General features: G+C 40.2%; 4 protein-coding genes across 4 annotated transcripts; 3 read left to right on the forward strand and 1 right to left on the reverse strand.

The window, feature by feature from the left end:
• Window positions 1–7,830: 7,830 nt before the first annotated feature.
• Window positions 7,831–8,791, forward strand: LOC109377372 (olfactory receptor 52K1-like). The gene has a single exon (XM_019633706.1). The coding sequence runs from the start codon at window positions 7,844–7,846 to the stop codon at window positions 8,786–8,788; it is 945 nt and encodes a 314-aa protein (XP_019489251.1). The 5' UTR covers window positions 7,831–7,843; the 3' UTR covers window positions 8,789–8,791.
• Window positions 8,792–13,559: 4,768 nt separating this feature from the next.
• LOC109377375 (olfactory receptor 52K1) lies at window positions 13,560–14,504 on the forward strand. The gene has a single exon (XM_019633709.1). It carries the CDS (start codon window positions 13,560–13,562, stop codon window positions 14,502–14,504), a length of 945 nt encoding a protein of 314 aa, XP_019489254.1.
• A 14,891-nt stretch (window positions 14,505–29,395) lies between these two features.
• LOC109377364 (olfactory receptor 52M1-like) lies at window positions 29,396–30,346 on the reverse strand. The gene has a single exon (XM_019633700.1). The coding sequence runs from the start codon at window positions 30,344–30,346 to the stop codon at window positions 29,396–29,398; it is 951 nt and encodes a 316-aa protein (XP_019489245.1).
• A 15,696-nt stretch (window positions 30,347–46,042) lies between these two features.
• On the forward strand, window positions 46,043–46,996 carry OR52M1 (olfactory receptor family 52 subfamily M member 1). The gene has a single exon (XM_019633708.1). It carries the CDS (start codon window positions 46,043–46,045, stop codon window positions 46,994–46,996), a length of 954 nt encoding a protein of 317 aa, XP_019489253.1.
• The last annotated feature ends 20,401 nt before the right edge of the window (window positions 46,997–67,397 follow it).

The following is a 67,397-nucleotide window of genomic DNA, read 5'->3' on the forward strand; positions in this document are numbered from 1 at the left end:
ATATCAGCTGTCTCCCCTGGGAGGACATGTAATTATGTACTGGGGCAATGTGGTGACCTACGAAGGCATAGCATTTGCTGGAGTACAATGGGGAAAAGGTCAATGGAAAAGGCCTTAAGGCACACAAGATTACACGGTTAATGACTCACAGCATAGCAGTTTACTTCCTTGAAAATTATCAATAAATACCATGCGTCGACCCGATTCGGGGCTCAATCTAACTCTCTGAAGGCTGAGTCCCTTGGTCTCGCTCTTAAATCTTACTTCTGTTTCTGTCTCTTTATTCAATCTGCGTCGCCCCTCTCGTGTCCCATTTGCCCTTGCCACGCAGGACGTGACAAGCCTCGGGCCAGTTGCTGGAGTATAGTGACTGAGAGGCAAAGGTAGGAGATGAATTTGGAGAGGTAACCAAGGTCCAGGTAATATGCTGAGTATCATACCACATGATTTCACTTATATGTGAAACTTAAAAATCTGAAATGAATGAATAAAACAAAACAGAAACAGATTCAGATATAGAGAACAAACTGGTAGTTGTCAGAGGGGAGGAGGATGGGGACATAGGTGAAAGGAGTAAAAGGGAATAAGAGGTACAAAAGTCCAGTTATAAAATAAGTCATGGTGATGTAATGTACAGTATAGAGAATATAGTTAATAATACCTTAATAACTATGTAGTGATGAATGGTTACTAGACTTATTGTGGTGTTTACATCATACGATATATAAATGTCAAATCACTATGTTGTACACCTGAAACTAAGATAATATTGTATGTCAACTATACTTTAATAATTAAAAACAAAAAACAAAAAGCACACACAGGATGTGGAGAAAAGGGAACCCTCATGTACTGTTGGTGGGATTGCAGATTGGAAAGCCACTATGGAAATCAGTATGGAGGTATCTAAAAAAACTGGAAATGGAACTATCTTATGACCCAGCAATTCCATTCTTAGGTATCTATTCAGAGAAATCCAAAATGCTAATTCAAAAAAATATGTGCACCCCTATGTTTATTGCAGCACTATTCACAACTGAAATGCCCATTGGTAGACGATTGGATTAAGAAACTGTGGTACATTTATACAATGGAGTATTACTCAGCCATAAAGAAGAAAGAAATCTTACCATTTGCAATGATATGGATGGACCTAGAGAACATTACGCTAAGTGAAATAAGTCAGACAGAGGAAGACAAATACCATATGATCTCGCTTATATGTGGAATCTAAAGAATAGAATAAATGAGCAAACTAATCAGAAACAGTCTCAGAGACATAGAGTAAAAAACAGTTGCTAGATGGGAGGGTCGTGGGGATGAGGGAGAAGAGGAAGGGATTAGAAAGCACAATCGGTAACCACAAGATTGCCACGGGAATACGAAAGACAGTTTGGGGGATATAATCAATAATGTCAAGATTTTTGTAGGGTATCTGATGGACACTTGTTTTCTTAGGGAGACCATGTCATGGCTTTATTTCTCAGTAGGCACTACAGGGGAGAAAGGTGAGGATGGAGACTAGCACAGTGATTACTGAAACCAGACTACACTCTGCCTCAAGGGAGGCATAATTGAATGCCACAGAATGGTGAGGGAGTCGAGTCTGCAGAAAGCCAGGGGCAGGAACCCCAAAAGACTGGAGACTGGGACAGAGAAGTTTCTTAGAGTCATCCCCAGAGAAGATACCAGGCGCATCCTTGGGCATTTTAAGCATGTTCCTCAGGGACAAGGCCTGAGGTTTCCTTTTTCTTTTGGGAGGATAGCCAATTATGAGGATATAGCCAGACCTTCCCTTTTCAACTCCCACTTTCTTACCCTTCTTTCACTAAGAGAGGAAAACTGTATCAGGCTTCCTGAAGACTACAGTAAATGAACTGAGTGCCACACTGAGGGGTGAGAGCACACTGGGCATGTAGCGGTAGGAGCAGACCGGGGGGTCTCCAGGGAACAGTAAGGGAGTTGGCACAAATGGGATGAGGGGTGAGCAGTTCAGGGAGGGGTGCTTATGCTGGATCAGCTGGCTACCAGAGGGCTAGAAAGGGGCCATGGGTCAAGGAAAGGTGCCATGTAAGCTGGAGCTGGCAGAGAAAAACTGTAATAAGCAGGGTAATGGCAGAAATATGACTAAAACCAGTAATCACTAGAGGGAATACCAGAAGGCTGAGTGGAGCCCGAGCAAGAGAAGAGTGTTTGTAATGTTTGGGGGGAACAGGCTTGGTCTAGGTCTGGGGGATGAACCCTGGAGTGCACAGGGCAGAGTCCATCGCTCACATACCTCCAATGTCCAAACAGACAATTTATTCTGGTCTCAGGTATTACCTCACCTCCTGATTCTCTTGTCTTCTATCATTCTCATCCTTATGCGTCTGTCTCTGTGTAACAGGAGACTTCTTTTCTATCCTCAGATACTTTATCTTCTACAAGCTTCAGATCCTCCCATTATTAGAAGAAACCCTTCTCTGCCTCCTGGGCCTGTACACCTGTATTGTGTATTAGGGACCACCTCAAGAAAACCTTAGCTAAACAACCCAGACTGGGTTAGTCACATCCCTCCTGTTAGTGCTTCTTGCTCTCTTCCTACTTCACATTCTGGCCCCACCTTCAGTCATAACTACTGTGAATAGTCCAGATGGAGGTGGGGGTGGAAAGAGAAACCTAAAATAAGGAGACAGAAGGGACAGGTCAGGTATTAAAGGTTTCATCATCAACTAGTTATGTCTTTGCACTATGGGCTTGGAGACAGAATCCTGGCATAGGAGACAGAAGATGTAGAATTTAGTCCTAGATATGTTACTTACTTCCTCTGAGATCATTTAGGGACTCAGTTTCCCAAATACATCATTCTAAGGCCCTATCAGGATAAAGGCAAATCAACCAAACAGTTTATAGCACTGAGTGACTACTGCCTGGGTACGGAGCCATGTGCACTTTTGGGGGGAGACAAAGAAATGATATAGACTTCCTTTTGTCATTTGCTGACATCTTGGCTGTGGAGGCAGGAAATAAACAAAAACCAATGCCATGTAAGGAATTAGACAAAACACTCATGCCAAGCAAGTTGAAGGGAGTTGGCACAGGGGGAGACCAGACAAGCAGAGTTGGATTGTGAATGGAACTAGAGGTACGAGTATATTTTAGTGAACCTGGAAAAAGAGCAGGTTGACAGATAATTAAGCATTATACACAGAATTGGCAAGCTGCAAGATTGAGGGGTGGGGGGCAAATAATCTGAGGGCCAGTGATGTAGGAGCACACAGGAAGTAAGGGGCACTCAGGGAAGAGGAGAGGCCTGCTTGGAATTGGAGAAGCACTTTGCTTAGGATAAGGGCGACAACATATATAAGAGAATATTACTTCATGTATTCAAGAAGCATCTAGCAAGTTCCTATAGATATTAGTGGCTGTAAATATAAAAACACAGCCCTGTTGTCGTCTGGCTTCCACCCTGTCCATTCCAGTGCTAAGTCCTAGAGAAAATGGACAGATAAACATTAGACTTGGAGAAGTTTCTAAGAAGAGAAGGGCTTTTATTTTATCTAAGTAACTGAAATTGATGGGAGATTTCATAGAATTTTCATCTGTGGAAGTATCTAAAATTGGGAGATACCCATAGCCTCAGTTTGTATCAGATGGTGGTATGTTATACAAGAGCAGGAGAGGAGCAAGCTTCTCCAGGAATGGAGTCATTCATTTTAAAGCACCTTTGAGCACCAACCACATTCAGTACAGTCTGAATATAGAAATAAATGAGTAAGTCACAGGTGTACTAAAAGTGCTCACAGTCCTATAAATGGACAGATACATGCATTGGCAACACAGACCATGTCCTTACTTAATTCATTAGTTCAGTGTATTAATGAGTCCTCATTGATAACACTGAGCAAATATGCCTGGAGGAGTCCAAGAAAGCTTCACCAAGAGGGTGGCATGATCTTGGCCAGGTGTGAAAGGGAACAGAGAAAGGCATCCCAGATAAATAGTATGAGCCACAAGCATGACTGTTTTAGGAAGAGGCAGATAACCTTCCATGGCTGAACCTAGAATGAATATTTAGGGAAATGGTAAGAGGTAAGGCCAATAATTTAGGCAGAAACAAGTTTGTAAGCGTGTTGAGTTATTTATTCTTCTTGAAGTAATGAGATCTCATAAGGGTATTTCAGTACAGAAATATCATACGTGGTCTGTCACATTGCAGTGGATGGATTGAGTGGGGATGGAAAACTAAAGAGGAGGTCTTTATAGTGACACAGGCAATAGATGTGAATTTGGGAAGACATGAAGGGCACAGAGAGGAGAGGAGCAGTATGAGAGAATTCAGGGGCAGGATCAAGGGGCGTTGTTGCTGACTGAGAAAGAGCTCCAGGAGCTCCAGCATTTGGCAGAAGGCTGTATGACGGGGGGCATAATGAAGACAGGAGTGGTGGAAGGGTATAAGGCTGAAAAGGGAGTAGGGTCCAGACCATGCAGGACTTGTAAACCAGGGCTAGGAGTGTGGATTCCAGCCTCGGGGCAATGGCAATTCCATGAAGGTCTTATGCAAGGCTTGTTATAATATAAATTTGCCTTTATATAAATGGTCTCTTTGGCAGCAGTTCGAAGAATGGATTATAGAGGGCCCACAGTTCAGACTACAAAGACCAAAGGCTTTTGTGGTCTGGATGAAAGATGGTGATTTAAATAAGAATGTTGGCAGGGACAAGGAAAAGAGTAGGGTGTGACATTTTGCAGATTGATAGGCGAATGAACTGAATATGAAGGATTAAATTAAGGATTATCCCTGCATTTCTGACCTCACTAGAGGGTGGGTGGTAGTAATATGCACTGAGATGGAGAGGAAATAGTGTGTGGAGATGTAAGATTTCTGTTTTAGTTGTGTTTTGTTTGAGATGACTGTAGAACATTTAAGAGATAAGTAGCAGGATATACTAGCCTAGAACTCAGAGTAGAAGATATACATTTGAGAATTCCCTAACTAGAGAAGGTAAAAACGCCAAGAGGAATCAAAGAGAATGCCTAGAGGAGTATGAAAAAAAAAAAGGGGGGGGGGAATAAAAAAAAGGAGAGAATGAGGGAAAAACGGAGTGATGACAATATCAGTGTAAAGGGAGTAGTGGAGGTGGAAGCTAGATTTGAAAGGCTTGGAAATGAGAGATGAAGTAAAGATGGAACAACTTGTGCTGTGTAGGGGGACAGAATTAATGGGTGTTAGATGAAGATATAAAGTCAAGGAGTATAGAATCATGCTGATGTTCATCAAGATAAACATTTTAGAAAAGGGGACAGATTTGTGCAAGGGGAGGAAGCCAGTAAAGACAAGTAGCATTTGCACAATGCCTCACAGTTTTCAAGGTCTAGTTTTAGATGTGATTTCATCTTTCCTCACAATAAAATTCAGTAGGATGGTCATGGGAGGTATAGTTATTGTATTTATAGGTGAGGAAGATAAAAATTTTAAAAATAGTGATTAATGTCAGTTTCTGCGGGTAGACTGATGGCATAATCATTACTTGGGCCAAAGTCTTTAGATTCTAAAACTTCCGTATAGCATGGTAATGAGTTAGAGCTTTATTTAGCTTGAAGATGCTGGATTTGAACTGATTGTGGAGCAACAAGGTGGAGGCAGAAGAGTATCGATTTAAGATATTGTATCTGAAGGCAGAAAACTAGAATTCTCAAAGTTCAGGTTTAATCTTTGACATTTAGCAACGACGACATTGTTAGTAACTTAATCTTTAGATTTCTCAACCACGACATTGTTAGTAAGTAACTTAACCTTTAGATTTCTCAATTTGAAACAGTGCTTACATATGAGACTAGTCAGGGGGGTCACTTGTTAAATTGTACAAATGTCTAACCACTATGCTGTACACCTGAAATTAATATAAAATAATATTGAATGTTAACTGTAATTGAAAAATTAAAAAGGGGGAAAATGGAATAAGAGGCACAAATTTCCAGGTATAAAACAAATAAGTTATGGGGATGTAATGTACAGCGTGGGGGACTATAGTCAATAATATTGTGATAGCATCATATGGTGTTAGATGATTACTGGACTTGTGGTGACCACTTTGGGTATATAATATATGTATATATATTATATATATATTTTAGCTGAACCATCCTGCCACCTGTTGGTAGCTCAGCGGCAGCTCAGCTTGGGCCTGGAATTGAACAGGCGACCTTGTTGCTCAGAGCTCACACTCTTGAGCAAGCTCTTAACCAACTGAGCCACTCGGCCAGTCCTGTTAACTATATTTTTTGATAAAAATCTTAAAAAGCAAAACAAAACAGTGCTCACATTTACTGAGCACTTTTTAATGTTCTAGATTTCTGCTAATCTTTTTTTTAACTGATTATATTAACTGCAATATAGCTGAGAACATTACATTAGTTTTAGGTGTACAACATAATGATTTGAAATATTGTACTAATCATTTTTAAAATATCTACATAAGTTTTGTTAACATCCATCAGTTCAAGTTACCATTTCATTTTTTTCTGGTGATGAGTACTTTAAAATCTTCTCATTTAGCAACTTTCAAATATACAATGCAGTATTGTTAACTGTAGTCACCATACTGTACATTACCATCTTCAAAACTTATTTATCTTATAACTGGAAGTTTATACCCTCTGACCATCTTCATGCATTTTCCTCAACCCCATTCCCTGCCTTTGGCAATCATCCATATGTTTTCTGTTTCTGTGAGTTTGCTTATTTTAGATTCCACATGTAAGTGAGAACATTCAGTAAGTCTTTCTCTGTCTGAATTATTTCACTTAGCATAACACCCTCAAGATCCATTAATATTGTTGCAAATGGCAGGATTTTCTTTTTTATGGGTAAATAGTATTTATTGTGTATAGATATCACAATGGATGAGTGGGTAAAGACAATGTGATAAGTGTTTTAAAAGATTACCTAAATTAATCCTCTTGAAGAAACTTTTTAGGTAGGCACTGAGAAAAAAGAAGGGAGCACAGGTCAAAATTTTGAGAAACAAATGATTAAGCGTTTTCAAAGGAAATGATCAAAGAGAAAAAAAATGATAAGAGATCCCAGGAAGAAAAAGAATGGTGTGAAGTTCAGAGTTCAGTCTTGCAAAAAGGTGGGAATGGAGCATCTCTGAATGCCATGAATGCTAAAGAGGAAAATAGGTGAGAGTGGAAGCATGTAGATATGGAAGTTAAATTAAAGTGAGGTGAAGGAGAACAATAATAGGTCTTATGTTGTCAAGTTGGCTGGAGGTACAGCTTCCTGGTAAGATTGAGTGTCAAATTAGGAACTATGGAACCCCCATTATACTAAATGTGTAGAACTTGGAAGAAAGTGAATTATTAGAAAATACCAGGTTTAATTTTTTTTCTTAATACAGCCAAGTTTGACATTTCAGGAAGGAGACTTTCATAATTAGGAGTATTGCTTGAGATGGAAGGCAATAGGAAGACAGTGAGTGTTTTGGATAACATTTGAATTAGGCAGGGATCTTCATCCCTTATAAAGCTGTCCTTGGCCACACAAAGACCACAGAAAGCTCTTCCTTCACTCAATTCCTTTATTCAGGCTGCCTTGTGATACTAGCTCTATTACTATTTAATGTCCTCAGCATCCAATGATTTTATAAGCACCTTGAGGGCAGAGATCATGTATAATGTTTCATAATGCATATTAGGATGATTTTCTAATTTCTTTTAAGGTCTAGTAATGGGATCAAGGGCTAATCCTCCCATGTGAATGATCAGAGTTTGAACTTGAGCACTGTAATTCTGCTGACATTGGATACTGTCTAGAAGAACGCTGTGGAAATAAACAAGAGGAAGAAAATTTCCAGTGGCCATGTCACTCTCCAATATCACCTCAACTCATCCAGTAGTCTTCTTGTTGATGGGGATCCCAGGCCTGGAGCACCTACATATCTGGATTTCCATTCCCTTCTGCTCAGCCTATACTCTGGCCCTGCTAGGCAACTGCATGCTCCTTTTCATTATCCAGGCTGATGCAGCCCTCCATGAACCCATGTACCTCTTTCTGGCCATGTTGGCGGCCATTGATCTAGTCCTTTCCTCTTCAACACTTCCCAAAATGCTGGCCATTTTTTGGTTCAGAGATCAGGAGATCAACTTCTATGCCTGCCTGGTCCAGATGTTTTTTCTCCACTCCTTCTCCATCATGGAGTCAGCAGTGCTGCTGGCCATGGCCTTTGACTGCTATGTGGCCATCTGCAAGCCACTGCACTATACCACGATCCTAACCAGGCCCCTTATCACCAAAATCGGCATGGCTGCTGTGACTCGGGCTGTGGCATTAATGACTCCACTCCCCTTTCTGCTCAGACGCTTCCACTATTGCCGAGGCCCTGTTATTGCCCACTGCTACTGTGAGCACATGGCTGTGGTAAGACTGGCCTGCGGGGACACTCGATTCAACAATATCTATGGCATTGCTGTGGCCATGTTTATAGTGGTGCTGGACCTGCTCTTTGTTATCCTGTCTTATATCTTCATCCTTCAGGCAGTTCTGCAGCTTGCCTCTCAGGAGGCCCGCTACAAGGCCTTTGGGACATGTGTGTCTCACATAGGTGCCATTTTAGCCTTCTACACACCTGTGGTCATCTCCTCAGTCATGCACCGTGTAGCTCGCCGGGCTGCCCCACATGTGCACATTCTCTTTGCCAGTTTCTACCTGCTTTTTCCACCCATGGTTAATCCCATTATCTATGGGGTGAAGACCAAACAGATTCGTGAGCGAGTCTTAGGACTATTCCTGGGAAAGGATGTGTAAATGAAGAGTGAGGGACAGGTGGAGAAAAAGTGGTACAGGTTGAATACTGGAATGGAGTGGAGGTATAATAGGAAGTAGGGAATGCCAGACTCTCCATGTTTAGTTTATTTCTCATATAATGAAAAAACTAAATGATGTCCTGAAACTCAGAGCCACCAGTCTGATCAGGACTCATGGGTGTGTATCCTCTGGTAGCCTCTGGACTCAAACTGCTGACTTTGCTGTCTCTTCAAAAAGAGTCTATTCTATCAAAGGCTTGACAAAGGCTTAACCTACTTTCCTCTTGTCAGCATCGACTAAAGACACAAAGATGTTTTCAAGTTCATTTATTAAGAGAAGACTGTGTTATCTGGGTTTCTATTTTCAAGTCATTGGGATTTGGTGAACTATCCACTTAGGACCCAGATAAGGACCAACATCCCATCTGAGGCAGGAATGCTTATAGTCCAACAGTTGATGTCTAATCTCTGCCTAAACATTACCAGTTTGGGGGAGCTCATGATCTTCCAGGGTTATAGGTTCCAAGTCAGACAGTTTTGCTTGTTAAAATTTATTTCTTCAGCTGAGTCAACCTATGTATTCTGTGACTTCTTTTGAACTCTACAGTCTCATGTCCAATACCACTCATTAAACACTTTAAATAAGACATGTCTTCTGACATTTCTTTATACATCGTTCAAGCCGTTCTTTGCACATAGATGTATCTTACGTTTTCACCAAAAATGTGAATTCTTAATTTACTAAGCCATTCACAAAATATTATTGAGTACCAAATCTGTTCTAAATCTGTGCTAGGGGCTGGGAATACATACTTGTAGATTATTAAGGAAGGGATGCTGCACTTATATCTATGTCCTGAAACAAAGAAGGAAATGCTAGGTACAATAGATTGTGTTTTCTGAACTCCCCATCCCTAGGTTCAGTATCGTCAAAGAAATAGGTAGGCAAAACATATGGGAGATGAGAATATTCACCTGTGTTTCTCTCTCTCTCTCTGTCTTTCTTCCCAATGCAAACTTACATCATACTAGAGAATTCCTTTAATATTAATTCTGACAACTAGAATTTGTGTGGTCACACAAGCATTCATACACTATCTTCCACAAATGCATTCTTCTATGTTTATCTTATGACTCTCTTGTTTCCTCAGAGACTACTGTTTGGGAATTATACATTGCTGTGTCTATCTCTATCTCTGTATATCTGCTTATACATATGTAGCTTTGAAAGATTTCCAAGCTTATGTCAGAAGGGGTATAGAAGGTTGGAAGCAGTCAAGAGGGAAGGGTGTAGCAATAACCTAGAGACCCATTTATGCTTGTGTCCATCTCTGCTTTCATAATTCCCCAACACAAAAAACAACAACAAAAAAACCCCACAATGATGTTCTATTAGTTCCTATGTGGTAAAAATCTCTTGCTTGTTTCTGCTGAGCATAGTTGGGACATGTGGAAAGCTTAAAAATAGCAGTAAATACTAAAACACATAAATAAACAGACAGTAGCTGAATTCCTGCCTTCTGGGTCATAATCAGACAGGAGTTGGTTGCAGTTTTTATGTTTTAGTGAGGCTCTCTTTTTTAGGAAACACTGCAAAGAGGTAGTACAGGTAAGTAGAGGCATATTAAAGACCAAGGAATAAGCAGGCTCTACCTGAAGTGCTCAGTCTCTGGAGTGTTATGCACAACACCTGGGAAATGACTTAGTAGCATGAAAGGGGAGGGGACATTATCTGCAGGAACCCTCAAGGTGGGAGCTCTGGGTTAGAGGAGTCCTTCTGTGTCAACCTCTAAAGAAGAGGCCAGAGCCTCACATGATCCCTGAGGACTCTTCTCAAGTATAGTAGTGTCTGTCTCCACATCCTTTTGGGAGAAGAGCAGAGGTTTGAGGGGATAAAGGCAGCAGCTCTCTTTCTACCTCCTTCTCAAACTCCTCTCACTGGAAGAAGGGTGTGCTGGATTGTGAACAGAGCTGGACTAGCAGAAACAGAGCAGAGGTGACAAAGGTGTGGTAAATGGGAGAAGCTAGGGGCACTCTTAATTACCTCTCACACCCAGTCCTGGGCTTGGGCATCAGCTCCCTGCCTGCTCCGTTTTCTTTTATTGCCTCTATTTTGGCTCTTCAGTTGAGGAAGCATAAGTCTTGATAGTCCCACCCAAATAAATACTTTGTCTTACAAATTCCAGACAGTTCCTCCAGTACAGAGGATGCCTGCCTCCTTCCTATGCCAAACACTGTAGTCAAACACTTCACCTCCAAGAAGCCTTAGCTGATGATTCCAGCTTGGGTCCTTTTGGGAGATGCTTTTGTTGCTTCTCATTTCCTATCATTTCTCCTCCCACTTCCACCATTATCCCTGTCCCAATTAGGAGACTTCTGCACTGGCAGAGAGAAAATGAAGTCTGAATTAGGAAGGTGCAGGGAGAAGTAAGAAATACATTTCTTATTGGTTCTTTTTTTTTCTTTTCTTTTTTTTTGGGGGGGGGGTCTTTTTCTACAAGCCACATTTTTGAAAGACCTTAGGTGAATGACTGTCTTACTTCCTGTCTCTGGGTCTTAATTGTTCAAATCCATTTTTCTGATATCCTCTTATGCTACAGGTATAGACTATGAAATAGATGCAAGTGTTAACTGAGTACTTTCTGTGAATGGAGACTTATTTAAGCACTTTTGGGAAAAACAAAAAAATTGAAGACAAGTCCTGTGATCTCATGTGAACATTTTGGCTTCTGAAACAGTACAGACAGGATAAAACATTTACTACTGAGCATAAAACATTTACTATTGAGCAAGTTCCCAGGTTCTGGATATTAGGGGTGGAACACTGGCTCTATTCACTCTCCTATTCTGAGATTGTTATTCTGGAAAGCATATATTTTTTAACAAAAATAAGGGTCATGCACTGTTGGACACTATGTGTTTTTCTGGGGAAATTTGATAGAACAGATAACTTTTTCTTTGTGTGAGGAAGGGTGGACAGGTCACAGGGTTGTCACTTACGAATATGTTCAAAAGTTGGACAGAGCAAGCCAGGGAGGTGTAGAGACTCAGAGGTAAAGTGAAATACATTTGGTTTTGTGAAAAATGCATATTTAATGAGGGTGAATGTACAACAGGTATGTGGGATTATTAACAGTCATTTATAGTGTTATATCTTCAGTGGCAAGAACAGTGCCAGGTATATAACAGTGAAAAATAAAAAAAGTTCCTACTGTCATAGTTTGTTTCTTACAAAGTCAAAGTGCTTGTTCATATCAAAGATGTGCAAATATTAGTAAGACATGGAAAAATACTTTACAATGAAAAGAGGATTTTATTCTGTTGCATATAACCAAAGCTGGTCAGGGTTTCTTATAACTTCTACCCTGGTTGAGTATTAAACTGGAAGATAATCAACTATTCTGGGATTGGATTAGATAGGGAGATCTTCTGAACATAGTGAGGAGGTATATTTTTCAGTCTTGTGTTCATGCTTGATTTGGCGAAATATTTAACACTTAATGTGTATGCTAGAGGCTGCATTTATAGAAGTGAATAAGGCATAGTCCTTCATTCCAAGTCTCTTCACTTCACAATACTTCGTGTATTTGTAGATACTAGAGCACAAAAGAAGAAATCTGCACACTTTTTAGGAGTCTTTGTTTCTATAGTAAGTGAGAGATGATGGTGTTTTGAATAAGTGTTGTGGTGATTAAAATGGAGTAGGAAAATTTGAGATTTACTGTGGAAGGTTGATCCAATTGGACCTATATAAATTTAAGATGCCACATGTGGCTAGTGGCAACCATATATATATATATTTTTTCCTTTTTAAAGATTTTTTTATTGGGGAGTTGGGGGATTGGAACAGTGCTGGGGAATTGGGGGAAGGGAAACAGAGAAGTTACTGTCCTTTTGCTCTTCAGTCTAGTTGTGGAGGACGTTGCTTCACTGGCCCAAGTTGGCACCATCATTGTACTCTTCCCAGGCGAGGCAGATCAGTTGCCAGCTTTTGGACGGCCACTCATGGCGGCCGCTGGCCACTCACGCTGGCTGCTGGCTACACATGGTAGCTGGTGGCAACCCACTGCAGCAGAGGCTGCAGCCCACGCCATCACCAGCAACTCCCGGCAGCCCAGCTCCAGGTCGAGCTGTTGTTCAGCATCTTAGCTGTAGAGGGCAGTGTCACTGGCCCTCATATGTGGGATCTGTACAGGGGCTCTCTGCCATCCCAAGCCAGCTCTTAACCAACGCACCACTAGGCCAGCCCTAGTGGCAACCATATTAGATAGAGTAGGGCTAGAGAAAATACACAGATTGTGAAACTAATAGGGGCATTAGAAATTGCAGGTTTTATTCACCTTATACAGGCACCCAAGCCTGAGACAGAAAACTGGCTTTTGTGACTGTGAGCCTAGCTTGATTATCATGTAAAATGGTGCCAATGTATGTTCTGAAAAAATGAATTGGTTTAAACAAACTTTTACTTCTTTTAACAAGGTACTTCTGTCATCACCACCAACAGAGTAAAAACTACCTTCTCTCCACTTCTCTATGAAAGTTGTCTTGTAATATCAGTTCTGATCATGTTTAATATTCTCTCTACTCAATGAGATTCAAAGTCCTGTGAGGGAAGAAAACATGATTATGCTTCTCCATGAGAATGTCTATGAGGCCTACTAACAGATTTTATTGAAGGTCTAGCAATGGGAACAAAAGCTAGTCCTTCAAGATAGTATATGTAGAAGGTGAAGGAGCCCCATAAAAACTGACAAGGAGAATTTCCAGAAGCCATGTCAGTCTCCAATATCACCTCAACCCATCCAGCTGCCTTCCTGTTGATAGGAATTCCAGGCTTGGAGCACCTACATATCTGGATCTCCATTCCTTTCTGCTTCGCCTATACTCTGGCCCTGCTAGGCAACTGCACTCTCCTCTTCGTTATCCGAGTTGATGCAACCCTCCACGAGCCCATGTACCTCTTTCTGGCCATGTTGGCTGCCACTGATCTCATCGTCACTTCTACAACACTTCCCAAAATGCTGGCCATTTTTTGGTTCAGAGATCAGGAGATCAACTTCTATGCCTGCCTGGTCCAGATGTTTTTTCTCCACTCCTTCTCCATCATGGAGTCAGCAGTGCTGCTGGCCATGGCCTTTGACTGCTATGTGGCCATCTGCAAGCCACTGCACTACACCACGATCCTAACCAGGCCCCTTATCACCAAGATTGGCGTTGTCGCTATGACTCGGGGTGTGGCATTAATGACTCCACTCCCCTTTCTGCTCAGACGCTTCCACTATTGCCGAGGCCCTGTTATTGCCCACTGCTACTGTGAGCACATGGCTGTGGTAAGACTGGCCTGTGGGGACACTCGATTCAACAATATCTATGGCATTGCTGTGGCCATGTTTATAGTGGTTCTGGACCTGCTCTTTGTTATCCTGTCTTATATCTTCATCCTTCAGGCAGTTCTGCAGCTTGCCTCTCAGGAGGCCCGCTACAAGGCCTTTGGGACATGTGTGTCTCACATAAGTGCTATCTTATCCACCTACACACCTGTGGTCATCTCCTCAGTCATGCACCGTGTAGCTCGCCAAGCTGCCCCTCATGTCCATATACTCCTTGCTCTCTTCTATCTTCTTTTCCCCCCCATGATCAACCCCATCATCTATGGCATCAAGACCAAGCAGATTCGTGATCATGTGCTCAGTCTATTCCAGAGAAAGGATGTGTAGATCGATACTTTTTTCCCTTACTCACCAGTCCAGTACTGAGTGGATGCTGGACTAAGGTAGAGAGGAAAGATCTCAAGTAGGAAAATTGCAGTGTCCATGTTTGGTGATTCTTCAGTATGACAAGGAAAATGAGGTCCCATTCTTACAGATCCACCAATCAGATCAAACCAGGTGTGTCCCTATAGTCTGTCTGATAGCAGAGATTTGACCTTCCTATTCTTATACACTCATCACATGATTCAGGAAAACAGAACTTTCCAAAGTGCTATTGTTTTTTGTCATCTAGGTGAAAGACAGTAGGAATATTGGCTGAGATTGGTATAAGACACTGCAATTTTGGTGAGCTCTTCATCCAGATGATGAGTGAAGAACTGAACCACAAATTTTGTGACCCAAAGGCTAATACCACATCTAGTACTCAAATTGCCTCTATATCTCTTCTGATAAGTGACTCCCATTCTTTGCCACTCTTTAGCCCACTATCATCCAATGTTATTGGCTTTACAGTTGGACAGTTCCTCTTCTAAAGAGACTTATTCCTTCCATTAAGTCTGTTTCTTTCTGACCCGTACTAATGGCCAATTACTTTAATGGACAATTAGCAAAGAAGTCTTCTGACATCCTCTATAAAAATTTATATCATCATCATGTAACTAACTTTTCACATGCATATGCCCTTTGTCTTAAAAAAATCATAGTATTTATTGAATGGATAGAAGAGCTGAATACCATCTTTGTTTTGTGGACTATGGAAACACCCTTCACTCTTAAAATGGAGGCTTCTGAAGCCAAAGAAGAAAATAGTTACAATATGTAGTTGTAGACTGTATTATTGTTCACAGATATTTACTATCCTATTCTTCTCCCCGAGAAGGGAATTTCCTCACTCCAGGAATGTTAAATCTTTCTATGTGACTTTCTTTGGCCAGTGGAATTTCAGTGGCATTGAAATGTGCCACAGTAATCAGAAAATTTAAAATGTGTTTGTGTAGCTTTGCAGAGTCTCTCTCACTTTTCACCTCTGCTACAAAAATGAGCATGTTGCCAATCAGAGTTATTCCTTCAAAGTAGACCCATGATGGAGAAGATACATGAAGCAGATGTGAATCTCACTCACAGCCTGGAGCATAGCCACAGCTCACCCATAATTTTCATATAACATGAGCAAGGATGATTTTATTGTCTTTGCAGTAAACCACTGAGATTTGAGAGTTGTTTCATAGCAAACCCAGAGAAAGCAGATTGCTAGAATTGTGAGCTCTTTCTTGCACTCCAACTCCTGACAGTTCAAGACTGAGTATTTAAAGAAAATCCACTATGTCTTCTATCAGCATACCCTAAAAATGATACTGAATTTCATTTATATTTCTGCTTTTTCTCCTTATGGAAATCTCATAATTGTACACTTCTTCAGTTAGTTTTAAAAAAATTTCTCATGAAGTGTTTCATGAAGGCCTATTTATATAACTACGCTATTCTATTTTTTATTTTGTGACCCTTTTATTTCCTTAGTAATAATTAAAAGGAGTTTCTCCAATTGTAAGAACAGAACAAGAGAACCCAATAGGTTCTGCAAAAAGTATCTCCATGCCCTCTAGGCCCATATTGTCGTGCCACAGCTCACCTCATAGGCACACATGAAGAGCAATGGTTTCAGTGGATCTCTTGCTGGTTCCCAAGAGTCTCAGTCCTATAGATATTGAGGTGGGGGAAACTGGGCAGCAAGGAAGTAAGTGATATGAACCAAGGGCCCCTGACTCTGTTCTCTGAGCCTTTCCAAACTCTCATTTGGTTTTCCTTGGTAGAGATGGGGAATTCTGTGTGATAGATTAGATTACTGCTCAAAAATGTTAACTCTCCCAGAGTATCCTTCCCCAAGTATTGACTATGGAGTTGGCTATCTGCACCACTTTGGTCAATGGGGTGTTAGCAGATGTGGTACAAGCAGAGGCTTGAAATTTGCATTTACAGGGGGGCTTGGTGTCTTCTGACTCTACTGCACCATGAGACTATACCATGGTTAGCCCACTGGCCCAAGGAGGATGCCAGGAAAGTGGAGCAGAGCTGCCTCAACTTGCAGCTTGAAGCACAGCCTAACAGCCAAGCCCAACTTGGATCAGCAAATTCCCAGCTGACCTGCAGCTGGATGAGCAATTTAACTGAGATCAGCAAAGTCGTCTCAGCCACTCTCCTGATGTATGAAAGATAACATTTTATTGTTGTGTGCCACTGAGATTTTGTGGATAGTTTCCCACAGTATGTCCTGGAAACCCATTATTTATCTGTCATTGTTAATTAGTAAATTGAATATAATGGACTAAATAAGTCTTTCCAGGCTGCAAGATATGATTTGTCTCTATATTTGGTGTAGGGATGACTTTGACTTTCAGGTGACATATACCTTCCACAGAGTGATTTTGTCCCACATAGAAGTCTAATAGTATATGAATTCAGTTACCATAAAAACCACTACGCACTCTTAGCTTTATTCACAAATAGTCAAAGGAGAGTTATTTCCTATTTTATATTAACACTGTGTGCTTAGGTGGATTGCAGCACTCATGAGAACAATGCATACATGCTATTTTTAGACTTGAAGTTTATCATTACTTAAATACGAGGTACAGAAAATGTGTTTGCACTAATTCAAACTGAATTAAACATTTTCAATCATTCTTACATCCAACTTTAAAATACCCAAATGACAGTTAAAAGTACAGGTTAATAAAACAAGGAAGGCAAGATTCAGTCTACATTTTGGCAAACACATTAGAAATAACCCAAACCCAAGGATTTTTGGTCAAGATGGAGAGTGGGTAAATGTTGTGCTGTCTCCTCTCATGACCACATCAAAATTACAACTAAACTACAGAACCATCATTAAGAATCACCTTAAGTCTCTAGACAAATAGAAGTCCTACAACTAAGGACATATAGAAGAAGCCACCTCAAGATTGGAAAGAGGGGCAGAGATGCAGAACTGGCTGGTGCCACAACTATATGTAACAGTTAAAAGTCAGGAGAAATATCTCAGCTGCGGAGGTCCCCCTGAGGAACAAGGGGTCATGGCCCCAAACCAGGATCCCCAGCCCAGGGTTCCAATGCTGGAAAGAGAAGTCCCCATAACCTCTGGATGTGAAAACAGCAGAGATTGTGGCTGAGTGAGACAAATGCTGCTGGAATCCCAGGTGCTCCTCTTAAAGTTCCTGTGCATGATTTACTCACTGAAAAACTCACTCCCTGACAGACTCACTTGTCTGGGGCAGTAGCTGGTAAAGAACAAGGGACATGTGGGGAAGAATTGAACTATCTGGCTTCAGGGTGAGGGCTGGAGGGACAGCTTTCTTTTAGATAGAAGTGCTGGCAGAAGGCATTGTTCCTTTGCTGAGCCCTCCCCTCACCCTCACTGTGCTGGCAGTTGCAATATCTGAGTCTATCAACATGCCTAACACCATTTTCCCCACCTGGTGTTTCCTAGAGACTGTGCCCTACCCAACTTGCAGGCCTACTCATGCTGAGTCCAGAGGCTTTTCCATACAAATGGCATATTTTGGCTCATGGTTCAGACTATCCTATCATCTCTCAAAGGTTCACCAACTCCAAACAAGCAGCATCTGATTTCAGCATTCCCTGTAACACTTTCTGAGCAGCCGCAAGCCCGGCATTGGTGGCAGCTGGCTTTGGTTTGAGACTTGGCTTTTTGAGGCACCTCCAAGCACAGTGTGGGTCATAGCCATTTGCAGATTGCTTTGTGGCTCATGCCAGGTGGCCCCAGGCAAGGTATAGGCTGCAGCTAAACTTGGCCTTTGGCAGGGCACCTCCCAGTAGGCTCCAGGGGAGGCCCCAATGGCCAGCTTTGGACTGAGCCAGAACAACATCCAGGCACTTCCAAGGATTACATACCCAAAGGGAAGACTAGGCAGACATCAGAGCCATATTAAAGTGAATCCTGCTCCATAGAGTTAGCCTCTGCACCACAACTTCTCTACTGTAGTCAAGGCCAGTCCTCACAACCAATCACCCTGAGGATCAGTCCCTTCCATTGACACGCAAACAGAAACCAAGGCTTAACTAAAACAGGAGGGCACACACACCCACACAAGGGACACACCTGGAGCACCCAGCTCTGGTGACTAAGAAGACTGAGTCACTGGGCCCCACAGGACGCCTACTACATAAGTCCACTCTACTAAGACTGGGAGGCATAACAGCTCAATTTAATACATAGAAACAAATACAGGAAGGCAGCCAAAATGAGAAGACAAAGAAACATGTTTCAAATAAAATAACAACAAAGCTCTAAGTAAAGAACTAAACAAAATGGAGACAGCAATCTACTAGACACAGAGTTCACAACAGTGGTTACAAGAATGCTTAATAATCTCAGTGAGAACTTTGACAAAGAGATAGGAATCATAAAAATGGGGATAGAAAACAAAAAACCAGTCAGAAATAAAGAATAAAATAATTAAAATAAAGAATGCATTAGAGGGAATCAACAGTAGAATAGATGAAGCAGAGAATCAAATCAGTGATTTAAAAGATAAAGTAGCAGAAAACACCCAAACAGAACAGCAAAAAGAGTCCTAAAAAATGAGGATAGTTTGGGGCCTCTGGAACAACATTAAGCGTACCAACATTCACACCATAGGGGTACCAGAAGAAGAGAGACCAAGGAATTGAAAGCTTATTTGAAGACATAATGATGGAAAACTTTCCTAACCTGGTGAAGAAAGTAAATATACAAGCCCAGGAAGTGTAGAGAGTCCCAAGCAAGATGAAACCAAAGCAGCCCGCACCAAGACACATCATAATTAAAATGCCAAAGTTTAAAGACAAAGAAAGAATCTTAATAACAGCAAGTGAAAAGCAGTTAGCTACCTACTAGGGAGCTCTCATAAAACTATCAGCTGATTTCTCAACAGGAACTTTGAATATTTCGTGCCAATCCCTTCTGGCCTGCAAAGTGGTGAAAGGCAAGAACATACAACCAAGATTACTCTACTCAGCAAAGCTATTATTTAGAATTGAGGGACAGATAAAGAGCCTCCCAGACAAGAAAAAGCTAAAGGAATTCATCAACATCAAATCAGAATTATAAGGAATCTTAGAGGGACTTCTTTAAGATGAAAAAAAAAGGATAAAAAATATGAATAATAATGTGGGAATAACTACATATCAACAATTACTTACAATGTAAATGGCTTAAATGCTCCAATCAAAAGATAGGATGGCTGAATGGATAAGAAAGTAAGGCCTTATGTATGCTGCCTACAAGAGACTCACTTCAGATCAAAAGACATACAGGCTGACAGTAAAGGAATCGAAAAAGATATTTCAAGAAAATGGAATTATTTTAAAAAGCTGGAGTAGCAATACTTATAGCAGACAAAAGAGACTTTAAAACAAAGGCTATAACTAGAGACAAAGAAAGACCTAGTAATCCCACTTCTGGGTATTTATTCAAAGAAACCCATAAAGCTACTTGAGAGGAGGTGTGCATCCATATGCTCATTGCAGCACTATTTACATTAGGCAAGAATGGGGACAACCTGGCGTCCATTAATGAATGAATGGATAAAGAAGAGGTGGTACATTTATACAGTGAAATATTACTCAGCCATAAAAAAAAGACTAAAATCTTGTCATCTGCAAAAACATGGATGGACTAGAGGGTACTGTACTGAGTGGAGTAAGTTAGTCAGAGAAAGACAAATGTCATATGATTTCACTTATATGTGGAATCTAGAGAACAGGATAAATGAACAAAAATCAGAAACAAGCTCAGATAGCATTTTGATGGCCTCTGGATAGGGGGCAGGGTTGGGAGGATGGGTGAAGGTGGGGAGGGGATTAAGAAGTACAAATTGGTAGTTACAAAATAGTCATGGGGATGTAGAGTAGAGCATGGGGAACATGTCAGTAGTATTGTAATAACTAAGTATGGTGTCAGATGGCTACTGGATTTATTGGGGTGATCACTTAGTAAGTTATATAAATGTCTAATCACTGTGTTGTACAACCTGAAATTAATATTGTATGTCAAGTATAATTGAAAAATAAGACATTAAAAAAAGAAATAACCCAGACTCCTTGAATATAATTTCATGTGGTAAATTTTGTTTGAATATCAGCTGTGTTGACTTTTACTTTAGGGTATTGGATACTTCTGTTTTCTTATATATATTCTTGAGCTTTGTTCTGGGACATGGTTAAATTGTTGGAAACAGATTAATGCTTTCAGATTTTGCTCTTAGACTTTATTAGTTGGGACTAGAGTAGCTTTTAATTTAGGTTTAATTTATCATCACTACCAAGGAAAAATATTCCTGAAGAAAGTCTACCTGATGACTCAAGAGTTATGAAGCTTTCCACTCCGATTTGTGGGGCATGAACTATTCCCAGACTTGTGTTCGTATTGGAGATTGTTTTCTCCAATCTTCTGGAAGGTCTTGCCCTAGTTTCAGGTAATTTCCTCCCATGTAAGCACTGAGTAGTACTCAGTTGAAGAATGCATCTCTAATATATTTTTGGCTTTCTCCCTATAGCTCTCTCCTCCCTTGTACACTGTCCACAGTGTACTCTAGCTTATCTTGAACATTTATGTTTGATACATTTTTTTGGATGCCACTTACATGACATTGAAAGTCAGATTTTGTGCGTGTGTGTATGTATGTATGTATGTATGTGATCACTTAAGCAAATAGTACAGAACAAATCAAAGATCATGGCCAGATCCTGGCATTTATACCTCCATAGAAAAAAAAATCAAGAATGATACCAAAGCAGGAGTGGTAATCAGAACCTGAGGTAATATGGAATTGGATAAAAGGTAGAAGTCCTGAAGTGATAGACTGTCCATAAACTGGAGAAACAGAAATCTGAATTCAGTTATCCATATATTGTCTTGATTCCACAATCCCTAATTGGCTAAAAAGGTTGGTCTGCAAAATAAGAGCACAAAGTGGTCTACTCAGGTAGAAGAAGAAACTTATAATTTCCATTTGTTACTCTTTTTTTAACCTTTTAAAATTTATACTATTATATGTTTTATTATATAAAATATTAATATAATATGTGATAGATACAAGTTGTTGATTATTATGCATATATAGACATACACATTGCATAGAAATACAATAATCAATGTGTGTGTGTATATACATATATACCCACTATATATATATGTATATACAATATGCATGCACACACACACGTGTGTGATCAAATTTACAGTCTTTACTGACTTTACTGACTTTAATTTCCTAGGTTGACTCCAGCCATTCTTACCTCCTTCTTGGGAAACCATGTTCTAGTTTCTGCTCTAATCCAAGGGTTAAGTACCTCCCTCTTCCCAGGGATGGAATCTGGTATATGTTTCAAGTGGTAGTGACACCTAGTGTTGAATCCTAAATATTTCTATAGCCACTATTTGAAGAGGAGCTTCTTGCCGCCTGTGCTTGGGAAGCTTAGTGAGTTATAGAGGGACAGATCAACCTGACTAGGCCTGGACTGAAAAGTAGCCCTCGCTGCTACCCTCCAGCACAGCATCGCATCAGTAAACTACATGACTAGAGCCCCAGGAGCTGAGAGAAGCTCTCACTTGGGTATGATCCCAGTTTGGGAGATGTCTAATTGCATTTGTGGTAGGTGAGTTCCTGTAGTGCTGAGACCTGCCTATGAGAATGGGGTTTGTCCTGGCTTTGTGTTCCTTCCTTAGTTCTGAAGAGTTTATTCTGTGACACTGGGGCTTAAAACCACTTGTTTTTCAAGACAAGTGCTACTATTTTAAAGAGAAAAAAATGTAAAATTTCTGTTAAAGGAGAGCTTGTTCTTATTTTAAACAGATAATGGTGGGTATAAAAGAATTTTCACAACATTTTAAATACATTTACAACTTTAATGTAGCAGTTTTATGTTAAAATACCAATATTCAATATAATCCAGAAATTATATATTTGGAATTATTTAATATGATGATAATTCTAGATGTAAACTGGGTTTTGAAAAGTTGTATCTCTATTCATGCATTTAAAGACTTCACTTGCAAAAAGTTGCAGAATCTCTTCAGATGAGACCCTGGTGTTTTACCTAAAACTTCCAGAATGGGCATGATTTGGGTGGACCTGTTTTTAATCTGGAAACACAAACCAAGTACCTTAGCTTTCATTCTAGGACTTTAAAGAGGTTTGACCTGCCTCAATCCCTCATGAGGTTATGCATTAACTAAGAGAACTAATATATGAATGGCACAGTGTCAGCTTAAAGATAACGTAAGTACCAAAAGTACTGTGGTCTATTGATTCTTATGGAAATTTCAACTGTTTTTAAAGATGAGACAAGAAATATAATGTGACACGATGAATATGTTAACTAGTTTGATTGTGGTGATCATTTTGCTGTGTATATGTCTATCAAAATATCAAGTCATATACCTTAAATATATAGTTTTTATTAATTAATTATACTTCAGTAAAAATAGGGGGAAAATACCAAGTTATTACCATGGAAAACTTCATGGAGATTAGCCCTCCTGATATTTTTCTGTACATGCTTTTGGCTATGTCTATGTATACCCATAACTAAACAAAAAATATCTAAAATTAAGTCATTAGAAAAAGGATGAGAGTCACTTTTGTTTTGGTGTCCATCTTGACCTCTTATCTAACTCCTTTGGCCACGAAAGGACAGTAAGCATGAGAACATTTAGCTCTCATTCCTAGGAACATACTCCTTGATTATTTGCCTTGTCCAGGAAACTTAGCAGCTCATGTCTCCTTACTTCTCACCTTTGTCCAAGGTCAAGTGCATCCAAAGAGCAGACTGACTCTAATTTGGCTGACAACACACTTATTTAAATTCATAGAAGTGGAAAACATTCCAGTGCCTGTGAAAAGAGAATGCTTAGGTGACAAACATAAGCAGCAGCTTTGGTCCACAACATCTGTTACTCAATTACATTTCAGAGAGCTGCCTGTACACATCTAAAGCAGAGGTGAATCAAATTAGGAATGAGGATGTTTAAGTGCAGTAGAGGTTCCAGTCTGAAAGAATGATGAGGAGATAGTTTATGATGGAGCTATCTAAAAATGATTTATTCTCAGGTGGTAGATTAATAATGTAGAGCTGAAGGAACAGAGAAAAATTCTTCAAGAAAATCATTACAAAAGTTCTCTGATCCCATTTCCATCAACTCTGAATCTGAGAGGTAAACGAAACCTTTAGAAATAAGCTATTTTATACATATGGATACATGCAATTATTATTATCAAAAGGATTGGGCAAAAAACCAAAATGAATTATTAAAGTTAAGGTAAAAGTGAGGTCCTGTGTCCACTAAAAATGTACACATAGTGCTGAGTATGGATTTTCCTTTCTGTCTTTGACTGGATGAGAGTGGGTAGAGAAAGAAACCTGATCTATCAGTTATAGTTTGATCAGGGAGGCAGAACCACTATAAATGATATGGAATAAGGGATTTATGATAGGGATTGGACCTTAAGCAATGGAGGGAGCTGATGAAATATATAGATGACAAAGTACCTGGAAGTGGCCTGAAATGGTCCTGTAGTTCAGGGCCAACGTTCAGAAGAAAATATGGATGTGGATTAGAAGAATGGAAGGTAAGGATAAAAGACAACTCCCAAGGATGAACTGGAACTGGCACAGGAAGCCTAGAACCCACATCTAGCCCTCACTGCCTCCAACCTCTACAATGTAGGTGTCAGAAGAAACTGTCCTTCACCATGGAGCTGATCACACACCTGACCAAGGATCCGGAGAAACGGAAGGAAAAGCTATGGTAGAAGATGAAGATAAATTGTAGTTTTATCTGTATCCCATACCACCAAGGTGAGCCCACAGATCAGTGACAAAAAGCATGAGCTGCAGCAGCACCTGGCTTTCTACACCTACCTTTAGAAAATAATGGTTGCTGTTTCACTTCTGCCTTTTAATCTCATAGAAATGTGTCTTCTGTTGGGGCTTACCCAGGAACCACACAGGGGAAGGAGTTCTGGGAAACTGAGTTCTATTTTGGCCAAGATGACACAGTACAATGCTCTCACAACATTAGATGCTTCTGAAAAATTTTGGACAATCCAAGTTGAGAAAAACATTTGCTCCTGTAAGTGAAAATATACTCATCTGTTTGTTTCCTTATCTATATCATATATCTATCTAATCTGCTTACAGCACAGGGTGAGATGCTTGTGTCCCTTATATGATTGTGTCTCCCTCAATCACTTTCATACCCACACAACTTTAACAAATTAGGATTGGACCAGAAAATATTCTTTGAAAAGAATGAGTCCTTGCCAAGAGTCTCATCCAGCTCACAATTGTAACATAATAAACTTTCCACTTGGCTGGTGTTTGTTCCATTTGAATCAAATGAGTTGGTTTTCTTCATTGCTGAAGACAAAAGTAAACAATTAGCTATTGTTCCCTAAAAAGGAGATTTGCATTATTGGTCAGGCAACATTCCCAGAAGTATAGGTTCCTCAGCTCTTAGACTTTTATTTCTAGATCTTCTGCAGAATCATTTCTCAAACTCAATTCTAGAATTCTCAATTTTAGAATCCAGGCAGAGAAGGATATCAGAGCCGCCACGGCCTCCTACTGTGCCCCTCTAGCAAGACACAAAATTCTTGGCTTTTAAGTTCAAAATCTTTGATCCAGAAAGAAGACAAGATTTATAAGGTATCTGATCTGGCAGAACAGGTTTATCCTCGTTGCTTCAGATTACGTTAGGCACAAAGACCTTCTGTGCCTGGCAGGAGGAAGGACATTCGTTGGGACCATGCTTTTCACTCCTTAATTAAGCTGAGGCTTTCAAGAGTATACATCTCAAGAAGCGGATGCCAAGCACTCCTGTGGAACAAGTGAGATAAAGAGGTTGGCTAGGAGACAGTAAGAGTGATCATTCTGGTCAGTTAGTACAGGATCCTGCAGCTGGGATGAAGGGATGAACACCAGAAAAATCCAGAGTGGACAGTCCCTGCCAGGAGATGTGGCTGCAATCTCAGTGGATCAACAGTACCAGAGAATCTAGTAGAAGAATGTCATTTCCTATAGGTCACAATGTGAAGAAGCACCATCATTACAGCAAAAGATGTATCTGGGGTCAGAGGCCAGCTGAAAAACAAGGAAGCAAGAGACAGTCCTCTCCTATGTGACTGCAATGGTGGCACTCTTATAAGAACTCACCCATCCACTACTGCAGTTTTAAACCTAACATAAGAAAGAGGGTGATTAAGAGCCCCTGCCCCAGGGTTTCCTAACCTGTACCAGACTAAATTATAAATTGAAATGGACTAAGGAATTATTAAAGTGGATTGGATTTTGTTTGAAGTGCTATCTTCTATAATTCAATTTGATTTATTTTTCCTCTAAGCCCCATTGTGGGTGATACAGAAAAAACCCTGAAGTCAATGACATTTTTGCACAATTAGTTAGCTGGGTGTCACTAACTGAAAAGCTGCAGGTGTACATGAGTGGGTACTGGGGCAGCCAAGGAGGGCAGAAGAAAGCTGGCTATGTTGCGAAGACTTCCTACAGAGAACAGAGTTTTCTAGAGCTGAGGCTGGTACATTCCTGAATGGGGCACAATTGCACACATTCTCTGGCTTTTCCAGGAGCTTGTTCCAGTTACTCTTCCTGCCATCATCCTTCCCTGGACCTTTCAGTGCACAATAAAATACTGTTATTATTCAAAGGCAAGTTGTTTTTTTCTTTATGTGTTAAGCACTATGCAGGCATTTTAGATTCATGATCTCATTATATCCTTATAACAAACCCATGAGAAGCTACTGTCATTACTTTCATGTTCAAGAAGAGGAAGCTGAGGCTTAGATCGTGCAACAGATCTAAAGTCTGACAGGTATTGGTTCAGATCCATCTCTGCCCTTTATTGTAATTCCAGAGCTGAAGTTCTTAACTACCTATGCCACATGAATTTGGACAAATGAGCATAAAAATGCGTCCTTCCTCAACTGTTCTCTAATCTTCACTTTTCCATGAAGACTTGAAGACTCAAAAAGGGCTGATGGCAGTGTCTTTTACTCTCACTTGGGGGCGGGGGTGACAAAAAGGGAACAGAGATATTTGTGTGAAGGAGAAACAAGATGTTGGCTTTGAAAATGAGATTCAATTATTGGACTTATGTCATGTCTCCATACTGTATTCACCACTGTATATTCTCTTCCATTCTGTTCTGAGATGGCCCCTTCACCATGAAAGAGCCCTTCACCATTGTACGGTTGACAATGGGATTAAATGTTCTACTGTAACTAAGCTCATACCCTGAGTCTGACAGGCATGGGTGTTGTCATGTGTAGTTGTCCCTGGATGGAGCAGGAGCACATATACAGGTGGTATTTTCTCTTTTTTTTTTTTACCCCCAATCATTCAATATCATATGAAGAAGATAGAACTGATTGGTATTTGGTCTTGGTCTGTAGTAGACCCAGAAAACCATCTAGAGAGAAACACCTTACTATGGGATTTCTGAGGTTATTTGGCTAGATAGTTAATACTAATCCTACTAAATGCCATGAAGTCCAGATTAAAAACCCTGGATCTCCATATACATGACGAGACCCACTTGTCAACCGAAGCTACCAAGTGGATTGGGTGGGAGATTAGAAAAGAAAGACACAGAGACAAAAGCTGGGATCAGGAGGTCCACTGACTGCTGATGGAGGAGCAATGGCCACGTTTATTTTTTTGCAGAAAGTTTATATAGTAGCAAGCAGCTGCAGAGAGCAGTAAGCAGCTGCAGGGGGTCTGTTTATCGGGTTAGACATTAGTAAGTTACATCCTGTTATGCATTTCTCAGGGTGCACAATCAGGTTACATTTGTTATGCACTTTGCAGAAGCTCCTGCGGCTTCAGCTATTCTTTTCTCATCTTGGATCAGTGGGGTGGAAATTTCCCTGAACTGTTTGTTCCACAGGCTGTGAGGACCCTGTCAGCTCACAACCTGCTTCCCACATACACACGCTCTGCTTACATGGTATAAATGGACGTTAGGCATTAGGCCAAAGAGCTATTCCAATGCAAAGGTTCCTTGTCATTTCCCTCAGCTTTGGTGTCACTGATGGATTTGAATATCATTTTTTCCTGCATTTTCTCCAAAGCCCAGGGTCATGTTTAGGAGATAACGCTGTAAAATAAGCTTCTAGCTCTGAGGCTTCTGTAGCATCTTTTCATCAACTTCTAATAAAAATCAGCAGCAGAAGAACTGACACTGGGTGGTGAACACACAATGTGATATATAAATGATGTGTTATGGAATTGTACACCTAAAACCTATGTAACTTTACTAACAATTGTCACCCCAATAAACTTTAATTAAAACAATTAAAAAATCAGCAGGTAGATTACATTTGGCATAAAATTATGTTCATAGAACATAACCTTTCCCCAATAAGTGGACTTGGGTTTGGCAATGGACTCCAGGGCCCTTGATAAGGAGAAGGGGGGATGAGCACCCATCACCCCAAAATAATGCAGAAAAATAAATATGATCCAGTCAACCTTAGGTCTAGGACTAGGATTATGAGGAGATAGAAATTTGAACTAGTTAGGATTTTAAGCTAAACTTTACAAAAATGTGTGATATCCTAAGTTTTCTTTTTTTGTTTGTTTTTGAATATGAGGCTTGAATTTTAGCTCTGGCTTCTTTTAAATTATACTTTCAAAATACTAAGATGATTTATTTTTAACCTAAGGTAAGTCACCTTAGCTTTCTCAGATTTTGTAATGGTTTCTACACTGAGGTAAAATGAACATTTTAAAATCTGAAATATTTTAGAACTAAAATGGACATATCATAATTCTGAATCACTACAATTGGGAGTGATTGCTTTATTCTATCTTTAATGCATTACTACAGAACTTCTGTAGGTTTCCAGCCTGAAATAATTTCATTATGGAAAATCTATGATTAATATAAAAAGGGTTAAAACAAAATATGAAGCAAGAATTCTCCAAAGAGAGATCTGAAGTTATTTCAAGGTTTGCATCTACCACTGGGTCTCTATTTATTCTCATCACCTTTACTCCATTCTCTGCCCAGCCTCTTTCATGTCAATAATCCTACTGTCACCTTCTCTCTATGTCATTTTATTATTTCAGTGTGGCTACCATCCTTCATGTATCCCATTTCAGAGCCTCCAAAATGAAATCTCCTAATGTACTTCTCTGTCTCCTCCTTCCTGCTCCCAGTTAACAGTTATTAGGAGGAGATGTAGGATATTACATTTCCATCTATCTATTTAAATGGGGGAATGAGCTGGCTTTAACTCCTGTGGGCAGTAAGGTCCCATTAGATTAAGATTTTTCACATTCAGATTGTCTCCATCCTCAACAAAAAGCCTTTTCTGTGGGAAGCCAACAGAATCAGAAAAGTTTGCCAACACTGTTGAATTTTTCTAGACGTTAACTAACATAATTTGTAAACTATCTTCAAAAAGGTGTTAGAGTATAATTTTACCTTCTAGAAAATGTACAAAACACTCTCAAAAGAAAAACTAGAAATCCTTTACCAAAAAAGATATAAATATACAGACCACAGAAGTAGGGTTGTTTCTATCTATTGTACTTAATTTTATGATGTCAAAAGGAAAAGGGATTTGTAGTACAAAAACTCGTGCCCTGATTTCTCCTTTTCTTTTTTTTTTTTGATTTCTCCTTTTCATTTTCAGATATTCCCCTCTCCACTTTCAGAAAATACATACATGGTCAAATAGAACATATTCCAGTAATTCTCATAGACACTTATTTCCACAACTCAGGTAAGGTCCAGTTGCATGGGTCCTATTGCATGGGTTTCCCCAGCCTTTTCCTGTCATCCCTAAATATCTGTATGTCCCATAGATGCAGAACGGTCACTTGGGTTGAGCTGCTGCCTTAAGAATGTGGAGAAGTCTTTCTCGAATCTGTTTGGTGCGGATAGCATAGACAACTGGGTTGAGAATGGGTGGAATAAGGAGGTAAAAGTTGGCCAAAAGGATGTGAATATGGGGAGGCACATGACCAAAGCGGTGAGTGAGAGAGGAGACAGCAATAGGGATATAGAAGACAAGGATAGCACAAAGGTGAGAACTGCATGTCCCTAGGGTTTTAAGCCTGGCCTCAGGGCTAGCCAGCCCTATTACCGCCCTGAAAATCATCACATAGGAGGCAGTGATGGCTAATGAATCCAGGATCAATACGAGGAAACCAATTCCCATTCCATATAAATCGTTGACTGTTGTGTCACCACATGCCAAGGTGACCACGGCCATGTGCTCACAGTAGGAGTGGGCAATGATTTGGGTCCGGTAAAGGGACAGTCTCAGGCGAATCATCAGGGGCAGGGGTCCAATGTAGAGTACTCCACGGAGGAAGGCAACCAGGCCCAAACGACCCACCACTGTGTGAGTGAGCACTGAGGTATGGTGTAGTGGGTTACAGATGGCCACATAGCGATCAAAAGCCATAGCAAGGAAGATGCCTGACTCAACAGTGGCGAAGCAGTGGATGAAGAACATCTGGGCCAAGCAGGCATCCAGGCCAATGTTGTGGGCACCGAACCAGAAGATGCCCAGCAGTTTGGGCATGGTAGAGGTTGACAGGACCAAGTCAATGACAGCCAACATGCACAGGAAGAAGTACATGGGCTGGTGCAGACTGCGTTCTACCTTTACCACTGCCAGGATGGTGACATTTCCCACCACAGCCAGCAGGTACATAGAGCTGAAGGGAATGGAGAGCCAAACGTGCAGGGACTCTAGCTCTGGGATGCCAGTAAGCCAGAAAGAAGTAGGCACCAAGCACGCATTATTAGACATGAACATATTTCAGGATGGGGAGTATCCAGGGGACAGGAGTTCTTAGATTTAGATTTTTACTTCTATGAGTTATATTGCCTCTGAAAACTGTAGACTACTGGCTCTTATTTCCATCCTGGGCAACTGGTGGAACCTATAATAAAGGAAAATTCTGAATGCCTACTTGAAAATTGATATATTACATATGATATAAAAGAAACTCTGCATGAAAACACCCACAGGTAAATGTAGAAACAAGCATTCTATGATTCCTACTGCTAAATTGCCCTGCTCTATTGTAGAAAGTCTCAAAATTGCTCATCCCCTTTGCCTAGTAGTTTTGCTTTGGTAAACATTTTCTAAAGGAAATGGGAAATACAGAAAAGTTCTACATGCAATGATTAAACGTAAGTCCATGTAACATGTTTAGCCTAGTGCTTTCTCTTTTCACTTCATAAATAGTAATGTTAACACCGTCAATAATAAACATTGAGTAGCTATTTGCAAGCGCTGATTTTATAATAAAGAAATGTATTCAAAGAATTTTTTAAATTCTAGTACATCCATTCAATGAATTAAAATTATGTTTATAGCATTTTTAGAGCTATGTATTTACCTGGTAAAATGTTTACATCTTATTTCAGTTAAGTGAGTGATGGCAAGAGGCAGATTATAATATAATTTCATTAAAATATATGTGTGTCATGTACAAAAACATCTTGATGTAAAAACGCACTTTTAACCTTATTCCTTTTTTATATGTCAATATTCTGTGTTTTAAAAATGGCCAAGAGCTTTAAAAATCTTATAAGTTATCAAAAACCCAATCAAAAACACAATGGGACAATTTAGTAAGAAAAACATATCAGTGAGGTACAATTCCCTTTAATGGTTTAACACTGGTTTTGTCCGATTGTCAAATCTAATTGACTTCTTCAAAGATTATTTGGCACAGGACCCAATTTCTCAAAGAAAAAGTTCGCTCATTTAAGGTTGCCCAGATTTCATGTTTTAAAAAATGAATAAAGTTTCTTAAGAAAGGTTTACTCTAAGGACAAACCCCATTAAACTTTCTGAGAATCTGACATTGCATACAATTTTAGATAAAAGAGGCACATATTTTTATGAGAAAACCTCACTGGATGTTTTGCCCATTATCTGATGATAGTGATTTAAAAAAATGGACTGACAGACTAAGAAGTGATCAGTAAAAGGGTCCTATTGACTGTTTTCTAGTCTTTGAAGAGTCAGGGAGGATCAGCACTAAAACACTGGCCATCATTTGTAAAATCCTTGTCCACCTCCTGCTCTTTTGCCTCTGACTAAGAATCTAGCAATGGCTCCATTGCTTTGCATCTTCAGGGTCTAGAACCTGAGAGCCCAGGGTCTAATTTGGGTCCTTCCCTGTCTTGGTCTTGCTGTCCTCATGTTTCTTGTCCAATTCTCAGCAGAGTCAAGTTTCAGACTCCCCACATGCACCATGTGATTTTTTTTTCCACACAGCCATGTTTTGTTGAGAGGTTTCACCACCTTCTTGATTTTTACCCAGGCAAATTCCCCCCATCCTTGTAGGCCCATCCCAACACTCCCCTCCTCTTTTGTAGCCTTATTTGGTATTTCTGTTCTATACCAGAGTGGGTGGCTAAGTAGTCAGTGAATTCTCCCCAGTTGTCTCAAATAGCCCATTTACATTTGAAATATTCCTGTGTAAAATATAAGTTGCAATTACATTTTTGTATCAAATAAGCATAAGAAATGCACCTATGTAACTTCAGGGATTCCTAATTCATGCTCCCACACACAGTTAATTTTAAGTTTACAAGTTTTCTTACTTCTGGCTCAGGCTTTGACTGGGTGTTGAAAAAAGGAAGTTTTGTGAACTTTAAAATGGTTCACAAGTGTTCTTTTACATTAACTCTTACTGACTTCAGCAATTCTGTGAATTGGGTACTTCAACATGCCAATAAGTGATAATGTGTGTGAAGTCACTTTCTCAGGGGTCAAATGGAAGTTTCTGTGAATCTAGAGGATAAGATAGGAAAAGGAAAGAGGTCCTTTGAGGCAGCACCACAGGACTTGCTCTGGGCACCAGCTTTGTCCTCTACCAAACAACTTTTCCCACTGCAGATCTTCATCTCACTCTGTGTTTGGGCAAATTGCCTAACCTCTTAAAGTCTCAGCCCTTTTCATGTGAGAAATGGGGAGAATATCAACTGTGAAGGGTAAGTATTAATATAAAGAACAAATAAAATAAATGTGAGGCTTTTGGCACATGGCAACAGTTTCCTTTCCCTGAATTCTACTCTTCATTATGGTAAGTAGACAAGAAATTTACATGCTGCTAATTGGAATAGTTTCCTGTGTCTCTTTGTTTCATGGAACATCTTTGCAGGGTCCCCAAAAGTCCAGGAATTGTAGAGATGGAACAGTGATTTAAGGGGAACACTAGTCAATATACAATTTTATCTCACAAGAAGGTGAATGTCTGAAGTGTTCTCTAAAAATATTGTGATGAACCACCATTCTAAAGCAGAAAGGGGCCTAATTACTCAATGTCCAGGTAGCTCAAAATAGTAGCTCCTCATCACAAATGAATCAGTGTTCATAGGATAGACTTAAGCCTAGATTTCTAACTTTGATTTGTGTGAGACCCAGTTTAATCAATAAAATTGTTTTAGTCTGGGACAAAGAATGTGCACATGTGTATAAAAATATAGCCACCAAGTTGATAATTGGCATCTTAAGTGGTGGTTTTTACTAGGTTGAGGCACCTAGGTTATGTTACTTTAAGTTTCTGGAATAGAACATTCCAGAGAAATATTTTCTGTGTCATCTTACTTAAGGGCATTCTTACCTGGACACTACTGACGTGCCTGCAAGTCCTGGAAGAGGTATTCTGATGGTGGGTCAGGCTCCTGAGAGATGTTTTGTTGTGGTGAAATAAATATGGATTAGAAGCAAGACCCACTGAAGTTCAAGTATTAACTTTGCTGTTTCTGTCTGTGTGACTTAGGAAGTGTAACCTCTCTGTCTCTGTTTTCTATTCAGGTCCTCCGTCTGTGAAATGAAGGGTACATCTCTAGCTATGTTAGTGATGCTTCATGTAGTAAATCAACTGTTTATAAAAATGTGTGTATGCATGCACACAGAAGGTCAAAGGTTGGGTACCTGGCCGCTGGAATAGGCATTGTATTCCTTTCTTTACTGACTCCTCACCTCTCTGCTCCTTCCATAGAACACATGCAGTGTTACTTCCATATGACCTTGGTAACTCCATATTCTTCTTTCCCAGCTGTGTGAATAGCATTTTAAACATGGATATAATCAATTGAAGAGACCTGTTGATGGTGTAAGGATCAGCTCAGGAGAGAAAATTGCGTGACTGGAGCAGAAGGCAAGAGGCCAAATCGGGCTGGAACAGTCCAATCTTTCCTCTTGGGTTATGGAGTGTGCTCGGCAATCAAGCCTTGGGAAGCCTTGGGGTTTCTCCTCTTCTTTGATTCATAGCCCAGACCAAAGGATGCTCAACTTATTTCCTCTACTTTTGACTAGAACTGTGAAGATAAGCCCTGGATGGACCAAAAACCAAATATAGTTTCTCGAAATTAGAGCGTGTTTCCGATGACTTTGGTCCCATCTCTGGAATATACTTACCCATTGGGGTGCTGTCCACAGAATTAGCTTTAAGCTTTGTTTCTTACAGTGATCACCTCTTGTCTGAATGCTTAGACAAATTTAGTTCAGTCAAGGGATTCCATGGCCCTGATCTCGTCACTATTTTCTCTTGTGTCCCCCTCTTTATCCAGATGCTGAAAATAGCCAGTTATGTCCCCAGAGGTTGCACAGAGAAATCTGTTCCTTTCCCCCTGGATCTCCAGTTACTCCTCTTTGGGAGCAGTGTTCACTTCTTATCCCGCTCTGCCTCCCAGGACTAAATTATAGACTTATTTCTACTCTCCTACTGGGGCTCTTGGCTGGCCCCAGGTCTCTGACTACCCTCTCCTCAGAGCTCAGGTTTTCAAAGACTCCAAGAGGGACATTGGGAGAGTTCACAAGAGAAGTGGGGGAGGGGAAAAGAACATAGGATACAGGTATAACTAATATGAACACTTTTATTTTTGGTAATTAACTATTGCTTACATTTAAAAATTTGTTAATATAAAATCTAGGCTATACAAATGAAGAAAATTACTTAAATGCAAACTTGATCAACATCGTAATTTTCATTCTGCTTCTAGTTTTTTCAATGCATGTTTGCTTAAAAATATTTATGATCACAAGTTACAATAATTTGTGTCCATGTCTGTGGTTACTTTAACCTACACTTCCCAGAGTAGTGAAAAGGCTAGTTTCAGTTTTCTCACTATACCAAGTGGCACAGACATATGTGTCAATATTCTTTTTCCGCTCAATCTTAGGATAGGCTCCCAGGGAAACTATTGACTATTGTGCAGGCCTCACAAATACTATTGTCAAATTGCTTTCCCAAACTGTCCAGCTTGTTTTTAACCTAGTATTAAGTGAGTTTATTTGCTAAATTGCCCTATAGTAATTTTTAAAGTATTCATTATATAGATGAGCAAAACAAAAACAAAATTTTAATTTCTTCGATTTCTACGAAGTATGAAGATATCAATATTTGAACATGTGACCAATGTATTTATTTTGAACTATTTCTTTCCCCCATTTTTTTCTGCCATATACTTCATATTCTTAAATTAGGGAGAATGATTTTAGGAAATATGGGAAAGATTTCATGTTTTCTCTATAGAGTTCTGACACATACAAAGAGGGACTTTTATTTATGTCACTAAATTATAATACTCCATCTTGATTATGGGAACCCTCAGTGAGATTTCTTCATTATTCACACAATATTTGCTCTTTTCTGTATCCTTGCTGTACCCTTATTTCCAAGCCCTCCTCACTGGCCTTATTGTCCCTGTCTTGGCTATCATTCTATTCTCTACTACTCAGGTGTCATTTTGAAGGTGCAAAATTAATTGTTCACACTCTAAAAAAAAAAAAAGCGTTTTGTTATTTAAAGAAATTTTTGGCGGGAACAGTGTGTTTTTCCAGGACCCATCAGCTCCAAGTCATGTAGTTGTCTTTAATCTAGTTGTGCAGCTCCTTGGCCCATGTGGGAATTGAACCAGCAACCTTGGTGTTACCAGCACTGTGCTCTAACCACTTGAGTTAACCGGCCACCCCAACAAAATGCTTTTTGTGTTTGCTCTTCCATCTAGCTTTAGACTTAATTTTCTAACCATTTCTGGGAAATATGTTTCAACACTTTAAGATTCTCAACTAATTCTTGGAGATTATTGCTCTCTCCCTGCTGCAGACTCAAGTTAACAGAATTGTTGAAACCTTAGGCATAGAAGGATATAGAGATTTATGTAGGATAGAGGAATTAAGTCTGATTCTAAAGCTCCTCCCTACCTCCTCCACTAGGTTTATTGAGATACAATCGGCCTATAATGCTATGTTCATTTAAGGTATACGATGTGATTTGATATACATATGTATTGTCAAATGATCACCGCAATAAGCTTAGTTCACACATCCAGCACCTCACATATTATTTATTTATTTATTTATTTATTTTTTGCGGTGAGAACATTTAAGATCTATTCTCAGCAATTCAAGTATATGATACAGTATTACTAACTGTAGTCACTGTGCTGTACATTAGATTCTTATATTCCAACAGTGCACAAGAGTTCTTTTTTCATTACATCCTTGCCAAAACTTATCTCCTGTCTTTTTGAAAATAGTCATCCTACCAGTTGTGAGGTTTTAATTTGCAGTTCCCTGATGATTAATGATGTTGAGCATGTTTTCATGTACTCATTAGCTATTTGTATGTCTTATTTGGAAAAATGTCTGTTTAGTTCCTCTGCACATTTTTCATCAAATGATGATGGTTATTGCTGTGGGGTAGGGTTGTATGGAAGTGAGGTGCAGAGCATTGAGGGCGCCTGTGAGTCATTTGGGGGAATCCACATGCAAGGCATTTCCAGTGCTCATGAGTGGGCTTTCTGATGAAGTCTGCAACGCGGTTAGTAGAATCTGCATTCCTTTTCTGCTCTCAGAGAGCTGCAGCCACTCTCTGATCCCCAGTTGTTGAGCACTTCTCAGAATTATGGGTGGGAGGTGTAAAAAGTCGTTCTTTTTAGCAGCCTCCCACACAGCTTGGGTCACCTGGCACTGACATGATCTTATGTTCCACTGCGGGAGAGAGCATGGGCTGAGACGGTCTCTCTTGGCACTGAGCCGTGCTACATTGGGGAAGGGAAAATGAGTAGAGTGAAATCACTTTTTTTACCCTCTTCAATTCGTCTATTCCCCCTCCACCCCTTATGGTATGCTGTTACTTCTCTGTTGGACTCCTGGGCTTCCACAAAGGTGCTCTTATCTGTAGGTAAATGTCAAAATTGTTCTTCGGGGGGAAAACAGTAGATAACGCCTATTTTGCCATTTTGATGACGTTACTCCATAAAGTTCTTTCTCTTAAAGTTATAATCTTTACTCTGCAACTAACAAGTTAGAATGCCTAAACATATGACTGGAAAATTTAATTTTCTAGTACCATAGAAAGGATTTTTAAAAAAGAACTTTTAAAAAATATTTAAGTTAAGCCTGACAAAGAATAATTGCCCAATAACTGTCACTGTTAATACAGTCATGCATGACTTAATGATGGGGATACATTCTGAGAAATGCATTATTAGGTTATTTCATTTTTATGCAATCATGGACTATGCTTACACAAACCTGGATGGTATAGCCTACTATACACCTAGGCTATATCGTACAGCCTATTGCTCCTAAGCTACAAACATGTATAGCATGTTACTGTACTGAATACTGCAGGTAATTGTAACACAATGCAAGTATTTGTGTATCTAAACATAGGAAAGGTATGTATCTAAACACAGAAAACAGTAAAAATGAAGTACACAGTACTTTTATATGACTGGCATCAAAGTGGGTTTGTTTAAACCAGTTTGCTCCATAAGTGACTAAACTGTTGCTACTACTCACTCCTAGAACCAAACAAGAAGCCCAGTATTTGGTTGGTTCATTTGGATTTTGGAGAACGCACATTTCACATCTGGGAATACTGCTAGCTCCCATGTATAAGACCCAAAAGAAAGCTGTATTTGAGTGGAGACCTGAACAAAAGCAGGCCATGCCTGAATTACAAAATGTGGTAGCTCTCTCAGCACACATGGGCCTTATGACCCCCACTCAGATATGATTTTGGAAGTGTCTCCCACCCAGACTTGTGCGTACTGGAGCTTATGGCAAAAGCCCATGAGTACTTCCTAGCAGTGACTATTGGTATTTTGGACCAGGAAATTCTCAGGAGCTGCTGCCTTGTACACACCATTTGAGAGACAATTATTAGCCTACTATTGAGCATTATTTGAGACTGCCGGACATAAAATAAACATGAAACCTGAGATACCCATAAAGTCTTGAGTGATGTCAGAGAAATACTAACAAGGAAGGGCCCAGAAGAGTTCCATAATAAAATGAAAGTAGTTTATATAGGAGCATGCTACCTGGGGAATGGAAGGAGTTGCCCACCATATTCATCAGTAGGTCACCTCTTTTCCTCTAGGACTGACTTTGGAGCCATCTGAGGAATTGCCAGAACCAATTGCCACATAGACAGTGCCCTATGAACAGCTCTTGACTGAACAACAAAGAGCTGCTTGGTTTACAGATGGCAGTTCCAAGATGAATGGACAACATCCCATTTGGAAAGCTGCTACATTAAGACTAGCAGATGGAAAGACTGAATCAAGGTAAAAATAAATTGTCTCAATAGGCTGAACTGCATGCTGTTTTCCTAGCAGTGACGGAAGATTTGAGCAATGGTAAAAGTCCCTGTGTTTGGGTTTTTACTGAAACATGGACTGTAGCCAGTGGCCTAATGATCAGGTAGATGGGCCATGGAAAGCTGGACTATTAAAGGGATGTGTGTGGGGGGCATGGCCATATGGAAATCACTCTGGGAATTTAAGGGGTGCCTTAAATATAGTCAATAATATTGTAATAACTATGTATGATGTTAGATGGGTACTAGATTTATTGTGGGTGATCACTTCTTAAGGTTTATAAATGTGTAATCACTATGCTGTATATCTGCAACTAATATAATATTGTATGTCAACTGTAATTGAAAAATAAAAAAATATATTAGAACAATGAAGTGTTAAACATCTAGCCAGGTTAAGAAAAAAAGTAACAAATTACTAATATCAAAAATGAAAGAGGAACCATCTGATAATATTTCTGATATCAAGAATATTAGGATAATAAAGGAGTATTTTGAATAATTCTATGCTCATCCATTTGATAATCTAGATAAAATGGGCCAATTCCTTGAGAATCTACCAAACTCAAAGAAGGAATAAATGTGAATATGTTTATTAAAGTAATGAGTCAATAATTAATAACCTTCCAAAACAAGGCGCCTGGCCCAGAAGGGTTTACTCATGAACATAGATGCAAAAATCTTCACCAAAATATTAGCAAACTGAACCCCACATTGCATAAGAACATGCACTGCAACCAATTGAGATTTATTCTAGGTATCTCAAAATTCAAGTAAATTGCTGTAATTTATCACATCAACAGACTAAAGAATAACCATGATAGTAATAGATACAGAAAAAGCATTCGACAATATGTATTCATAATTCTCTTCACAAACTAGGAATGGAAAATGTACAATTTGAACCTAGGGTATATGAATTCCAAATTTTTGCTTTTTACCACTACTCATGTAAATCTCAGGAAATTAGTTAGCCTCTCTGTGCCTCAGTTTTCTTGATCTGAGAAGTGGGATTGTAAGAGCTCATTTTTCATAGGGTTATTTTGGTAAAAAGGAGAAAAAGTGTTTCAGAGATGATAGCCAGAGAATAGCAGCACAAGGCAGTAAGGGAATGAGGACGTGAACCCAGGGAGGGACACTTGGTGATGATGGGATAGTGATTTTATTCAATGACTAAGAATTAAGAGGAGTAACTTTTTTATGTTAATTGGGATTATAACCCAACATTGGCCCAGTCATTCTGACACCTGAATTAACAGATATCCAAGTGGTATCTAGTCAAATCTCAGAATGTCTATGAGGATGTATATCTGAAAGGGATTCTCTCATCTAGCTGTACATCCACAGTTGCTTCAGGCTCTCACAATCTCCTTTATGCTGGAAAAAAGGGAAAAGAGTGCACTACCAATGGCACTGTGTAGGGGCAGATGTAGGGAGGCTGGGGATTGAATGATTTGAGACTTAGAGAAAGTTTATCAGTGGGATGAGTAATATACAGGGAGTTCAGGATGGAATAAAGGAGGCAGGAAAGCTCTCAAAAGGGGTAAAACTTCAGGGTGGGTATCAAGGATGAAATGAGGAAAAGGAAAACTCAGATTTAGGGATAACTTGATCAAGGACATGTTGTCTAGTAAGTGGCAGTACTGATAGACAGGTGTGGGCTCCTGTCTATGCTCTTAAACCACGGTGGCACACCACTTCCCTCAGCAATGAGCATGAGTTCACGTTTGATCCCAGGTCCCCAATCCTGGCTATCCATTTATAAGCTGGGAGGATTTTGGCAAAATGCTTTACCTATAACTAAGTATCAGTATTCCCATTTATGGATGAAAAAATTAATCTTCAGACTTCAGAGGTGAGGTGTTCATGTCACTCAAATAGTGTTTATTCCCATGTACTGCAATTCAGCTCCTGATCTAACAAGCTTAAAGGTTTTTTTTTAAGAATTGCACATGAACAACAGCTTATTTCAGAGTAAGAGCAACTCAACACATTGATAAGGTTATAAACCAGAAATCCAATATTTAATTTATGAATAGACATTGAACTGTTTTGGGTCCCTGGTATCATCATGTTGGCCTAAGCAACATGTTCTCTTCATCTTGACTTACATGGGAAGCCAAGTTGTAAGATAGAGTTGACTGGATGAAGATATAAGGCCAAGCTGCCACATTCAAATGAAGGGTTAAAATACTTAAGGACACTAAGCTTGAGGTTTTCCTTTGTGTTGAGCTCCATCTGCCATTCTTATCTCATCCTTGGGCCAGGACGCCCTCTCCTGGACAGTGTTAGAATGAGCACGGACCATACTTGCATCTGATTCATCTCTGTTTCCAAGGCTGAATATGTATCTGACTTATTTAATATAGATTTAAGATATTATCCTGTAGGGAAAGTTAATACTTTGATCTTCTTCTGCACATATCATATGCATACCGCTTCATCAGTTGAAAAAGGTTGGCTTGACAGTTGGTCCATAAAGTCAAATTATTAAAGAAAGAGGCCTTACTATGCGAGTCTTTTTCAATCCAAACGCATTGATTTATTGAATATTTATGATTTTTAAATATCACAAAAGACATTCAGGTACAAAATAAACTGGCTCACCTATTAAACTCTAAATTTAAAGGCAGTGTTCAGTTGGAGGTGACTATTGAACCTAGTTTCAAAAGATACATATGAAATCTATGATATGCCATTCCTACCTTTTTTTTTTTTTAACTTGGCTGAGGCATAACATGTGCACAGGCATAGAAGCAAGAAGTAACCCTGTTGTGGGCCGGCTGAGTGGCTTAGTTGGTTAAGAGCTCGCTCAAGAGTTTGAGCTCTGAGCAACAGCGGTTCAAGTCCAGCCTGAGCTGAGCAGCCGCTGAGCTGCCAACAGGTAGCAGGATGGCTCAGCTATAAAAAACAAACAAACAAACAAAAAAAGAAGTAACCCTGTATATTGCAGCAACTATAAACAGTTTTACATAAAATGTGAAGTTTAAGGTTGGTGAGCAGGTAGAAAGCTAGTACTTCCCAGCTTCTCATCAGGTTCCAGAGAAATAGACTCCTCTGAGGGGTGAAAATGAGATGCTTTCTGTATATATTCTACTGCATTAGCCCCTGCCCTAACCATATTGGCTTCTTGTCTGAAGGAGAAAATAAGATGTCTCCCCCAGGCTTATGAGAGCTAACCCCTCCAAAGATACATAAAAAGCAGCACTCATGGTGATTACGATGCTGTTTATTAAGCGCCTAGTATGTTTGTCTTTTTACTAGCCCCTTTATAAACAGTGTTTCAATGATAAAAACTACCATAGGCATTATCCCCACTTTACGTTTGAAGAAATGGAGATGAACTTGTTCAAGGTCACACAGTGGGGATATAAATGAACTGGCTTGCAAACTCAAGCCTTCGGAGCTTCAAAGACCATGTTTTGTCACATGTCCCAGCAACCAATGAGCATCCCTGTAAGATACACCCTGTAAGAGACTTTCTCAGTTTGGCTTCTCTTCTTTTAGTGGAGTGGGATGTTAGGTTGGGAAGGTTAGGTTCTAAAAGATGTAAAGGAGATGCACAGCTCCAGCCACAAGTCCATAAGGTCCTTCCCTCACAATGTAAACCAGAGTGGGGGGGGGAAATCTGCAATATCTAGATTTTAGGGAGTCACCATTGGTTTGTCTTAAAATTAGTTCAAGACTCTGCCATCACCTTCAAATGCTGTAAGGATATCAGACTTTACAGCCAGGTTGAGCTCTAATCCTGAGGAGATTTTTCATTCCTCCTCTAGCAAGGCCTTTCTGATTTCTACTTGGTTTCCTCAGAATAGCTGCAGACTCCAGGGAGCCCAGACAATAAGCAAGAGCAGTCTTTGGACCCAAGGGATCATGCCTCAATTAGAGGGTCTGTCTTCCTTAGATCTCTCTGGACCAAACTTGACATGCCACGGATAGCTGTACCTAAATTTAGAGTCTGTGTCCATCCTTCTGGGACAAAGCCTGCTATTTTCCTTCTTCACTGAGGGAAGGAAGAAGGTTATGAGTCAAGGTGGAATTCCCTTGACCCCTGAACAGAATGCTCATAAGTGCCAGGCCTCACAGTCATTTGCAGAGCCCCCGGCTCTTGCTCTTTGACACTACCCAGCCCAGGTAAGAGCATCTTATAAAGGGAAAACCTAGGAAAGGAACAGGTCATCAGGAAGAGTTCTTGACCTATAAGGATGAACAGACTTGGGACCCTCGGCTTCCCACTTTAGATTGTACTCCTGAATATATCTCCAAGATAGGACTCAGAGGGAAGAAATTTTTGGAAGGGGATTTAGAAAAGGTGGAGTCCACACATAAGCAGGCTGAAGAGGCACCTGTCTCACTAATGCCTACACAAGACCCTCCAAAGCATCTTCACGTGCTTTAAAGCCACAATATTTTATTCTCATTCAACATAAGCAGGCACTGTGCTAATACAGGATTACACTAGAGAACAAGATAGGCACATTCTGTCTTGTGGAACTTATGTACTGTTTGGGGAAACGTGCATGCAAGCTCTGAATTCAGCGCACCATGTACGCAGTACAAAGACAGGTACTGAGCCCAGACTAAGGATTGGAGCAGGCTTTTTAAAGGTGAAATCTAAGCTGTGGCAAGGTGCATATGTAAGGGTTAGCCAGGTGAGAAAGATGAGTATGCCATGCCAACACTAGGAAAGAACATGAATAATTCTTAGAGGTAAAAGAGCGCAATGCAGTTGGGAAATAGACAAATTTCAGCCTTGTTGGAAGGTGGTGGGCAGGGTGAGGAACAGTAAAATCTGTGGTTGATGTTGGCAAATGTATCTGGGTGGAGCTCAGGTGGGAGGTTGGCCTGCTGGATTCTTTACACTCTCAGAACAACGCTGAACATGAGGTGCAGTAGCCTCTTTCTGTTGTATTTAAGGTGTGAGGGCTGCTTCTGACTAGAGATGCATAACTTAAGGAGCGTTAGAACCTTAGGGAAAGATTGGGAGTCACCTAGGCTCAGCCTACTCCCATCTAGCAGCTGAAGTGCATCTCTCTAGTCATGGGTGGTCGTGATGTGGTCCTGAAGCTGGGTAGAAATAGGAAGACATGAAATCGAGATGAAACATCTACTGGGAAGACAGCTCTGTGTGTTGTCAAGTATGGGGAAGGAAAGAGAGGAGGCATAAAACATCAAATCCACCTTCTTCAGGGCTTGAGGCCAATTCAGAGGACTGAGGATATGTGCTTTGGATCTAATAAGGTCTGTGATGTAGTGGAGGCCTGAAGTCTGTTTGCTTTCAGGAGAAGTCACTTCTTTTTAAGCCCATAATCCACTGGGTATATATTTAAGCCTCATATGTAATTTGAGCTGTGGAATCCTCTTACAACATGACTTCTCTGCCCAAATCTAGAAGGAAACCACTGCCCCAAGCTGTGACTCAGTAATGATGGGACTCAAATGGCACCAGAAGGGAAGACAGGGGGTTGAAACAGCTTCCTCACTAACACAGGAGGAGAGTAACTTCTATAAAGGGACTAGGATGGGAACAGAAGACAAATTCACTTGGCAAGTCCTGCTGAGTTTTCCATTCAAGGACTCTTTTCCTGGAGTAAAACATTATTCTCCACATGATTATATCTTTGCTTAGTATGATGTCAAGTTAGGAAAGCCAGTTGATTACGAGTAGGGGTGAAGTAGACGAGTCCCTTTTTATTGTAAGTTTAGAAATCAGGGTAAGGATCATTTAGCCCCGACCACCATGAGGTTATATAGCGCTTTTGCTTTTAGAACTAGTTTTAAAGTTGTCAACTTTCAGATGGTGTGTCCTGCTGAGGAAGCAGACAGTTTCAAGAGACAATGCTGGGTGAAGAATGTCTCTTAGGTATACTATGGGTTCTGGTCTGATACACTCAAAGAACAAGTGGCATGGTCAAGGGGCAACTGAAGGGACTTTCTGTAGAGGCCTGGGCAGGGTTAAGGAAACAGAAGGGATGGTGGAGCACCAGGACTGACAACAGTGAGCAGCATTACCTAACTCAGGCCTGATCAGGTAAAGGCAGATGCAGTTGGAAAAACACAGGAGGGGTTGCTTTTCAGGAGCCTTTGGTTAAAACTGCAGAACTGCCAAATGTGCCTGGCAGGAAGGGAACTGGGGAATAAAGCCCTGATCTCTGGTTTCACCTCCTTATCTCCTGCTGATGCCTCACATTGGCTGAACCCACCTAGAAACCAGAGAAGGTAATCTGGGTGATATAGCCCATAAACATTAGCTCCTGGGGACACAGGACAGGATCTGGAGGGACAAATGGAGAATAACCAGCAGATAGGGTAAGGAAACCAAGACAGTTTCCCCTTAGCTAAGCCCCTCACCCAACCTAACCTGCTCACTTCAGTCACAGGCTGGTACCTGTGCAGACCTTTCCTTCCCAGCCCCAATGACTCACCTTTCTTGTTTTCTCTTTTTCTGCTACTGCCAACACTACCTCTAGTTCCATTCGTAGTGATCTATGAGAACCCTGAGATGGAGAGGAAACCCAGCTCGTGGAGAGGAATTCTGTGGGATAAAGGCACTACAACAGGCTTACACGGCTGTCATCGTCCCTGCCAAGATAGACATTCCCGAGTTCTTTGAAGTTTATTGAGTATATTTTAGGTTTTACACATTATTCTCAACAACTGACTAAAAAGAGTTAATGCTTAGCGTTCCTGTGTGTCAGATATTGCATTCTCATGTAATCCTTATGGCTTCTTTAGGTCACAGCTGTTTAAATTTGTTGTGAAATGAGGTCGGTTGTATTTAACTAATGGGATAAAGTAACTTGCCTAAGCTCCTACTGCTGGGATTTGAAATTAGATCTGCAAAGTTCTCAACCCCAGTCTACTGGCTACTGTGCTATAGTCAACCCAACTAGGCTTATAGTGTGCAAGAAAAGACTTCTTCTCTTCCTTGACATACCTCTAATATGCATAGGGAACACATCCCGGTATGATTACTTAGACTAGGAAAAAAACCCCTTTGTGTCTTTTCTCTAAATACACATCTCCCTTTTCACCCATTGTTCTATACTGATAGTGCCAAGTGGCCAAAGAAGAAACACCCTGACTGTCTTCTTTCTTCCTGGGGTTAACCGTCTCTGCTTTTGGAATCTTACCCTCATATTTAGCCTCCATGAAGAGAGAAAGCCCTCACAAGGACCTGCCTTTGGACGCACAAACTGAGCTCCAGGAAGCAGCTTTTGGGCCGGTTTTAGCTCAAGCGGTTACTTCGTCATTCAGGAAGCAGCTTTCACTTTTCAGGAATCATTTTTTTTCACTCTGGAAGTCCCTCTTCTTTATCAGCCCACATCCTTACCTTGTGCTTTTGGCAGGCAGATTAAACATTTCAGCTCACCTAATAGCTAATGCTGACCCCAAGCTTAAGCTTTGATTTATCTTCGTCTAGATAGCCCCAGGCGTCTGTCACTGTATCTCTCAGTATCCATGTCTCTTCTTTCATGGAGTCCTCAGTCTGAAACCTTCTAATATGATCCTGAGAGATGCCTTATAGCCTACCTGCATAGTTAAGTGACTAAATAGGTACCTGTCTGCCTTTGGCCATTTCATTCATGGCTGTAAGAACATTACTCCTTGAGAGCCATATTGCAAAAAGATGCTCATACATTGCATTCGAGTATGTACTTTGACTTGTGCTTGGCAAATTTGTGGATATTATAACATAACACATTCCATGACATTTTATAGTTTCTTCTGAGAAAGAAGTTTATAGTATCTTATCAATGATCTTTTTCTTTATTATAGGGCCTAAGAATAAAATATTGTTTTTGTCTTTTATTTCTAGAAAAAAAAGTTCTGCGTTTTGGGGCACAGGCGAGAAGGGTGATTTACAAATAGCCATGGGCACGTTTCACAATGTCTGCTCAGTACCCAGTTCCTTCCAGCTCACCGGCATCCCAGGGCTGGAGTCCCTGCATATCTGGCTCTCTATTCCCTTTGGCTCCATGTACCTGGTGGCTGTGGTGGGGAATATCACCATTCTGGCTGTGGTTAGGGTGGAACATAGCCTGCACCAGCCCATGTACTTCTTCCTGTGCATGTTGGCTGTCATTGACCTGGTTCTGTCCACTTCCACTATGCCCAAATTGCTGGGAATTTTCTGGTTTGGTGCTGGTGACATTGGCCTGGATGCCTGCTTGGCCCAAATGTTTCTCATCCACTGCTTTGCCACGGTCGAGTCAGGCATCTTCCTTGCTATGGCTTTTGACCGCTATGTGGCCATCTGCGACCCGCTACGCCATACCTCAGTGCTCACTCATACTGTGGTGGGGCGCTTGGGGCTGGCTGCCCTTCTCCGGGGTGTGCTCTACATTGGACCCTTGCCTCTGATGATCCGTTTGCGGCTACCCGTTTACAAAGCCCGTATCATTTTGCACTCCTACTGTGAGCACATGGCTGTGGTCACCTTGGCGTGTGGTGACAGCAGGGTCAATAATGTCTATGGGCTGAGCATTGGCTTTCTGGTGCTGATCCTGGACTCAGTGGCCATTGCTGCCTCTTATGTGATGATTTTCAGGGCTGTGATGGGGCTGGCTACCCCTGAGGCCAGGCTTAAAACCCTGGGGACATGTGGTTCTCACATCTGTGCAATTCTGATATTTTATGTCCCCATTGCTGTTTCCTCCCTCATTCACCGATTTGGTCACCAGGTGCCTCCTCCAGTCCACACTCTGTTGGCCAACTTCTACCTCCTCATCCCTCCAATCCTCAATCCTATTGTCTATGCTATCCGTACCAAGCAGATCCGAGAGCGGCTTCTCCAAGTTCTGAAGATAGAAACCAAGATTAAATAACTACTGCTTCCTTCTCTCAAATAAGCACATGGAGAATGTATCTAAATTTGGTGGGCTGCTTCCCAAATCGGAACTTCAGGGAGTCTGAGATGTTAGACCCATGATCTCCACCTTTAATAATTCCAAAGGAACACTAAGAAACAATGTGTGACTCTAAATTCTAAGGGTATGTTCTTTTAAATGGCTATAGGCTATTTGAGCTGTAGAAGGTAAAACAATGACATTACCAATAACAAATAGCAGTTAATGTGTATTCAGCAATTATACGTCATGTAATTCTTACAAATATCTTGACATCTTATGAGGTATGTAATAGTGCTCATATTTTACACATGAGAAAACAGGACTGAACATGCTTGCTTTATAAACTGCATGCAACGTTTTATTTTTTATTTTTTCCCCACTCTTCCTCTTAGCCCACCCTCTGTGAGTGATTTCAAAATAGAAAAGGTCAAAGCCCAGAGGGCCTCGATTTAGAGGTTTGGGGTTGTTTTTCGAGTTTTTTGCCAATTACTTCCAATTTTTATGATTCTTACAATTTCAGTATGGTAAAAATTAAGCTATTTTCGTCGACTGACATTATTCTGTTATACCAAGTTCTTTCTTGAGCAGGTTTTGATGCCGAGATTTCTGAAGTGTAAATTGAAAAGTTGTCATGCAACGTTTCTTAAGCTCTCTAGAAACTCCATGTTTTGGTTGGAGTTTATAATATATTGTGGTGTTACATAATACTTTCTGCTCAGTTTTCTGTGTATGCTCTAATATAAGTAAATCCTCAAAAACTGGGATCATTTCGTTAAAGTGGCTTTAGCCACACACAAAAAAACATTTTCTGATTAAAGCCCTTAATAAGATGCTGCTAAAACTTCTTGTACTAATAAAGCATGGAGTGTTCTAGAAAAAGACTGACATGTATGCCTAGCTGGTATGGGGCATACCACTCATGAAAGAGAATGTGGCCTGGAAAAAAATACCAGCTCAATAAAGGGAAATGCAACAAAATGACCAACTTCTCAACACTGCCCTTGTTGTATTTTCCCTGCAGGCCTGCTCCCATACAGTGGCCTGAAACACAGGAGGCCTCCATAGAAGGGAACACCTTACTGTCCCCACAGAAGCTCTTTAACCCCTGGATCCATCTGTATGACCCCTATTCATAATGTGCTCTTTTTTGAATGGATCACCATCAGTTAAACTTATGAGTTGTAGCATTTATTGGAACACTGACTTTGCCCTCCAGATAGAAAATGGGTAATATACACAAAGCACTTAACTAGTTAGATGCCACTGATTGAAAATTACTAATGTGATTCTCACAACCATACTGTAAGGGCAGGAATTACTGTCCTTACATTGCAGATGAGGAAATTGATGTTCCCAGAAGTAATAAAAGAATTGCCCAAGGTCACTTAGTTTATAGGAGGTAAAAATCAGGAATTTAGGTTTTTTAAGTTCTAGAACTTTGAGTCTTCCTTCCATCCAAGTACTAACCAGGCCTGACCCTGCTTAGCTTCTGAGATCAGACAAGATCAGGCACGTTCAGGGTGGTATGGCCATGGACAAACTGAGTCTTTCTAATCCTCATTTTCTTTAACTGTGAAAGAGCTGAAAGGCCTCTTCTCCAAGGTTTGAGGAGGTATTTAACATTCTCAACACAGCAAACAGTAGCTGTAGTCCTTATTCCCAGAACTGGGAGTGTGCAGGTCAACAAAGCAGTCTCTTCACAGTGTACCCTTCCCAGAGGTACAACAAAGGGTAGAGCTGGATTTAACACAAGTCCGATTACAAACTCTATAACTCTATAAACTAAACAGCCAGGAAGATGTTGAGTCTACTAGGCTTCAGGTATACAGCAAACCATTACTGGGCACACTATATGTATAAAGGGAAGTAAAGTGCAAAAGAAAGACCACTACATAACCAGAAAAAGTGACTTCCAGTTTTGCTTTGGCTATTCCAATTAATTACCCCACTATTGTGATATCTAAAATGTGTGATTATTTATGATTTCAATTATATTCATACTTCTTCTAATAACTCTAACTTTCATCTCATCACTCGACCATGGTGTTTAGCTTTCCTGAACCTTTGAGTTTGGAGGAGTCAAAACTTCCTCTGAATGGAAAGGCAATTATAAACAAAGTCCTGTCCTATCCATGCCCACCATAGTTGGGGACCTGGTGAAGATGTTTCGAGTTAATGCTAAGCACATGCTCACTGGCTCGCAGGGCCCTCTCAGTGGAGCATGAATAAGAGAAAGGGCAAGGCCCAAGGACCCAGAACCACCTCTGAAGTTATATTAATGTATCATTTAACTACCAGCTTAAAAATCTCAGGAGAGAAATTAGAAATCCTGTTATTCAGTGAAGAACATTTAGGTTTTCTGAGAAAGAGTACTCAAGGGAGTTAGACAAACTTGGACCCAATTTATGGCATTCTTCTTTTGGAATTCATTCAGCCTAGCTCATGAATATCCCTTTTCCAAAGACTGCAGTCTGTCAGATTCGCTGTGGAATACCATAGTTTCAATTCTAATGTCTTTTATGTATTTTAATATAAATATTGTGAAATCTGGATGCAGCCAAGAGGCATTAAGTTGGCTACCTAACCAAAAAAGGCTGAGTTTACAGAACATACAAGAAATCATGGAGATTTTTGTGGCAACCTTTAAATGTGCTCCCACATTTTCCACAATTGAAAGTGATTGGCTGAGCATTAGCTACTGCCATCCAAATTCTATCACCATGTTCTGCTGAGGCCAAACTTCCCACAAGCAGCTTGCCAGCCAATGACTGGGTGTCATAGGGACATAAGGTAGGCCCATTTCTGTGAGACAGAACACTTTTGACAGGCAACTACGAAGACTGACAATTAAGTTCACGAACTTGTTGCAACAACGTTGCTTACCTTTTTTTGATATCAGAAGGATAGTTCATTATAAATTTGTACCAACTGGACAAACAGTAAACCAAATTTACTACTTGGGAATGCTGAAAAGGCTGCATGAAAAAGATAGATGACCTGATCTTTCTTCCAACAATTCATGGTGCTTGCATCACAATAATGCACCAACTTACATGGCACTGTGTGAGGGAGTTTTTAGCCAGTAAACAAATAACTGTATTGGAACACCCTCCCTACTCACCTGATTTGGCCCCCAATTACTTCTTTCTTTACCCAAAGATAAAGGAAATATTGAAAGGAAGACATTTTGATGGCATTCAGAACATCAAGGGTAATACGAGGACAGCTCTGATAGCCATTCCAGAAATAGAGTTCCAAAATTGCTTTGAAGGGTGGCTAGGTGCTGGCATCAGTGCATAGCTTCCCAAGGGGAGTACTTCGAAGGTGACCATAGTGATAGTCAGCAATGAGGTATGTGGCACTTTTTCTAGGATGAGTTTGCGAACTTAATTGTCTGACCCTGGATGGTTCCAGGACTCCTTACTGGCATCATTGAAGCTTTTAGAAATTCACTCACATCTGAGACCTTCTTTAACCTTCCTCAAGCCTTTACAGAGGTCATACTGGTATTGTGAGCCAATAGCTTGCCCAGCATTGGAATTCCTCCACATTTCCGTAATAGACATAACCTCCAATAAATCTCACATGTCTAATTCCCTCTTGTGGTATGCTTCTTGGAGGACCAAGAGTGGTTAGAACAAGCAAAAGATAAGATGGGGATTTAGGAATGACTCGTAACTGCCTGTGGATGAAGAGGATGTCATCGTACTTAGTAGTCCCTCATACAAGTGGTGGTTCAATTGCTAAAGAATTCACTGGTGGTTACCTAAGAAAATATCCCAGTAAAAGGAAATAATGTTGAAGGTATGATGATTCAAGGATTTGAAAATCATGGGGGACAACCTACAAAGACATTGGAATTTGTTTTATTCTTAGTTGTGTTGATGCCCTCCCTGCAGAAGGATAGTGAGATTATGGGCAATTAACAAGCAGATAATGGTTAAGTGTGAAAGCTGAAGAACCCGTCTAGTGACTTCAGAAAAAGCCTTATTTCCTACAATGATACACAGCTGACAACAAAGACAATTGTTAGAGGGACACAGCACCTGAGATGTGTGGATGATCAGCCAAAGGTCTATTCCAAGGTCAGGGCTCCATTTAGGGAAACCTGGGACACTAAAACATGGCATGGGGACCTCTAGATGGCTGTCCTTGATGTTGGCACTGCAGATGCCCAAAATACTTTGGGTTTTTAGAGGTGACCCATCTTTCCCTAGTAAGATGTAGCATCTGAGCCAAGAGGTATATATCTTTCAGGAGCTGCTCTTACCTCCTCTGCTGGCTGCCAGGCTGATAACTAGGGTTAAAAGACAGCATACCCTTGCTGGGAATAGGCAGAGCCTGATAAGAAAGTAACTATATACTTCAAGAGCTTTAAGAATTAGCCAGCATGTATTGAGATAACAAATACCCCTGGATTTGGATTTTGGGGGTAACTTAAGGGGAATATAATGGAATGTTAAGACTAGATGAAAGTTTTAACTTGGAGGTATTTTCTTCAGATGTGGGATTTATTACCCTTGCAAGGATCCTAGGAGATAGTGCAAACTCACTGCTAGGTTGGCTCTTTTAAGCCTGAAAACAATCATGGCTAATGCTCAATAAAGTGAAAATGTTTAGGTTGCCCTGGAAGAAGGTAGAAGAAATAAAGAGGAATATGACCATATTGTAACAGACATATTATATAAGGACAGAAGACCCATCAGAAAATTATGTTTAATTGGAGGACACAGGACAACATTCACCAAAGCCGTTATAAATAACCTGATGACATGGGTGCCAGCAACACAGAAATTCAAAGTGGCTCTCCTGTGAATACCAAATCTGATGGAAGTAAAGGTAATTTTAGACATGGTTCATTAATATCAATGGAGATAATGAGGCAAAAGGTCAAGTGGAATCACTTAACCACAAATCAGAAGGCTGACATTATTGTAAGAACTGGTCAAATCAAAAGGGGGTGGTCCACAGGATACAATCCTGTATTAACTATCTCCACAAGGGCCAAAACAGACGGGCAGCCAGCAAGGCTGTGTTTACCATTTACACGAACAAGGCAAGAATGGAGGAGTAGAAAGCTGAAGACAGTCACTGCAAAAAAATGTTGCTCAGTTCTGAGACCTGTACCAATTTTCAGGTCTAGAACTCGTTAAATAAAGAGGCACCTGGGTCCCTAAGTGGAGGAACTCTGAAACACCATACCTATTATATACCATGATGGTTCCATGAGACCTTTCCTCAAGTAACTATGGCCACTTACTCAGGCGGTTTTATATTAAGAGGGGAATACCCAGGTACAGGATTATGGAACAAAGCTTGCATTGACATTGATAACCAGAAATGGAAAGCACAATCATGGTCCCTCTGTTCAAGTGGGGGCTCTACTTTAGGTAGTAGAATCCAGTTAGTCAATAGAGTCCTGGAAAAAGCCTAGTTCTCAGTGTGTCCTGGTTCCACAAACCCACCCAGTGGTCATTTCTCTAGTCAGTGCATAATTAGAATTACTATATTTGTTAGAATAACTACCATATGGCAATCCAGGCCTGCGAGGTAAGAGCGATCATAAGTGGGGAAGGCCAAAGGAAAACCTTTAAAACATCTCTCTGCCACCAAAACTAAAGAAATTTTGCTTTACAGGCAAATGATAGAGAATTTGGCAAATGTATTTATATTCTAGTTATGAAAGAATCAGAAACAGTTTCCATGCCCATGGGATGGGCAATAGTACTCATATAGTTTTCTTCAGGACCATGTTAACTCTTCTATCCTGTGCCATAATATAGTCCTAAGAGATGACTGGACACCCATAGAATATCACAATGACCCATCAGTGGCATGTTGATTGGGCAAAATAGATACATATGCTCCAGAAGGTGGGAGACAAATCCTAAGAATATTCAGGAACCTAGCACTTCAGTGAATTTTTTTTAGGAGTCCAATTATAAATAAATGTTACTAACGTAAAATAAATAAAGTCTCTTGCATCTCACTTAGGAATCCTTCTTTGGTCCATATACCAAGAAACATGGAAGGTGTCCAGCTTTGAGTGAACCCAGATCAAGAAAGGACTGCTGCAGGTCTAGGTTGTGGTGTAAGCATTACTGCTATCTAGGCCTTACTACCTGGGAGACTCAGGTGTGGAGGTGTCTGCAATGGGAAGAGAAGCAACATGGAACGTATAGAATTGTTACTACACAGGCCCATAGCATTTGAATTAGGCTGTCTCACCTATAGCAGAAAATTGTATAACTTTTGAGAAATAGCTCCTGGCATTTTATTGGACCCTGGTAGAAACAGAACATTAATTCATGAGACAATAAGTGATAGTGCATTCAGGACTGAGCCCATCATGAGCTGGGTCTGTTAGACCAAGTCAAAATCAGACCAATCCACAGCAGTATGAGAAGGAAATGGCTCATGCAGGAACAAACCTACTGAGATCAGAGGGCATAAGTTGCATGAACAGGGACCCCAAACTCTGTCATCCACAACATTTGTATCAGTCCTCCTCCCCAGATCACATCAATAGCATATGAAGAGTCTCTTACAACCAATAAAAAGAAAAATGCCAGAGATTCATTTACATATGGTTTGGAAAGGCATGGCCTAAAATAGATGGAAGATGCATTATAGTCACATAGAGGGGTAGCCTTGAGGCGATGGAAGAGTGGAGAATCAAAGTTATCAATTGTTGGAAATCCAAGTGGTGAAACTGGCCATTCACTCTCTGTGAATGGAAAAGTGGAAAATCTCGAAATCCCTGGGCAGTGGCCTTGAAAGAAAAAGAGGGAGATTTGAGGAAAAGAGGTATGGGATAGAGGAATAAAGATGGGCATATGAGAGTCGAGCACAAATTATGAAGATTTTTGTATCTGTATAAAACATTTACCAGAAGAGATACTGAACAGCTAAGTAGTTGAAGTGATTCTGCCAGTTGACATTCATCAGTGGTGACCTCAGAACTGGGTTATAAGGTAGAGAGGCAGCAGAAGCAGCAAAGGAGACTATGTGGAGGCCCAGCCACGTAGACGCCCACTGACCAACGTTGACTATATACTGTTGCCTCTGAATGTCTGTTAGCCATGAAGGTCAATCCTGAAATTCAGATGTAACATTTATTGCTCAATGACTTAACACTTGGTGGCAAGTCAACTACCCTGAAAAGGCCAGTGGTTTGTACTGGCGGTGATATATTCTGGGTGTGGATTTACCTTCTTGTCCACAGAGCCTTAGCTACCACTCCTGTTTGAGAGCTTTCTGAATGCCTGATATACAGGCAAGAAATCCCACATGGCACAGTATTTACGGAGTGGACATTCTTCAGAGACGGATATGCAAGATAGGGCTCATGACCATGGGATCCACTGGGAGTATCACATTACCTCACCAGCCAGCAGCAGGTGGCCTCACAATACTGGAGTTTTCTAAAAATAATCAGCTAACAGCAACACATCACAAAAGTGGAGTACCATCCTTTAGAATATATATATATATATATATATATATATATATATATATATATATATATATATATATATATATATATATATATATATATAATTAAATCCTATTTCTAGGTGGTACTGGATCCCCAAATAACAAAGAGACAGGAGTCCAGGAACTAAGAGGTGGTAGGGGGAATAGCCTTATTCCAAGCTATCCATTAGGAAATTTTTGCTTCCTGTCCCTTCAAATCTTGGCTTGGCAGGATTAGAAGTCCTGGTCCTCAAAGGGAGTTCACTGTTGTTAAGGGACTTGGCAAGGGTCCCATTAATGTTCAAGTTATAGCTGCCATTAGGCTACTTTGGACTCCTGTGCCCAGGGACCAACATGTGAGAAGAGTCACCATGCTAGCAGGAATAACTTACTGAATTGAAAAAGATAGGACTGTTTTTATATCTTAAATGCAGGGAAGAATTTGTAAATATGTGCAGAAGCCAGGTGATCAACCTTAGGCATTTTCTGGTACTCCCATGCCCAACTGTAACCTTGAATGTATGTGTGCAATCCCCAAATAAGAGTACAATTACCAAAGGTTGACTCCTTAGGAACGAAGGTTTCGGTCACTCCATCAGATGAGTCACCAAGATTTGGAGAGGTGATAGCCGAGGATGAAGGGAAATAGTGGAAAAAGAAGATGAGTAAGAGTTGTGGCTCTGGTATAAACTTCAAAGATTGGGGCTGTAGTTTTCCCACTGACCTTCCTCTTCTAATTTACCCTTAGAGTAAGAGGTTCCTCCACAAAATCTGTTTGAAGGAAATCTGCAGTGCAAGAATGAATTGTGGTGGCTGTGAAAATGTGCTTCTCAGATATGACTGCAGAAAGCATATTTAACTGACAGCCTCAGTCACTGTGCCCTGAGATCCATGGCACTGCCTAGGCTCTACTTCCAACCAATGAATGAGCACAGTGCTGATAAGGTAGGTCTATTCTTGTGAGACACTAGACTCCTCTCATGGGTGCCTTGGCATAGAGATTTCCTATAGCTTTGCCAAAACTTTCTTAGAAAGGCACTAAAGCCTAAGATTTTTCCTCCCTTTTTCCCTTCCTCTCTCAGAGATCAGACTTGCATTGTGATCTCATGGCTCTTCCAGTTTCAGGATCCCTCTCTGTCTTCCTTCATAGGCTTTTCCTTTCAGTAAACCTGACATCTAATTCCATTTTGGCATCTGCTCTTCAGAGGACCCATTCTAATACAATTATGGAGAGTCTCACTGAAAAATCAATTAATGTTCACAGGTCAGTCCTGTGAGAAGAGCTAGTACCTGAACTAACACCTCTTATGAATATGAAGCCCTTCATGAGATCTCTTTTCAAAAGTTGCTCTGAGATATGATAATGAAATCCATATAACTGTCATGACCCTCAATACACAGCTCAGCAATGCTTTCTCTTTCATACCCTAAGCAAAGTTGTAGTGCAGATGTAAATCTGGAGGACACCTTGAAGTTACCACAGGCACTGCTTATAGTTAGTGATGCCTTGAGGGAAGGGAGACACAGCTGCAAGAATAGCCTGAGGCTGCTCTAGACCAGATAGACTAAAAACAAAAAAATGTTAGTAATTCTCTAAGTTACTTCTCCCTCTCTCTCTCTCTCTCTCCACTCTTGGACTCAGAATACGTGGGGAAAGAGTATAAGGTACCGTATTTGCCGGCGTATAAGACGACTCGGCGTATAAGACAGCCCCCTAACATTTCCACTCAAAATACAGAGTTTGTTATATGGTCGGCTGTGTGCGATTTTGAGAGTGTGGTAAAATCGCATAACAGCAAAATCGCATAACAGCCGAGCATACACCCAGCAGCGCTGCTGATGCCTGAACGGTATGTGGAATGAAGTGGGCGGGCATCAGGAGGCCACTATGGCACGGGGCAAGCACTATGGGCAGTCTATCTGAAGTGTACCTGGCGTATAAGACGACCCCCCACTTGGAGGCATATTTTTCAGGGCCAAAAAATCGTCTTATATGCCGGCAAATACGGTACGTATTTCCAACTGATTGGCCCTAGCAAGGACAAAACTTTTGAACAACTCAGGGTTCTTAAAGTAGACTAAAGTAATCCTGAAGGAACGTCAACATGTCAACCACTCAGTGGAATTTTATTAGTTGTCTGGACTACCAGTCCGAGTTGTTAAGATCTCCTTCCTATGTGGTGGTCCCATTCTTCATCTCTGTTCACTGAGGCTGCCTTCTCATCTCGACTCTGAGCCCATTCTCTTGGAAAATACCTGCTACTTATTTTATATTACCTAAAGGAAAGTCTTAATATTGAAGCTGTAGTTTCCAGCTATTTAAGCTAACGGTCTTTGCCCATCCTTGGTGATAAAGAGCTGAACTTATTTTCATACATGATATAAAACAAATAGCTTCCTAGTCAGACTACCCCTCTGTCATTGGGGTGCTACTGAATGATTTGTGTTAGGATTTTGGGGCATTATATAGACAACTCACAAATGAAAATATTTTTCAAAGTTTTTCTGTAATGCAGCATCCATTACACAGACAAGTTACCTCCAACATGGAGAAGTCCTAGATGGGCCTATTAGAATCACAATGCTAAACACACAGAAAAAGTTAACTTTTAAAGACTGAGCCCTGAGCACCTTTAAAGTTCCCCTTTCTTGGTGTGGGGTTCACATTGGGTTTAAGCTAAACTGATGAACCAGTATAATTGCTGGTTCCCTTCCCCAAGGTCAATATCAGAGGCACCATATATGGAAACTAAACAGGAATTGAGGCTCTGGGGAAGGTTGGGCTGAGGAATGACTAAGTTTGTGGGGGCAGTAGCTTTGGCCTGAGACAGAAGACACCCAAGCACTGCTATGGGAAAAATACAATAGAAATGAACTGTAAGAGCATTTGTCTTTCTTCCCCTAGTTGTCTTGGAACAAGCATTGTCTACTTAACACTTGTGCTGACTCAGTTGTCCTTTGAAGGCAAGTCATGGCAGCAAAGAAGCTCTGTTTATGAGGAGTCATGAAAAACAGTCAAGTGCAACTAACCTCACATAATAGCATCTCCGCCACTCTTATGTTTTCAGGACTGACAAGTTACCCAAGGAGGTTTCACCCCCTAATTCTACTTCTCCTTAGGTTACATAGGTTTTTATCTTGTTTTGTGGGGAGAGGAAAGATTTACTTTTTATATTTGGTGTCTTGGGCTTTTTGTCCTAGGGCACATACACCCTCTCATTGATGCTGGGGAAATCTGCAGTGCATGTGCATTGTCTGATAGCTGATACCACCAGGGGGAGTGAACGCACAGGACAGAGTAAAGATGTCTGAGAAACAACTGAGGAAAAAACTCCACTGAATTCAAGTTCATTAGAAACAGAATTATTGGAACTGACGAATCACAACCAGCAGTGGTCACAGGTTTGGATTAGTATGTTCATAAGACACTATAAGCTTTGACTTGGTATAAAGGTGACAGCTTTATAGAAGTATATATGACAGGAAATCGAGCAGTCCACCATCCTCAATCTCATTGGGAAGTCCTACAGCTCTGCAGTTTCTTGGACCTCCCTTATTCCTTCAGGGATGTGAATTGTTAGGGATGAGGCTAACATGTGTTATGTTCTGCCTTGACATAGATGACTACATTGATTTCCCATTAGAGTATTGTCATTTTAATTATATAGCTCCAAGACCTGTGTCACAGGCCCCTGAGTCTAGGCACAGTCTCACAGGGCAGCAGATTAATAGCAAATAAGACAATCAGTTATTTGTACACCGCATTCTAACTTTCTTAACTCAGTAAGATAACTTACTGAAAGTAGGGCCTGTTCAATATGTTTAGCTGAAATAATATCACTATTCACATGGAAGATAATTGGATCCCTACCTTACTCCTTATGTAAATATGAACTCCAAATGTATTAAGGACTTAAATGTAGAAGTAACATTCTTGGTATAGAAATATGAATAAATAAAGTTTTAGATCCTGGGATAGATGAAGATTTAAGAACAAAGGCTTACTCCAAGAAAGTTAAAACATTTAAATTTTCAAGAAGTACCTTAAATTGAGATGCTACAAATGGAAAGATTCTTGATATACACAAAGGATTTATAAAGATCAAATAAGCAACTACCAAGAGAAGTCCTAATACCAAAGAGAAATAATGGACAAAAAGCTATTTCACAGAGTAGGAAATCTTTAAACACATGCAAGAAGTGATGATAATTAGTGATCAGAAAAATATACATCAAGAATAGTGAGTGCCCAAGCTGTCATTCATATTCATAGTGTATAGATGCCTGACCACTGCATTGTATACCTGAAGCTGAAGCTGAATATTGAACATCAAATATAATTTAATATATAGTCACAGGATGTGGAATACAGCACAGGGAATAGAGTCAATGGAATTGTAACAGCTATATACTATGTCAGAGTACGTTATCACTTGAAGGGGTGTAAATGTCTATTACATTGTTTTGTACACCTGAAACTAATTAAAAAATTGAAAAAAAGTGAGATTTTAAACCAGTTAATTTTCAAAAAGTAAGACCTGGTAAATGCTAGAGAGGATGTTGGTTCAGTTTCTCTTATGGTGTAAATCAATGCAATGACTTTGGATGACAGTTTGGCATTATGTCCTAATAGTAAGCATTTGTATACCCTATAGCTTGAATTTTACTCCAAGTATATTAAGAAGCTTGCATGAGCAATAGACATGTGAAAGTGTTTATAGCTACAATTTTCGTAATAGAACAGCCCTAGAAACAACCCAAACACTCATCAATAAGAACATGCATAAACTGATATGTCCACACAATAGAATGTCAGAAGTCAAAATGAACTACAGCAACACACAGATGATGTCTTCAAATATATGAAGAAATCGAGAGAGAACACTTTTTAAAGGAATGACTACTGTCTAAAGTTCTAATTTAACATGTTGACAAATGAAAAACATGGTTCTTATGATATACATTTCCTAAATCAGAGCTCAATTCATTTGAGCTGCTACAAAAGCAGATTGTCTTGTAAAGAGTATCAACTTGGGAGTACCACCTTTGTTTTTACATAGGCATCTTGCCTTTACTGCTCCCACTGATGTTCTAGGTTATCTGAAATTGAGTTATACTAGTCCACCTCCAAGTTTCTGTGGGAGGGTAGGAGCCTAACTTCAGCCAATGCTTGGGCCCACATTGCAAGTTTCCTATTATGAAGATATGAGAAATTTTTCCACTGGATGAAGGCAGTTAAGTATAGGTGGCTATCCAAATTTAGGATGAACTACATGTGACCAACAGTACTATTAAGTTTAGCTATTGACTATGTTAATAACATGCATGTAATGGGATGTATCTGCTTGGCTATATAAATGGGCAATATTGCTGTCTTTGTCATTTCTTTAGTGAGTTGCTTGTGATATGCATCCCATGCTAATGCTTATTCAAAACTTCTTTCTACCTTTGTGAAGAGGTTCTCTATTAACAGGAGGTTGTGTTTTTTATTTTATTTTCCCAACACTAGTTAGGATGCTAAGTTGTCAGCTAGACAGTACAAAGCCTCAGTATCTTAATTATAGGATACTAGTTTAGTTTCTGGTATCTCACTCAGATTCTCAGTTACTTTCAACAAGAACCTCAGATTACCCAACAAGTCTAATTACAGAAAATTCCAGCTTGGAATGAGGCTTGTTAAGATCGATTGTCTTTGAGAAATAATTTATCTAACATTAGGAAGTTCTCTGATCAGATCTTCCACAATGGCCCATTTTATTCATAGTAGATTGCAAAAAATTCTGGGAGATGGGTATTGTAGTTGGATCACTTGTTTAATGATAATACTGTTTCACAGAATTAAGCAAACATTCCTTCCAATTGAATCAGAACAAATGCGATGTAAATCTAATTGCTGTTTGATTTCCAGGCCCCGATTTCTGTATTCAGAGTCAGGATGATCAGTAGGTCCATGTTTCATTAGCACTCATGGTAAAATACCAACTTTACTGGCTTGAGTTCAATTTCTGTTCTTAAAAACACCTAACTCCCACCCCATGTAATTTTACAGTCTAGATGTTTGAAGATGCTACAGAGTGACAAATTGAAATGTAATATTTTTCTTCCAAATATATGTATTGCTAAGTGCAACATTTTTCTTCCAAAGGTATGTATTTCTAGTTGCCTCAAGGTTATCTAGAGGTTGTGGAAGTGTGAACCAAGTACCTCCCCATCAGGACTTCAAACTCATTTTAAGTATGTTATCTGTGCTCTTAAGGAGCATGGTGTCTTCACATATGGGAGTTGCAGATCTCATACAGTGAGTATTCTGTATGATGATAACAATCTGCTACAGCATGAAGTTCGACATAACAAAGCTAGTTATGTTCAACACTGGGAATAGATAGCCTTTCAGATTCAGTAGACTTTTGTAGTTTATACACCAGTGTTATCCTACCCAACTAAGTAACTGAAAGGACATTTTTATATTCAAAATAAACTCAACATAGTTTCACCTTTATCAGGAAACCTATATTTGGAGGAATAGGTTTGTAATTGGTCTGTACTTTGGTCAACATCCAGCTCACATGGCACTAGTACATATAGTGGGGTTCTTTTAGAAGTAGGCAAAGCCTATTGCTGTTTCAGCTAGTGGTAGTTAAGTCTGTGCCTAATTACACACCAAAACAGTACTTTAGAATTAAGACACAAATCATAGTACTTTCCATTTCCTTAAAAAGAAAGTTTATTTCTAGAAAGGCAGAAGTTTGCGATGTGCTGTTTAGTTAGAATGACTCCTGGGACCCAATTGTTCTCGTCAGAAAACCAGTATGTAGTTTTGAGAGACTTGTTAATCTGGCAAGAAACTTTTACATAACTGCATTCTTCAGAAGAGTTTGTTTTAATTAAAACCATTCTTCAGAAGAGTTTGTTTTAATTAAAACCAAGTTTATAACATAGGATATAGTTAAATGTTAACACTTTTTTAAAGTGTTAACTTCTATTTGTTTGTCTAGAAGAAAATCAAAATGAAAGCCTATCAAATGAACTGTTAAGATGTAGCCCCTGTGTTGCTTATTGTGGCCTTGTAAACATTTCAAGGAAGAGCCAGTAAGTATGTAGTTTTATTCCCATTTGGAGATCCCAAACTTAAATGTGCCTAGTTACTCAGGAAGCTTGTTGGAAGTAAAATTTGAGCTCTACTGAGACTGCTTCAGTGAGTCTTGGATGGTGGTGAGAAAAATCTACGATCTCAATAGATGCCAAAAATGGTCCAGTATTTGGCCTAGTTTATTGGTCCAGTTTGATACCAAAGTTATTATCCAAGATAAATTTCAAGTTATAACCTGTAACATTTTTTACAACTTAGAGGTAGAAATAGGTAGCTTATAGAATTTCATATTGCTCTATGTTTTCAGACATGTTGAACTGCCTTAAGATGTATTTCAGTAGAAAGTGAACTCTCTCCAGTTCTGTCACATATTTTTCACAACAGCTATCATAGAAGTAACATTCTTATGTTGGCTTAATGAAAGCAAAATATTTTGAATTTAACTCAGATACATGTTTTTAAGTAGTTGGGTTTTCTTCATTGGTATACAAGTGGGTGTATGTGCAAAGAGTGTAGGTGAAATTGTAGTAAGTGGGTGGCAGAGACTAAGGGGTCAAGAAAACAAAAATCTCAGTTGATTTAAGAGTCTAGAGCACTGTATTAAGGCTCAATTTTGGAGGAAAGAATATTATAATCCTTAATCTAAATGCATGTTCCTTTTGGAAAGAGGTCTCATCTCCTTCATGAAAAAAGAACATACATCTCCCAATTGGTGCTTCCTGGTGATCTCTAGAGCTACAGCAAACTTGAAGCCACACAACACTGGAGGCCAGTGATGGAATTGTTCCATGAGCCATATGCCAATGCATAATATCACCAATTTTGCCACACAGCTGCCCAGCCATCTGTTCCCCCATGCCGATTCCTAAAAGAGGCAGTGTCTCAAACCCCACCAGACAGGGAGAAATGCTTCCTGTAAAGCTTCCTCAGGGGGTGTCCCAGAAAGCTGGGACCCGATTGAACGATACTGGTTGACTCCCAACCCCCTTATCAGTAGGTTTAGAGATAAATCCTTTTTAGTGAGCTTCTAGCTTAACGACTTTATCTCCCGGGGTCATGCTTGTGTGCCAGCGCAAAGGCATAGCATTTGTTGGAACACAATGGGACTTTCAGTAACGGCAGCCTGCAGGCATGGGTAATCCGGCTTAAGCAAGTTCTCAGGCTTGAGGATCACAGACCATGGAAAAAACAGTCCCACTTCTTGGTTGAGGTATCAATAAGAGCTACGTGTTGGCCCGATTCGGGGCTCAGTCCTAAAGAGACTTGAGTCCCCTGGCCCGCTTGCGTTTAACTCTTGGCTACTATCTTTCTTAACCCTTCGCTGCCCTTGTCTCCCACTGCTCTTGTCGCGCAGGACGCGCCACACCAAGCCCAAGATGCCGGTTTTAAAACATGTTTTATGAGTTTGGCAACAAATTTATATGAAACAAGAGGTTTAAGTAAAGAGAGCCAAGGAGAAACCGTTAGAACTTCCCCTGCCTCAGAATAAGATAAATTAAAAGATGTTGTGCACTTGAAGGGATGGAGACAGTTACACTTTTATAAAGTTATCTAAAGAATGCAGGGGTGGTAGTCCACCTCAAATTCCCATTAATTCACCAGTATGACACCCGAAACAACTAGATCCCAGAGAGACTACCTCAAATTCAAATACTTGTCTCAATAAAGCTGCTTTGCCAGGCGTGTTCTCTGCTAGAGCACATTAGCATAGAGCACATGGTACATGGTATGTTGCCGTCAGTTTGGTGAATGCTTTTCTACCACATCAGGAAAGTAGTTCAGAAACAGTTTACCATTCACATGAAAGGAATGCTACACACATTTATTTTTTTCCCCAGGGCTGGTTAACTTGCGTTTTGTCACAGTCTAGTCTAAAAAGTCCCGAAGCATTGCTCTGATGGAAATGTTCTATAATCTGCATAGTCCAATTTGGTAGCCCCTAGCCACACATGACTATTGAGCACTTGAAATGTAGCATGTTGGAGGCCTTGTTAGGTCACATGCAATCCAGAGCATGGGGGAAAACTCTATGAAGAAAATGCCTGAGTTCGAGATTCACAGATGGGTCTACTTGGGAGTGCAAGCCAAAGACTTGCTGATGCATTATAGCCCCACTCAAGGGTAGCCTTAAATGACAATGAGATGAGCAAGACTTCCCAGTGGGCATAGCTTCAACTAGTGTATCTTATTATCCATTTTATGTGGGGAAAAAAACCTTCATTTTAAGGTTTAAACAGTCATGCATTACCTAATGACAGGGGTTTTCTGAGAAACGCATCATTAGATGATTTCATTGTTGAGCGAACATACAGTGCACTTACACAAACCTAAATGGTATAGCCTATTGCTCCTAGGCTATAATCCTGTACAGCATGTTATTGTATGGAAGACTGTAGGCAATTGTAACATAATGGTATTTATGCATCTAAACATATCTAAACATAGAAAAGGTACAGTAAAAAAAAATGGTATACAAGATGGTATACCTATATAGGGACTTAACAAATGAGGCTTAAAAACTAAAATTTGCTCTCTGTGAGTCAATGAGTGAATGTGAAGGCCTAGGATACTACTGTAGACTATTGTAGACTTGATAAACACTCAGGCCACACTAAGCTTATAAGAATTTTTCTTCAATAAGTTAACCTTAGCTTACTGCAACTTTTACTTTATAAGCCTTATTTTTAAACTCTGACTCTTGTAATAACATAGCTTGACACATTGTCTAGGTGCTACAAGAACATTTTCTCTTTATATTCTTTATTCTACAAAATTTTTTTTCTATAAGCTTTCCCTATTTAAGGTTTTTTAAAACTTTGTTTAAAACTAAGACAAATACACATTAGCCTAGGTCTACACAGGATAGGATCGCCAATATCACTGTCTCCCACCTCCACATCTTGTCCAACTGGAAGGGCAAGAATACACATGGCCTGTCATCTCCTATGATAACAATGCTTTTTCTGGAATACTTTCTAAAGGATCTGCCTGATATGTCTCATTTTTCAGAAATATGTCCGTGGCGGTTTGCTTGTTTTTTTTTCTTACTATATGCTTGTAAGCAGACAATGCACCATGAATATACCTCTCTATTAAGAGAAACTTTTCAGTGTTGGGGTCCATGTTTTCACATTTTAGGAGTTTGAGGTCTGCAAAAGTTTCTGTTAAATCCTTCACTGAATTTTCTTGAGGGTTCTTTTTATTCTTCTACAGTTTTTTTTTTCTTACCTCTTCTTCAGATTTCTATTCCAGTTCCAGCTTCTCTTTAGTCAATTCCTCAGGGAACTACCTCTAGAAGCTCCTTAATGTTATCCGCATCCACACCCAGTTTAAAGTGGCTTGCCATCTCAACCACAGCCTTGTTGATTTTTGCAACCTTCATGCTACAATGTTACTACAGCTATGACGTCACTAAGCTATAGGAATTTTTCCAGCTCCTTTATAATCTTATAGGACTGACCATATTTTAGGTGCGGTCCATAGTTGACCAAAATGACATTATGCAGCACACAACCGTATCATTTGGCAGGGATAAAGAGCTTGACTATTGGTCAGATGCCTGGAAGGAGAAAAACTAAAGACAAGTTGATGTGGAGTAGAAGCACATGGATGGGTATGTGGGAGTAGACCACAGTATCTCTATAGGGCTAACAATCAGAAGACAGCATCTACCAGAAAAGAGCACTATATGATCAAGTAGATATTACAGGAAGATCCTGCAACATTTAGCAGTTTGGAAATAGGCACCTAATTTCACATCATTACAGGCCAAAGAGCAATGTGGTCAGAAGGGTTAGGAAGGCAACCAGTTATAAAATCAGGCTTAAGGCCATATTAAAGTCCATGGCATTGCTGTTTTGTTTATAAAGTTTGGGGCACTGAGAAGTCTATAGAAGAAGGCCCAGATAGAAACCATGGATGTGACAAATTCTCCATAGATATGAAAAGTAAAAAGCACAGCACAATATACAGCTGTTTGCAAACACAAACCTGCTATGTTAACCAGCAAGAAAGTATGACCAAACCTGTGGAGTCACATAGAAGCTGGTATTATGTTGCTCCCCACAGGTAAGAGTACTGAGATGCAGAATATAAAAATATATTCCACTGGAAACAGGTTCTGGATGGAAAGGCCTTTAAAGAGTTAGAAAGTCATGATTAAATGGAACTGTAGGACTCCAGAAAAAGACACCAGAGGAGGAAGATGCGATACAGAAATCTAGTTCACCAAAATATCTTGGCTTGACTTCTGCCTATCTTGAGAGGTTTGTTGAAGCTCTTAGGACACTTAACTCAATCTTGAGACCCAGGTCCAAATGCACTAACATTACAGATATAAGATGTACCTGCTGGAGTCTGTCCCAATTTTCAACTCAAGTTCAGTGAAGGATAACCAGCTTGACCTGTTAAGCCCTGCTGTGCCACACAGAATACCACTTTTCCACTGTTGGGGAAATGGTAAGTTAAAGAGCACTTAATGCCCTTGACCTTAATGCCTGAATTCTTGAAGGCAGGGAATTTATGTGTTCCTTGGAGTGCAATTGTCTTACATCTATTATCCCAAAGTGTTTAGACCCAGGTCAAGTGGACACTAGGGTTTGTGAACTAAAGTAACAATGAGCATTGATCTGTAGCTCCAAGATCTATCTTAAGATATAATGTCACTTTCATTTTGAATTAGGTATATTTAGTAAAATATAGGCTCAGTTCCTTGTCTCTCAGCTAGCCTTTATTCTAGGTCTTCTCACCTGAACAGACAAGGAGCGACTAGTCCCTTATTTCTCAGCTCAACCCCTGTACCAGGTCTTCTCTATGCTCCGATTGTAGTGCCTTGTCCATCTTCTGTCAGTCACTTGGGTTCTTGGGGCCCCTAGTTATCTTCATCTTGAGTTTTCTGATTCTATGTCCTCCATCCACCATCTGATGGTTAATTTTACATCAACTTAACTGGGTCACGGGAATGCCCAGACATTTGGTCAAGTCAAACATTCTGGGTATATCTGGAGGACAGCAATTTTCTAAAGTTTATTTTTCAATTACAGTTGATATTCAATATTAGTTCCAGATGTACAACATAGTGATTAGACATTTATATACCTTACAAAGTGATCACCCTGATGAAGTCTAGTACCCATCTGCCACCATACATAATTACATTGACTATATTCTCTGTGCTGTACTTGACTATTGTACATGACTATTGTACATACCATCACTATTTATATTAACATTTGAATTAGTAGACTGAGTAAAGCAGATGCCCTCCCTACTGTGGATGGGACTCATCCAATCAATTGGAGACCTGAATAGAACAAAACGTCTGAGTAAGAGGGAACTCTCTCTGGCTGACCATTTTGAGCTAGTCATTGTCCCTTTCCTGCCTCTGGACTCCAACTAAAACACCAGCTCTTCTTGGGTCTCGAGCCTGCTGGCTTTCAGACTAGAAATTATCCCATTGACTCCCTGGTTCTCAGGCTTTTGGTCTTGAACTGGAACTACACCTTTGGTTCTGCTGGGTCTCTAGCTTGAAAACTGCAGACTTCTGGAACTCTCAGCCTCTATAACGGCATAAGCCAATGCCTTATAATAACTTTCATAGGCATACCCTATTGATTCTGCATCTCTGGGGAGCCGAGTAAAACACCATGTGTATTACTTCTGCTTGCATGGTTCACAGAGCCTCTTTCTGTTCTTCATGCCTGTGCTTTGGAATTAACTCAATGGAGATATTAAATCCCTATAACTGTCACGTCCTGCGTGGCAAGGGCAAATGGGACACGAGAGGGGCGACGCAGATTGAATAAAGAGACA

The sequence above is a fragment of the Hipposideros armiger genome, unplaced genomic scaffold (genome assembly GCF_001890085.2).
Source record: "Hipposideros armiger isolate ML-2016 unplaced genomic scaffold, ASM189008v1 scaffold_1377, whole genome shotgun sequence".
NCBI lineage: Eukaryota > Metazoa > Chordata > Mammalia > Chiroptera > Hipposideridae > Hipposideros > Hipposideros armiger.

Excerpts from the sequence above, each read along its gene's own strand:
- LOC109377372 (XM_019633706.1), top strand. The coding sequence starts at position 7,844 with ATGTCACTCTCCAATATCACCTCAACTCATCCAGTAGTCTTCTTGTTG.
- LOC109377375 (XM_019633709.1), top strand. The coding sequence starts at position 13,560 with ATGTCAGTCTCCAATATCACCTCAACCCATCCAGCTGCCTTCCTGTTG.
- LOC109377364 (XM_019633700.1), bottom strand. The coding sequence starts at position 30,346 with ATGTTCATGTCTAATAATGCGTGCTTGGTGCCTACTTCTTTCTGGCTT.
- OR52M1 (XM_019633708.1), top strand. The coding sequence starts at position 46,043 with ATGGGCACGTTTCACAATGTCTGCTCAGTACCCAGTTCCTTCCAGCTC.